Source organism: Pseudophryne corroboree, unplaced genomic scaffold (genome assembly GCF_028390025.1).
Source record: "Pseudophryne corroboree isolate aPseCor3 unplaced genomic scaffold, aPseCor3.hap2 scaffold_555, whole genome shotgun sequence".
NCBI lineage: Eukaryota > Metazoa > Chordata > Amphibia > Anura > Myobatrachidae > Pseudophryne > Pseudophryne corroboree.
Genome location: NW_026970155.1, coordinates 40,570 through 109,698, shown reverse-complemented (window position 1 = coordinate 109,698; position 69,129 = coordinate 40,570). Strand labels below are relative to the sequence as shown.

Below are 69,129 nucleotides of genomic sequence, written 5' to 3'. Positions count from 1 at the left end.
AAACGAAAGACACTAGAATGAAAATTGTAAAGCCTCCTGTTAGTGCTTCATCTACACGTTATAGCCCTGAATTTTCCAATGCCTATCTCTTTGCAAAAGAGAGATATCGGCAAGGAAAAGCTGCATTGTACTTTTGCATTTTTCTCCCAAACGAAAGACACTAGAATGAAAATTTTAAAGCCTCCTTTTAGTGCTTCATCTACACGTAATAGTCCTGAATTTTCCAATGCCTATCTCTTTGCAAAAGAGAGATATCGGCAAGGAAATGCTGTATTGTACCTTTGCATTTTTCTCCCAAACGAAAGACACTAGAATGAAAATTTTAAAGCCTCCTGTTAGTGCTTCATCTACACGTTATAGCCCTGAATTTTCCAATGCCTAGCTCTTTGCAAAAGAGAGATATTGGCAAGGAAAAGCTGTATTGTACCTTTGCATTTTTCTCCCAAACGAAGGACACTAGATTGAAAATTTTAAAGCCTCCTATTAGTGCTTCATCTACACGTTATAGCCCTGAATTTTCCAATGCCTATCTCTTTGCAAAAGAGAGATATCGGCAAGGAAAAGCTGTATTGTACCTTTGCATTTTTCTCCCAAACGAAGGACACTAGAATGAAAATTTTAAAGCCTCCTGTTAGTGCTTCATCTACACGTTATAGCCCTGAATTTTCCAATGCCTATCTCTTTGCAAAAGAGAGATATCGGCAAGGAAAAGCTGTATTGTACCTTTGCATTTTTCTCCCAAACGAAAGACATTAGAATGAAAATTGTAAAGCCTCCTGTTAGTGCTTCATCTACACGTTATAGCCCTGAATTTTCCAATGCCTATCTCTTTGCAAAAGAGAGATATCGGCAAGGAAAAACTGTATTGTACCTTTGCATTTTTCTCCCAAACGAAAGACACTAGAATGAAAATTTTAAAGCCTCCTGTTAGTGCTTCATCTACACGTTATAGCCCTGAATTTTCCAATGCCTAGCTCTTTGCAAAAGAGAGATATTGGCAAGGAAAAGCTGTATTGTACCTTTGCATTTTTCTCCCAAACGAAGGACACTAGATTGAAAATTTTAAAGCCTCCTATTAGTGCTTCATCTACACGTTATAGCCCTGAATTTTCCAATGCCTATCTCTTTGCAAAAGAGAGATATCGGCACGGAAAAGCTGTATTGTACCTTTGCATTTTTCTCCCAAACGAAGGACACTAGAATGAAAATTTTAAAGCCTCCTGTTAGTGCTTCATCTACACGTTATAGCCCTGAATTTTCCAATGCCTATCTCTTTGCAAAAGAGAGATATCGGCAAGGAAAAGCTGTATTGTACCTTTGCATTTTTCTCCCAAACGAAAGACACTAGAATGAAAATTTTAAAGCCTCCTGTTAGTGCTTCATCTACACGTTATAGCCCTGAATTTTCCAATGCCTATCTCTGTGCAAAAGAGAGATATCGGCAAGGAAATGCTGTATTGTACCTTTGCATTTTTCTCCCAAACGAAAGACACTAGAATGAAAATTTTAAAGCCTCCTGTTAGTGCTTCATCTACACGTTATAGCCCTGCATTTTCCAATGCCTATCTCTTTGCAAAAGAGAGATATCGGCAAGGAAAAGCTGCATTGTACCTTTGCATTTTTCTCCCAAACGAAAGACACTAGAATGAAAATTGTAAAGCCTCCTGTTAGTGCTTCATCTACACGTTATAGCCCTGAATTTTCCAATGCCTATCTCTTTGCAAAAGAGAGATATCGGCAAGGAAAAGCTGCATTGTACTTTTGCATTTTTCTCCCAAACGAAAGACACTAGAATGAAAATTTTAAAGCCTCCTGTTAGTGCTTCATCTACACGTTATAGCCCTGCATTTTCCAATGCCTATCTCTTTGCAAAAGAGAGATATCGGCAAGGAAAAGCTGCATTGTACCTTTGCATTTTTCTCCCAAACGAAAGACACTAGAATGAAAATTGTAAAGCCTCCTGTTAGTGCTTCATCTACACGTTATAGCCCTGAATTTTCCAATGCCTATCTCTTTGCAAAAGAGAGATATCGGCAAGGAAAAGCTGCATTGTACTTTTGCATTTTTCTCCCAAACGAAAGACACTAGAATGAAAATTTTAAAGCCTCCTTTTAGTGCTTCATCTACACGTAATAGTCCTGAATTTTCCAATGCCTATCTCTTTGCAAAAGAGAGATATCGGCAAGGAAATGCTGTATTGTACCTTTGCATTTTTCTCCCAAACGAAAGACACTAGAATGAAAATTTTAAAGCCTCCTGTTAGTGCTTCATCTACACGTTATAGCCCTGCATTTTCCAATGCCTATCTCTTTGCAAAAGAGAGATATCGGCAAGGAAAAGCTGTATTGTACCTTTGCATTTTTCTCCCAAACGAAAGACACTAGAATGAAAATTGTAAAGCCTCCTGTTAGTGCTTCATCTACACGTTATAGCCCTGAATTTTCCAATGCCTATCTCTTTGCAAAAGAGAGATATCGGCAAGGAAAAACTGTATTGTACCTTTGCATTTTTCTCCCAAACGAAAGACACTAGAATGAAAATTTTAAAGCCTCCTGTTAGTGCTTCATCTACACGTTATAGCCCTGAATTTTCCAATGCCTATCTCTTTGCAAAAGAGAGATATCGGCAAGGAAAAGCTGTATTGTACCTTTGCATTTTTCTCCCAAACGAAAGACACTAGAATGAAAATTTTAAAGCCTCCTGTTAGTGCTTCATCTACACGTTATAGCCCTGCATTTTCCAATGCCTATCTCTTTGCAAAAGAGAGATATCGGCAAGGAAAAGCTGCATTGTACCTTTGCATTTTTCTCCCAAACGAAAGACACTAGAATGAAAATTGTAAAGCCTCCTGTTAGTGCTTCATCTACACGTTATAGCCCTGAATTTTCCAATGCCTATCTCTTTGCAAAAGAGAGATATCGGCAAGGAAAAGCTGCATTGTACTTTTGCATTTTTCTCCCAAACGAAAGACACTAGAATGAAAATTTTAAAGCCTCCTTTTAGTGCTTCATCTACACGTAATAGTCCTGAATTTTCCAATGCCTATCTCTTTGCAAAAGAGAGATATCGGCAAGGAAATGCTGTATTGTACCTTTGCATTTTTCTCCCAAACGAAAGACACTAGAATGAAAATTTAAAAAGCCTCCTGTTAGTGCTTCATCTACACGTTATAGCCCTGCATTTTCCAATGCCTATCTCTTTGCAAAAGAGAGATATCGGCAAGGAAAAGCTGTATTGTACCTTTGCATTTGTCTCCCAAACGAAGGACACTAGAATGAAAATTTTAAAGCCTCCTGTTAGTGCTTCATCTACACGTTATAGCCCTGAATTTTCCAATGCCTATCTCTTTGCAAAAGAGAGATATCGGCAAGGAAAAGCTGTATTGTACCTTTGCATTTTTCTCCCAAACGAAAGACACTAGAATGAAAATTTTAAAGCCTCCTGTTAGTGCTTCATCTACACGTTATAGCCCTGAATTTTCCAATGCCTATCTCTGTGCAAAAGAGAGATATCGGCAAGGAAATGCTGTATTGTACCTTTGCATTTTTCTCCCAAACGAAAGACACTAGAATGAAAATTTTAAAGCCTCCCGTTAGTGCTTCATCTACACGTTATAGCCCTGCATTTTCCAATGCCTATCTCTTTGCAAAAGAGAGATATCGGCAAGGAAAAGCTGCATTGTACCTTTGCATTTTTCTCCCAAACGAAGGACACTAGATTGAAAATTTTAAAGCCTCCTATTAGTGCTTCATCTACACGTTATAGCCCTGAATTTTCCAATGCCTATCTCTTTGCAAAAGAGAGATATCGGCAAGGAAAAGCTGCATTGTACTTTTGCATTTTTCTCCCAAACGAAAGACACTAGAATGAAATTTTTAAAGCCTCCTGTTAGTGCTTCATCTACACGTTATAGCCCTGAATTTTCCAATGCCTATCTCTGTGCAAAAGAGAGATATCGGCAAGGAAATGCTGTATTGTACCTTTGCATTTTTCTCCCAAACGAAAGACACTAGAATGAAAATTTTAAAGCCTCCTGTTAGTGCTTCATCTACACGTTATAGCCCTGCATTTTCCAATGCCTATCTCTTTGCAAAAGAGAGATATCGGCAAGGAAAAGCTGCATTGTACCTTTGCATTTTTCTCCCAAACGAAAGACACTAGAATGAAAATTGTAAAGCCTCCTGTTAGTGCTTCATCTACACGTTATAGCCCTGAATTTTCCAATGCCTATCTCTTTGCAAAAGAGAGATATCGGCAAGGAAAAGCTGCATTGTACTTTTGCATTTTTCTCCCAAACGAAAGACACTAGAATGAAAATTTTAAAGCCTCCTGTTAGTGCTTCATCTACACGTTATAGCCCTGCATTTTCCAATGCCTATCTCTTTGCAAAAGAGAGATATCGGCAAGGAAAAGCTGCATTGTACCTTTGCATTTTTCTCCCAAACGAAAGACACTAGAATGAAAATTGTAAAGCCTCCTGTTAGTGCTTCATCTACACGTTATAGCCCTGAATTTTCCAATGCCTATCTCTTTGCAAAAGAGAGATATCGGCAAGGAAAAGCTGTATTGTACCTTTGCATTTTTCTCCCAAACGAAAGACACTAGAATGAAAATTATAAAGCCTCCTGTTAGTGCTTCATCTACACGTTATAGCCCTGAATTTTCCAATGCCTATCTCTTTGCAAAAGAGAGATATCGGCAAGGAAAAACTGTATTGTACCTTTGCATTTTTCTCCCAAACGAAAGACACTAGAATGAAAATTTTAAAGCCTCCTGTTAGTGCTTCATCTACACGTTATAGCCCTGAATTTTCCAATGCCTAGCTCTTTGCAAAAGAGAGATATTGGCAAGGAAAAGCTGTATTGTACCTTTGCATTTTTCTCCCAAACGAAGGACACTAGATTGAAAATTTTAAAGCCTCCTATTAGTACTTCATCTACACGTTATAGCCCTGAATTTTCCAATGCCTATCTCTTTGCAAAAGAGAAATATCGGCACGGAAAAGCTGTATTGTACCTTTGCATTTTTCTCCCAAACGAAGGACACTAGAATGAAAATTTTAAAGCCTCCTGTTAGTGCTTCATCTACACGTTATAGCCCTGAATTTTCCAATGCCTATCTCTTTGCAAAAGAGAGATATCGGCAAGGAAAAGCTGTATTGTACCTTTGCATTTTTCTCCCAAACGAAAGACACTAGAATGAAAATTTTAAAGCCTCCTGTTAGTGCTTCATCTACACGTTATAGCCCTGAATTTTCCAATGCCTATCTCTGTGCAAAAGAGAGATATCGGCAAGGAAATGCTGTATTGTACCTTTGCATTTTTCTCCCAAACGAAAGACACTAGAATGGAAATTTTAAAGCCTCCTGTTAGTGCTTCATCTACACGTTATAGCCCTGCATTTTCCAATGCCTATCTCTTTGCAAAAGAGAGATATCGGCAAGGAAAAGCTGCATTGTACCTTTGCATTTTTCTCCCAAACGAAAGACACTAGAATGAAAATTGTAAAGCCTCCTGTTAGTGCTTCATCTACACGTTATAGCCCTGCATTTTCCAATGCCTATCTCTTTGCAAAAGAGAGATATCGTCAAGGAAAAGCTGCATTGTACCTTTGCATTTTTCTCCCAAACGAAAGACACTAGAATGAAAATTGTAAAGCCTCCTGTTAGTGCTTCATCTACACGTTATAGCCCTGAATTTTCCAATGCCTATCTCTTTGCAAAAGAGAGATATCGGCAAGGAAAAGCTGCATTGTACTTTTGCATTTTTCTCCCAAACGAAAGACACTAGAATGAAAATTTTAAAGCCTCCTTTTAGTGCTTCATCTACACGTAATAGTCCTGAATTTTCCAATGCCTATCTCTTTGCAAAAGAGAGATATCGGCAAGGAAATGCTGTATTGTACCTTTGCATTTTTCTCCCAAACGAAAGACACTAGCGAAAATTTTAAAGCCTCCTGTTAGTGCTTCATCTACACGTTATAGCCCTGCATTTTCCAATGCCTATCTCTTTGCAAAAGAGAGATATCGGCAAGGAAATGCTGTATTGTACCTTTGCATTTTTCTCCCAAACGAAAGACACTAGAATGAAAATTTTAAAGCCTCCTGTTAGTGCTTCATCTACACGTTATAGCCCTGAATTTTCCAATGCCTATCTCTTTGCAAAAGAGAGATATCGGCAAGGAAAAGCTGTATTGTACCTTTGCATTTTTCTCCCAAACGAAAGACACTAGAATGAAAATTTTAAAGCCTCCTGTTAGTGCTTCATCTACACGTTATAGCCCTGCATTTTCCAATGGCTATCTCTTTGCAAAAGAGAGATATCGGCAAGGAAAAGCTGCATTGTACCTTTGCATTTTTCTCCCAAACGAAAGACACTAGAATGAAAATTGTAAAGCCTCCTGTTAGTGCTTCATCTACACGTTATAGCCCTGAATTTTCCAATGCCTATCTCTTTGCAAAAGAGAGATATCGGCAAGGAAAAGCTGCATTGTACTTTTGCATTTTTCTCCCAAACGAAAGACACTAGAATGAAAATTTTAAAGCCTCCTTTTAGTGCTTCATCTACACGTAATAGTCCTGAATTTTCCAATGCCTATCTCTTTGCAAAAGAGAGATATCGGCAAGGAAATGCTGTATTGTACCTTTGCATTTTTCTCCCAAACGAAAGACACTAGAATGAAAATTTTAAAGCCTCCTGTTAGTGCTTCATCTACACGTTATAGCCCTGCATTTTCCAATGCCTATCTCTTTGCAAAAGAGAGATATCGGCAAGGAAAAGCTGTATTGTACCTTTGCATTTTTCTCCCAAACGAAGGACACTAGAATGAAAATTTTAAAGCCTCCTGTTAGTGCTTCATCTACACGTTATAGCCCTGCATTTTCCAATGCCTATCTCTTTGCAAAAGAGAGATATTGGCAAGGAAAAGCTGTATTGTACCTTTGCATTTTTCTCCCAAACGAAAGACACTAGAATGAAAATTTTAAAGCCTACTGTTAGTGCTTCATCTACACGTTATAGCTCTGAATTTTCCAATGCCTAGCTCTTTGCAAAAGAGAGATATCGGCAAGGAAAAGCTGTATTGTACCTTTGCATTTTTCTCCCAAACGAAAGACACTAGAATGAAAATTTTAAAGCCTCCTGTTAGTGCGTCGTCTACACGTTATAGCCCTGAATTTTCCAATGCCTATCTCTTTGCAAAAGAGAGATATCGGCAAGGAAAAGCTGTATTGTACCTTTGCATTTTTCTCCCAAACGAAGGACACTAGAATGAAAATTTTAAAGCCTCCTGTTAGTGCTTCATCTACACGTAATAGCCCTGAATTTTCCAATGCCTATCTCTTTGCAAAAGAGAGATATCGGCAAGGAAATGCTGTATTGTACCTTTGCATTTTTCTCCCAAACGAAAGACACTAGAATGAAAATTTTAAAGCCTCCTGTTAGTGCTTCATCTACACGTTATAGCCCTGCATTTTCCAATGCCTATCTCTTTGCAAAAGAGAGATATCGGCAAGGAAAAGCTGCATTGTACTTTTGCATTTTTCTCCCAAAAGAAAGACACTAGAATGAAAATTTTAAAGCCTCCTGTTAGTGCTTCATCTACACGTTATAGCCCTGAATTTTCCAATTCCTATCTCTTTGCAAAAGAGAGATATCGGCAAGGAAAAGCTGTATTGTACCTTTGCATTTTTCTCCCAAACGAAGGACACTAGAATGAAAATTTTAAAGCCTCCTATTAGTGCTTCATCTACACGTTATAGCCCTGAATTTTCCAATGCCTATCTCTTTGCAAAAGAGAGATATCGGCAAGGAAAAGCTGTATTGTACCTTTGCATTTTTCTCCCAAACGAAGGACACTAGAATGAAAATTTTAAAGCCTCCTATTAGTGCTTCAACTACACGTTATAGCCCTGAATTTTCCAATGCCTATCTCTTTGCAAAAGAGAGATATCGGCAAGGAAAAGCTGTATTGCACCTTTGCATTTTTCTCCCAAACGAAGGACACTAGAATGAAAATTTTAAAGCCTCCTGTTAGTGCTTAATCTACACGTTATAGCCCTGAATTTTCCAATGCCTATCTCTTTGCAAAAGAGAGATATCGGCAAGGAAATGCTGTATTGTACCTTTGCATTTTTCTCCCAAACGAAAGACACTAGAATGAAAATTTTAAAGCCTCCTGTTAGTGCTTCATCTACACGTTATAGCCCTGCATTTTCCAATGCCTATCTCTTTGCAAAAGAGAGATATCGGCAAGGAAAAGCTGCATTGTACTTTTGCATTTTTCTCCCAAACGAAAGACACTAGAATGAAAATTTTAAAGCCTCCTGTTAGTGCTTCATCTACACGTAATAGCCCTGAATTTTCCAATGCCTATCTCTTTGCAAAAGAGAGATATCGGCAAGGAAATGCTGTATTGTACCTTTGCATTTTTCTCCCAAACGAAAGACACTAGAATGAAAATTTTAAAGCCTCCTGTTAGTGCTTCATCTACACGTTATAGCCCTGCATTTTCCAATGCCTATCTCTTTGCAAAAGAGAGATATCGGCAAGGAAAAGCTGCATTGTACTTTTGCATTTTTCTCCCAAACGAAAGACACTAGAATGAAAATGTTAAAGCCTCCTGTTAGTGCTTCATCTACACGTTATAGCCCTGAATTTTCCAATGCCTATCTCTTTGCAAAAGAGAGATATCGGCAAGGAAAAGCTGTATTGTACCTTTGCATTTTTCTCCCAAACGAAGGACACTAGAATAAAAATTTTAAAGCCTCCTGTTAGTGCTTCATCTACACGTTATAGCCCTGAATTTTCCAATGCCTATCTCTTTGCAAAAGAGAGATATCGGCAAGGAAAAGCTGTATTGTACCTTTGCATTTTTCTCCCAAACGAAGGACACTAGAATGAAAATTTTAAAGCCTCCTGTTAATGCTTCATCTACACGTTATAGCCCTGAATTTTCCAATGCCTATCTCTTTGCAAAAGAGAGATATCGGCAAGGAAAAGCTGTATTGTACCTTTGCATTTTTCTCCCAAACGAAAGACACTAGAATGAAAATTTTAAAGCCTCCTGTTAGTGCTTCATCTACTTGTTATAGCCCTGAATTTTCCAATGCCTATCTCTTTGTTATCATGCTGTTAACTGGGTTCAGATCACAAGTTGTACGGTGTGATTGGTGTGGCTGGTATGAGTCTTACCCGGGATTCAAAATCCTTCCTTATTGTGTACGCTCGTCCGGGCACAGTATCCTAACTGAGGCTTGGAGGAGGGTCATAGGGGGAGGAGCCAGTGCACACCAGCTAGTCCTAAAGCTTTTACTTTGTGCCCAGTCTCCTGCGGAGCCGCTATTCCCCATGGTCCTTTCGGAGTCCCCAGCATCCACTACGGACTATGAGAAATAGAATTATCGGTAAGTAAATTCTTATTTTCTGGACTGTGTCCAGGATCATCCTTAGGAATAGAAGACGTGTCGTCGGGATCAGCTGCGATTTTGGAATATTAAGAATCCAACCGTGCTGCCGCAACACTACCTGAGATAGTGCTACCCCGACTACCAACTGTTCCCTGGATCTTGCCCTTATCCGGAGATCGTCCAAGTAAGGGATAATTAAAACTCCCTTCCTTCGAAGGAGTATCATCATTTCGGCCATTACTTTGGTAAAGACCCGGGGTGCCGTGGACAAACCAAACGGCAGCGTCTGAAACTGATAGTGACAGTTCTGTACCACAAACCTGAGGTACCCTTGGTGAGAAGGGTAATTTGGGACATGGAGATAAGCATCCTTGATGTCCAGAGACACCATATAATCCCCTTCTTCCCGGTTTGCCATCACCGCTCTGAGTGACTCCATCTTGAATTTGAACCTTTGTATGTAAGTGTTCAAGGATTTCAGATTTAAATTAGGTCTCACCGAGCCGTCCGGCTTCGGTACCACAAACAGCGTGGAATAATACCCCTTTCCCTGTTGTAGGAGGGGTACCTTGATTATCACCTGCTGGGAATACAGCTTGTGAATGGCTTCCCATACCGCCTCCCTGTCGGAGGGAGACGTCGGTAAAGCAGACTTTAGGAAAACGGCGAAGGGGAGACGTCTCGAATTCCAATTTGTACCCCTGAGATACCACCTGAAGGATCCAGGGGTCCACCTGTGAGTGAGCCCACTGCACGCTGAAATTTATGAGACGGGCCCACACCGTTTCTGTTCCTGGGAACTGGCTGTTTGCTGCAGCCTTTTTCCTCTCCCTCTGCCACGGGGCAGAAATGAGGAGCCTTTTGCCTGCTTGCCCTTATGGGGCCCAAAGGACTGCGCCTGATAATACGGCGTCTTCTTATGTTGAGAGGCTACCTGGGGTAAAAATGTGGATTTCCCAGCCGTTGCCGTGGCCACCAGGTCTGTTAGACCTACCCCAAATAACTCCTCCCTTTTATAAGGCGATACTTCCATATGCCTTTTGGAATCAGCATCACCTGACCACTGTCTTGTCCATAACCCTCTTCTGGCAGAAATGGACAGCGCACTTACTCTTGATGCCAGTCGGCAAATATCCCTCTGTGCATCACGCATATATAGAAAGCATATTTTAAATGCTCTATAGTCAGTAATATACTGTCCCTATCTAGGGTATCAATATTGTCAGTCAGGGAATCCGACCAAGCCACCCCAGCACTGCACATCCAGGCTGAGGCGATTGCTGGTCGCAGTATCACACCCGTGTGAGTGTATATACATTTTAGGATATTTTACTGCTTTCTGTCAGCAGGTTCCTTAAGGGCGGCCGTATCCGGGGACGGTAGTGCCACCTGTTTAGACAAGCGTGTGAGCGCTTTATTCACCCTAGGGGGTGTTTCCCAATGTGCCCTATCCTCTGGCGGGAAGGGGTATGATGCTAATAACTTTTTAGGAATTAACAGTTTTTATCGGGGGAAACCCACGCATCATTACACACTTCATTTAATTCCTCAGATGCAGGAAAAACTACAGGCAGTTTTTTCTCACCCAACATAATACCCTTTTTAGTGGTACTGGTATTATCAGAAATGTGTAAAAACATTTTCCATAGCCTCAATCATGTAACGTGTGGCCCTACTGGAAGTCACATTCGTCTCTTAATCGTCGACACCGGAATCAGTATCCGTGTCGGCGTCTGTATCTGCCATCTGCGGTAACGGGCGTTTTAGAGCCCCTGATGGCTTTTGAGACACCTGGACAGGCACAGGCTGAGTAGCCGGCTGTCTCATGTCATCAATCTTTTGTAAAGAGCTGACACTGTCACGTAATTCCTTCCATAAGCTCAGCCACTCAGGTGTTGACTCCCTAGGGGGTGACAACTCCATTACAGGCAATTGCTCCGCCTCCACACCATTTTCCTCCTCATACATGTCGACACAATCGTACCGACACACAGCACACACACAGGGAATGCTCTGATAGAGGACAGGACCCCACTAGCCCTTTGGGGAGACAGAGGGAGAGTATGCCAGCACACACCAGAGCGCTAATAATATATATACAGGGATAACCTTATATAAGTGTTTTTCCCCTTATAGCTGCTGTATTGTTATACTACGCCTAATTAGTGCCCCCCTCTCTTTTTTAACCCCTTTCTGTAGTGTAGTAACTGCAGGGGAGAGCCAGGGAGCTTCCCTCCAATGGAGCTGTGAGAGAAAATGGCGCCAGTGTGCTGAGGAGATAGGCTCCGCCCCCTTCTCGGCGGCCTTTTCTCCCGTTTTTCTGTGGAATCTGGCAGGGGTTAAAATTCATCCATATAGCCCTGGGGGCTATATGTGATGTATTTTCGCCAGCCAAGGTGTTTCTATTGCTGCTCAGGGCGCCCCCCCCCTAGCGCCCTGCACCCTCAGTGACCGAAGTGTGAAGTGTGCTGAGGAGCAATGGCGCACAGCTGCAGTGCTGTGCGCTACCTTGGTGAAGACAGGATGTCTTCTGCCGCCGATTTTCCGGACCTCTTCTTGCTTCTGGCTCTGTAAGGGGGCCGGCGGCGCGGCTCTGGGACCGAGCTCCGAGGCTGGGCCTGTGTTCGGTCCCTCTGGAGCTAATGGTGTCCAGTAGCCTAAGAAGCCCAATCCACTCTGCACGCAGGTGAGTTCGCTTCTTCTCCCCTTAGTCCCTCGATGCAGTGAGCCTGTTGCCAGCAGGTCTCACTGAAAATAAAAAACCTAAAACTAAACTTTCACTAAGAAGCTCAGGAGAGCCCCTAGTGTGCACCCTTCTCGGCCGGGCACAAAAATCTAACTGAGGCTTGGAGGATTGTCATAGGGGGAGGAGCCAGTGCACACCAGGTAGTCCTAAAGCTTTACTTTTGTGCCCAGTCTCCAGCGGAGCCGCTAATCCCCATGGTCCTTATGGAGTTCCCAGCATCCACTAGGACGTCAGAGAAACACTGATAGAGTACATTATATTTATGAATTAATTGCTTCCAGATTCTGCAGCAGCATCATCAGCACCACCAGTGTTACTCACAGTCACTTCACACTGACTGCTGCACAACACATCACTTAATTTCCGGGCCGCCCGCCACCTGGTGAAGAGACATGGGAGATGAAGGACCAGCAGTGCCACGTTGAGCGGAAGTATTGTGAATTAGTTACCCACACACTCCTTGTGACACCTGCTCCCCGTCTGCCCTCCCACCCGCCGCCTGCCGTCCGGAACCCGCACTGACAAGTAAGTCTCAGCAGAATGTGTCTGCCAGCAGCTCCCAGTCCCTCCTAGAGGAACACTGCCAGTGGTGTGGCGGCCGCGGCACACTAGGACTGAGAGACCGCAGCAGGAGGAAAGCACAGGTGGGCGGGAGGAGAGCATGGGCGGACATCACCATGTCACATTGCAAGGTGACGCCAGTCCCCCCAGTGAGGCCGCCGACGAATGCACTCAGCATAGTATTAGCAGCAGGCAGAGGGGGGTCGGGTGCAGCGGTGGTGGGAGGTACGGAAATGAGCTGCAGGCTAGGCTCCACCGATCACACACTCAGCGATCACTGTGCTACAGCAAGCGTGGCGTGCAGCGGTGCTGGACATTAGGGAGTGCCTGTGCGCACCAGGCACCCCCTGTACGCACGCCTATGCGCTACCACCACCCATATGCCACACTACATCACTATGCTACAGCCCTCCCATATGCTGCACTTCATAATTACACTATACCCCCCATACAACATACTACATCACCACACTACACTACTCACAATAAAATTAAAACATCCCAGTTCCTCATTCTTAATGAGCTCACGTGAGTTCTCTCCCCAACGGAGCTCCAGACCAAGTAACAATGAAGACACCAGCAGCGTGTAGGGGGCAGGCCTGGTCCACTTGTCAGGAGAGAGCAGTCACAGGAGGGTAAGAAGGGGGCGGGGCCTAGTCCTACAGACGGGAGAGAGCACAGACAGGAGAGAGCAAGGTACAGGGGTAGAAGGGGACGGAGCCTATTCTTACACGCTTTCAAAATTCGACTTTAAAATTCGACATTTGACAAATTCGACTTTTCTGCAATGGTACAAATGCGGCAATTCGACAAAAGTATATTCAATTGAAGTTTGTAAATTCGACAACAGTGCTTTTAAACAGTAAATTCGTCATTTTCAATCCGCCACACTTTGCTGGCGGAATCTAATAAAAAATTTTTAAAAACATGTTTTTTTTTTGCAGTTTTTTTTTTTTTGGTAATAGCATATCTATTTATATTAGAAGGGATTAGGTACTTGGTTTGTCTTTTTTGGAGGCACAAGTATTATTTATATATTTTTTAAAATATTATTTATTTTTTAAATGGAATGTGAAAAACCCGAAAAAAAATTGCGTGGGTCCCCCCTCCAAAGCATAACGAGCCTCGGGCTCTTCGAGCCGGTCCTGGTTCTAAAAATCTGGGGGAAAAACGGACAGGGGATCCCCCGTATTTTTAAAACCAGCACCGGGCTCTGCGCCTGGTGCTGGTGCAAAAAATACGGGGAACAAAAAGAGTAGGGGTCCCCCGTATTTTTTACACCAGCATCGGGCTCCACTAGCTGGACAGATAATGCCACAGCCGGGGGTCACTTTTATACAGTGCCCTGCGGCCGTGGCATTAAATATCCAACTAGTCACCCCTGGCCGGGGTACCCTTGGGGAGTGGGGACCCCTTCAATCAAGGGGTCCCCCCCAGCCACCCAAGGGCCAGGGGTGAAGCCCGAGGCTGTCCCCCCCATCCAAGGGCTGCGGATGGGAGGCTGATAGCCTTGAGAAAATTTAAATAATATTGTTTTTTCTAGTAGTACTACAAGTCCCAGCAAGCCTCCCCCGCAAGCTGGTACTTGGAGAACCACAAGTACCAGCATGCAGGAGAAAAACGGGCCCGCTGGTACCTGTAGTTCTACTGGGGAAAAAATACCCAAATAAAAACAGGACACAGACACCGTAAAAATTTAACTTTATTTCCCACCTGCCGACACACCCATACTTACCTATGTTGACATGAAGCAGTCGGTCCTCTTCTCCAAGTAGAATCCACGGGTACCTGAAAATAAAAGATAATTATACTCACCTGATCCAGGTTCCAGATTAAATCCACGTACTTGGCAAAACAACAAACCGAACACCCGGACCAGACGGACTGAAAGGGGTCCCATGTTTACACATGGGATCCCTTTCCACGAATGCAGACATCCGAATCTCGCGAGAATCCGACAGCGGGATGATGACGTTCGTGCGCGCTCGGGCTAGCCGAGCAAGGCGGGAAGGTTCGAACCTGCCTCGGACCCGTGTAAAATGGGTGAAGTTCGGGGGGTTCGGATTCCGACGAACCGAACCCACTCATCACTAGTATGTACGTGAGTGTCAGGTGCCGTGCGCGTACATACGTGTCAGTGCCGTGTGTGTACGTACGTGTGTGTCAAGTGTCGTGCGTGTACGTGTGTGTGTGTGTGTCAGGTGGCGCGTACCTACATGTGTGTATGTCAGGTGCTGTGCATGTGTGTACGTACAGGCGTGTGTCAGGTGCCGCGCGTGTACGTACGTGTGTGTGTGTGCCAGGAGCCGCGCGTGTACATGCGTGTGGGTGTCAGGAGCCGTGCGTATACGTACATACGTGTAGGTGTCAGGTGCCGTGCGTATACGTATATACGTGTGTGTGTCAGGAGCCGCGCGTGTTCGTACATGTGTGTGTGTGTCAGGAGCCACGCGTGTGTGTGTGTGTCAGGAGCCGCGCGTGTTCGTACATGTGTGTCAGGTGCCGCACGTGTATGTGTGTGTGTGTGTGTTAAATTCCGCGTGTGTACGTACGTATGTGTGTGCCTGGAGCCGCGCGTGTACATACATGTGTGTGTGTGTCAGGTGCTGTACGTGTATGTGTGTGTCTCAGGTGCTGCACGTGTATATGTGTGTATCTCAGGTGCTGCATTTGTATGCGTCAGCTGCCACGTGGGTGTCAGGTGTTGAGCGTGTATGTGTTTGTGTCGCATCTGTATGTGTGTGACTGTCAGGTGCTGCACGTGTATGTGTGTGTCAGGTGCTGCATGTATACATGTGTGTGTTAGGTGCTGTTCATGTATGTGGGAGTGGCAGGTGCTACATGTGTATATATGTGTGAGTGGCAGGTGCTGCGTGTGTATACGAGTGTGTGTGAGGTGCTGCGAGTGTATGTGTGTGTTAGGTGCTCTGAGTGTATATGATTGTGTGTCAGGTGCTGTGCGTGTGTGCGTTAAATGCCACATGTATGTATGTATGTGTGTCAGGTGCTGCGTGTGTGTGTGGGTGTGTCAGGTGCTGCATGTCTGTGTGTGTGGGTGTGTCAGGTGCTGCATGTGTGTGTGTGTGTGTGTCTGTCAGGTGCTGCATGTGTGTGTCAGGTGCTGCATGTCTGCGTGTGTGTCAGGCGCTGCATGTCTGTGTCAGGTGCTGCGTGTGTGTGTGTGTGTCAGGTGCTGTGTGTGTGTGTGTGTGTGTGTCAGGTGCTGCGTGTCTGCGTGTGTGTGTCAGGTGCTGCGTGTCTGCGTGTGTGTGTCAGGTGCTGCGTGTGTGTGTGTGTGTGTGTGTGTCAGGTGCTGCGTGTCTGCGTGTGTGTGTCAGGTGCTGCATGTCTGCGTGTGTGTGTCAGGCGCTGCATGTCTGTGTGTCAGGTGCTGCGTGTGTGTGTGTCAGGTGCTGTGTGTGTGTGTCAGGTGCTGCGTGCCGTGTGCGTGTGTCAGGTGCGTGAGTGTGCGTGTGTCAGGTGCGTGAGTGTGTGTGTGTCAGGTGCGTGAGTGTGTGTGTGTGTGTCAGGTGCGTGAGTGTGTGTGTCAGGTGCGTGAGTGTGTGTGTGTCAGGCGCTGCGTGTCTGTGTGTGTCAGGCGCTGCGTGTCTGTGTGTGTAAGGCGCTGCGTGTGAGTGTGTGCGTGTGTGTCAGGTCCGTGTGAGTGTCAGGTGCTGCGTCTGTGTGTGTGTGTCAGGTGCTGCGTGTGTGCGTGTGTGTCAGGCGCTGCGTGTGCGTGTGTCAGGCGCTGCAGGGAGGGCGGGAAGGACGGACAGCAGGGAGGGCGGGGGGGGGGACGGACACACAGCAGGGAGGGCGGGGGGAGAACGGACACACAGCAGAGAGGAGGAGGGGGGGTGGCCGGACACAGCGGGAGGAGGGGGGGTGGCCGGACACAGCGGGAGGAGGGGGGTGGCCGGACACAGCGGGAGGAGGGGGGGTGGCCGGACACAGCGGGAGGAGAGGGGGTGGCCGGACACAGCGGGAGGGGGGGGTGGCCGGACACAGCGGGAGGGGGGGGTGGCCGGACACAGCGGGAGGGGGGGGGTGGACGGACACAGCGGGAGGGGGGGTGGCCGGACACAGCGGGAGGGGGGGGGTGGCCGGACACAGCGGGAGGAGGGGAGGGTGGCCGGACACAGCGGGAGGGGGGGTGGCCAGACACAGCGGGAGGGGGGGGGTGGCCGGACACAGCGGGAGGGGGTGGTGGCCGGACACAGCGGGAGGGGGGGTGGACGGACACAGCGAGAGGGGGGGGTGGCCGGACACAGCGGGAGGGGGGGGGTGGCCGGACACAGCGGGAGGAGGGGAGGGTGGCCGGACACAGCGGGAGGAGGGGAGGGTGGCCGGACACACAGCAGGGAGGGCGCGGTGGGGAACACACTGCAGGGAGGAGGGGGGGGGACACACAGCAGGGAGGGCAAGGGGGGGGCGACGGACACACAGCAGGGGGGGGGAGGGAGACGGACACACAGCAGGGAGGGCGAGAGGGGGAGGGGGGGGTGACTGGTGACCATAGAGACCTTGATAAATACCGCATACTGCACGGAGGGAGGGCCGGACACAGCGGGAGGAGGAGGAGGGAGGAGTGGCCGGACACAGCTGCCCGAGGCGCCTCCTACTGCCAGCCGCACTACAGACGCGGGGAGGAGACGCAGGCAGCCACCAGGGAAGGTCCGGCGGGCGGCCGGGCACACAGCGGGCGAGCGGGCGGGCGAGCGGGCGGGCGGGCGGGCGGGAGGGGAGGGTGGCCGGGCGGGCGGGCGGGAGGGGAGGGTGGCCGGACACGCGGGGGAGAAGTGGAAGCTGGGTACACAGCGGTGGGCTGCCTGACAGAACTCACCCAGTGCTACGCAGCTCCGGCGATCTCCTCCCGCTTCATGGACCTCAATGAACTCACACGCCGGGAACCGCTGGCTGTCCTCCTGCAGCTCCACGTGACTCCTTCCCGCTCTGTCTCCTCGTGCCCAACTGCCAGAGCTACTCTCTGTACACCCCCTGCTGGCGGTCACTGCGCAGGCGCAACAAATTGAAATGCCCTATCTCTATAATGGGGCATATTTCTCTTAATTAAAAAAACCCTATAACTTTCTGAAAAACCACAACCCCAAAAGGCACTACACTGGGGCATACTCTATCTAGTAAAACAAACCCCAAGTCTTAATTCGTCCTCTATCCTGACTTATGCCTTCCCAAAAAAATCTTCATTCACTCTATGGGAAAACGTTGTCAAAAAGCCACAGAGGGAGTGGCAGAAAAAAACTGACAGTTGGAAATTTAGCTTACTCCCAATTCCTCATTTTTTATTATTTTGCCCTGAAATTTGTCCTGCAGCAGCGGGTGACGATTCTACGCGTCCATACCAAATTTCAGCTCAGTACGTCCAATCAGTTTTGAGGTGTAGCCCCTCAAACACCATGCCCCCATCTCAGAAGTTCCCTATGGGAGAATTCCGTTTGTTCGATTCAGCCTTAATATAAGGGCACGACCGTGCCCTTATAATTGACTGTATTGTTTTCTTTCAAAAATCCACTTAATTTTCTTTACCCGATTATTAAAATGGTAATTGACAAAAACAAACTACATTGTCACCAGAAGAGCAATACAAAATGTACAAGTGATATATTAAAATCATCTTTCCAGCTTGAATTTCAATGATGCATTGGGGCAACGATTTTGTGAGAAACATCTTCACCCTTAAATAAAGATTTTCTTAATTCCTTACCTGTGTGCTAATTAGATATCACCTTGTTTTCACATTAAACAGACTTCCACATGAGAAAACAGCAAAGATGCAGTGGCGTTAATGTTTCCTGGTGTCAACCTGTATTATTTCCGTAGATATTGAAATGAGGATGCATCTTGCTGCCTTTCCAATGAAGCAAGTTTAATTTAGTAATAGGTGAAAAACCATCCCTACAAAGATGTTAATCAGATACTTGGCTTTGTGGACACTTTTCAGAGAACAAATTTGTTATCATAAAAATAAAGCCAGAAAATGAAGAGCTGTTTAATCACTCAATTGGATTTTTCTGCCAGCATTTTTCTTTTTCTCTGCAACCCACTGCTAAATTGTGCTTCCTAGCTGTTTTTTTATAAAATCACTTAATCAAATCTAACTCTGATTACATCAGAGAAGGCCAGGTACCCTACACCATAAGAGGGGGTTTGCAATTTTGACTTGTCTACTTAAATATCACCAAAATCTGATCACAAGGTCAATTACGTCCCTGGGTGAAAATTAAGGGGTATGCAGGGCATGGCGGCCTTTTGCGGTGCTTGGATGACCCCTAGTTCGCATTAAATAATGCAGTCGAGTTTCCCACATTTGGGGAAATCACAGGGGTCAGCATACCCAGAATGCAATGAATGAACCGCTCCCTGGGAGAACAGTCTTCATGACCATGGTATCTCCTATGCAAAATAAGTATGATTTGGGATAGGGCTGGGGAGGGCCGCTGCTCAGGCACATCTCTGTCAAGTAAAGGAGATTCAACTGAGGCAGCACAAGGGAACTCTCATCTGGGGACAACAACTGCAGGGAGAACACATATTTTCAGATGAACATGGGAGGGCAGAAGGCTGCCTAATACTGAAGCACCCCCAAACAACAAACCAAATGCAACAACTAGTGCAAGCATTCCTGGGGGAAGGCCTGCAGCAGATGGATTTGCATATGGCGATGTCATCCAAGCAGTGGGTCAAAGTTGGCTTCAACCCTCGTCTGCATATGAAAAGAGAAAAGGGGCGTGCAGGGCATGGCGGCCTTTTGCGGCACTTGGATGACACCTAGTTCACATTTCTTGCAGCAGCTGGGCACTGTAACAGCTCCAGAGCTGCTCTGTAAGGCAAGTAAAAGGGTGTGGGCCCTGCAGCACTACCTGTAGTTCGCATTGTGCGAGACCCCTAGTTCGCATTAAACACCCCCACCCTCCTTCGGTGTGGGGCTCATGTTGGCCATGCCCCAGCCCCTGAAGCATTCACGCTGATTTCTTGCAGCAGCTGGGCACTGTAACAGCTCAAGAGCTGCTCTGTAAGGCAAGTAAAAGGGTGTGGGCCCTGCAGCACTACCTGTAGTTTGCATTGTGCTTTGGAAGGCACAAAGTAAGCAGACGGGAAGAGAAGTCAGGATAGTGCACAAGGGTATAGACGGGAGGGGCTCAAGAAAAAAGAAGTGGAAACAGACAGCAAACTAGGCTTCCAATGCACAATGCAAACTACAGGTAGTGCTGCAGGGCCCACACCCTTTTACTTGCCTTACAGAGCAGCTCTGGAGCTGTTTAATCACTCAATTGGATTTTTCTGCCAGCATAATTTTTCTCTTACGTCCTAGAGGATGCTGGGGACTCCGTAAGGACCATGGGGGATAGACGGGCTCCGCAGGAGACATGGGCACTTTAAGAAAGACTTTAGATCTGGGTGTGCACTGGCTCCTCCCTCTATGCCCCTCCTCCAGACCTCAGTTTACTACTGTGCCCAGAGGAGACTGGGTGCTTTTCAGGGAGCTCTCCTGAGTTTCCTGACAGAAAGTATATTTGTTAGATTTTTTTATTTTCAGGGAGCCTGCTGGCAACAGACTCCCTGCATCGAGGGGCGGAGGGGAGAGATGCACACCTACTTCTGTGAGTTGATAGGCTCTGCTTCTTAGGCTACTGTACAGCATTAGCTCCAGAGGGATCGGTACGCAGGTCTCACCCTCGCCGTCCGTCCCAGCGCCGCGCCGCCGTCCCCCTCGCAGAGCCGGAAGATAGAAGCCGGGTGAGTATGAGAAGAAAAGAAGACTTCAGAGGCGGCGGAAGACTTCATGATCTTCACTGAGGTAACGCACAGCAGTAAAGCTGTGCTCCATTGCTCCCATACACCTCTCACACGGCAGTCAGTGTAAGGGTGAAGGGCGCAGGGGGGACGCCCTGGGCAGCAATATAGACCTCTCTTTGGCAAAATAAATATATATGCAGCTAGGCACTGTATATATATATAAGAGCCCCCGCCTTTTTTTTACTATATTTGAGCGGGACAGAAGCCCGTCGCTGAGGGGGTGGGGCTTCTCCCTCAGCACTCACCAGCGCCATTTTCTCCACAGCACCGCTGAGGGGAAGCTCCACGGACTCTCCCCTGCTTATACCACGGTAGAAAGAGGGTCTTAAAGAAGAGGGGGGCACATAATTAGGCGCATATATATATGGAAATACAGCGCTACTGGGTAAACATAAAATTATTGTGTTTACTCTATCTAGTAAAACAAACCCCAAGTCTTAATTCGTCCTCTATCCTGACTTATGCCTTCCCAAAAAAATCTTCATTCACTCTATGGGAAAACGTTGTCAAAAAGCCACAGAGGGAGTGGCAGAAAAAAACTGACAGTTGGAAATTTAGCTTACTCCCAATTCCTCATTTTTTATTATTTTGCCCTGAAATTTGTCCTGCAGCAGCGGGTGACGATTCTACGCGTCCATACCAAATTTCAGCTCAGTACGTCCAATCAGTTTTGAGGTGTAGCCCCTCAAACACCATGCCCCCATCTCAGAAGTTCCCTATGGGAGAATTCCGTTTGTTCGATTCAGCCTTAATATAAGGGCACGACCGTGCCCTTATAATTGACTGTATTGTTTTCTTTCAAAAATCCACTTAATTTTCTTTACCCGATTATTAAAATGGTAATTGACAAAAACAAACTACATTGTCACCAGAAGAGCAATACAAAATGTACAAGTGATATATTAAAATCATCTTTCCAGCTTGAATTTCAATGATGCATTGGGGCAACGATTTTGTGAGAAACATCTTCACCCTTAAATAAAGATTTTCTTAATTCCTTACCTGTGTGCTAATTAGATATCACCTTGTTTTCACATTAAACAGACTTCCATATGAGAAAACAGCAAAGATGCAGTGGCTTGGATTTTTGAAAGAAAACAATACTGTCAATATACTATTAAAACAAATTAAAATGGTAAAAGTTATTGTACTTTAAGTAAAAATAAAAGCTAAAATATCAATCCCAGTTATGAATTACTTTAATGTACAAAAAAATAATGCATATAGCAAAGGATAGTTTCAATCTGCCTACCTCTGGGTTATGGGCCCAGCATGCTTCCATTGCAGTACTCTGCTGCACATGTAAGTGCAAGAGATCCTGAAGCACTCACTCATCATGCGAAAGTACCAATGTGTTTCTTCATTGGTTGCTGGAAGAAACATCTTACAAAAACTCTCCAGATTATTGACTTTTTAAAGTTTTTCTAGGAAACGTTCTAGATGAATGCTTATTAGTCTTTGTCAGTATGTATTTTCTGCAAAGTGTCTCTGTGGCGCAATCGGTTAGTGTGTTCAGCTATTTATCAAAAGGTTGGTGGTTCAATCCCACCCAGGGACGTAATTGACCTTGTGATCAGATTTTGGTGATATTTAAGTAGACAAGTCAAAATTGCAAACCCCCTCTTATGGTGTAGGGTACCTGGCCTTCTCTGATGTAATCAGAGTTAGATTTGATTAAGTGATTTTATAAAAAAAACAGCTAGGAAGCACAATTTAGCAGTGGGTTGCAGAGAAAAAGAAAAATGCTGGCAGAAAAATCCAATTGAGTGATTAAACAGCTCTTCATTTTCTGGCTTTATTTTTATGATAACAAATTTGTTCTCAGAAAAGTGTCCACAAAGCCAAGTATCTGATTAACATCTTTGTAGGGATGGTTTTTCACCTATTACTAAATTAAACTTGCTTCATTGGAAAGGCAGCAAGATGCATCCTCATTTCAATATCTACGGAAATAATACAGGTTGACACCAGGAAACATTAACGCCACTGCATCTTTGCTGTTTTCTCATGTGGAAGTCTGTTTAATATGAAAACAAGGTGATATCTAATTAGCACACAGGTAAGGAATTAAGAAAATCTTTATTTAAGGGTGAAGATGTTTCTCACAAAATCATTGCCCCAATGCATCATTGAAATTCAAGCTGGAAAGATGATTTTAATATATCACTTGTACATTTTGTATTGCTCTTCTGGTGACAATGTAGTTTGTTTTTGTCAATTACCATTTTAATAATCGGGTAAAGAAAATTAATTGGATTTTTGAAAGAAAACAATACTGTCAATATACTATTAAAACAAATTAAAATGGTAAAAGTTATTGTACTTTAAGTAAAAATAAAAGAGCAAAAATATCAATCCCAGTTTTGGATTACTTTAATTAACAAAAAAAAATGCATATAGCAGAGGATAGTTTCAATCTGCCTACCTCTGGGTTATGGACCCAGCACTTCCATTACAGTACTCTGCTGCACATGTAAGTGCAAAAGATCCTGAAGCACTCACTCATCATGGGAAAGTACCAATGTGTTTCTTCATTGGTTGATGGAAGAAACATCTTACAAAAACTCTCCACATTATTGACTTTTTAAAATGTTTCTAGGAATCGTTCTAGATGAATGCTTATTAGCCTTTGTCAGTATGAACTTTTGCAAAGTGTTGCTGTGGCGCAATCAGTTAGTGTGTAAGGCTATTAACCAAAAGGTTGGTGGTTCAATCCCACCCAGAGACTTAATTGACCTTGTTATCAGATTTTGGTGATCTTTAAGTAGACAAGTCAAAATTTCAAACCCCCTGTTATGGTGTAGGGTACCTGGCCTTCTCTGATGTAATCAGAGTTAGATTTGATTCAGTGATTTTATAAAAACAGCTAGGAAGCACAATTTAGCAGTGGGTTGCAGAGAAAAAGAAATATGCTGGCAGAAAAATCCAATTGAGTGATTAAACAGCTCTTCATTTTCTGGCTTTATTTTATGCTAACAAATTTGTGCTCTGAAAAGTGTCCACAAAGCCAAGTATCTGATTAACACCTTTGTAGGGATGGTTTTTCACCTATTATTAAATTAAACTTGCTTCATTGGAAAGGCAGCAAGTGATGTCATCCAAGCAGTGGGTCAAAGTTGGCTTCAAACCTCGTCTGCTTATGAAAAGAGAAAAGGGGTATGCAGGGCATGGCGGCCTTTTGCGGTGCTTGGATGACCCCTAGTTCGCATTAAATAATGCAGTCGAGTTTCCCACATTTGGGGAAATCACAGGGGTCAGCATACCCAGAATGCAATGAATGAACCGCTCCCTGGGAGAACAGTCTTCATGACCATGGTATCTCCTATGCAAAATAAGTATGATTTGGGATAGGGCTGGGGAGGGCCGCTGCTCAGGCACATCTCTGTCAAGTAAAGGAGATTCAACTGAGGCAGCACAAGGGAACTCTCATCTGGGGACAACAACTGCAGGGAGAACACATATTTTCAGATGAACATGGGAGGGCAGAAGGCTGCCTAATACTGAAGCACCCCCAAACAACAAACCAAATGCAACAACTAGTGCAAGCATTCCTGGGGGAAGGCCTGCAGCAGATGGATTTGCATATGGCGATGTCATCCAAGCAGTGGGTCAAAGTTGGCTTCAACCCTCGTCTGCATATGAAAAGAGAAAAGGGGCGTGCAGGGCATGGCGGCCTTTTGCGGCACTTGGATGACACCTAGTTCACATTTCTTGCAGCAGCTGGGCACTGTAACAGCTCCAGAGCTGCTCTGTAAGGCAAGTAAAAGGGTGTGGGCCCTGCAGCACTACCTGTAGTTCGCATTGTGCGAGACCCCTAGTTCGCATTAAACACCCCCACCCTCCTTCGGTGTGGGGCTCATGTTGGCCATGCCCCAGCCCCTGAAGCATTCACGCTGATTTCTTGCAGCAGCTGGGCACTGTAACAGCTCAAGAGCTGCTCTGTAAGGCAAGTAAAAGGGTGTGGGCCCTGCAGCACTACCTGTAGTTTGCATTGTGCTTTGGAAGGCACAAAGTAAGCAGACGGGAAGAGAAGTCAGGATAGTGCACAAGGGTATAGACGGGAGGGGCTCAAGAAAAAAGAAGTGGAAACAGACAGCAAACTAGGCTTCCAATGCACAATGCAAACTACAGGTAGTGCTGCAGGGCCCACACCCTTTTACTTGCCTTACAGAGCAGCTCTGGAGCTGTTTAATCACTCAATTGGATTTTTCTGCCAGCATAATTTTTCTCTTACGTCCTAGAGGATGCTGGGGACTCCGTAAGGACCATGGGGGATAGACGGGCTCCGCAGGAGACATGGGCACTTTAAGAAAGACTTTAGATCTGGGTGTGCACTGGCTCCTCCCTCTATGCCCCTCCTCCAGACCTCAGTTTACTACTGTGCCCAGAGGAGACTGGGTGCTTTTCAGGGAGCTCTCCTGAGTTTCCTGACAGAAAGTATATTTGTTAGATTTTTTTATTTTCAGGGAGCCTGCTGGCAACAGACTCCCTGCATCGAGGGGCGGAGGGGAGAGATGCACACCTACTTCTGTGAGTTGATAGGCTCTGCTTCTTAGGCTACTGTACAGCATTAGCTCCAGAGGGATCGGTACGCAGGTCTCACCCTCGCCGTCCGTCCCAGCGCCGCGCCGCCGTCCCCCTCGCAGAGCCGGAAGATAGAAGCCGGGTGAGTATGAGAAGAAAAGAAGACTTCAGAGGCGGCGGAAGACTTCATGATCTTCACTGAGGTAACGCACAGCAGTAAAGCTGTGCTCCATTGCTCCCATACACCTCTCACACGGCAGTCAGTGTAAGGGTGAAGGGCGCAGGGGGGACGCCCTGGGCAGCAATATAGACCTCTCTTTGGCAAAATAAATATATATGCAGCTAGGCACTGTATATATATATAAGAGCCCCCGCCTTTTTTTTACTATATTTGAGCGGGACAGAAGCCCGTCGCTGAGGGGGTGGGGCTTCTCCCTCAGCACTCACCAGCGCCATTTTCTCCACAGCACCGCTGAGGGGAAGCTCCACGGACTCTCCCCTGCTTATACCACGGTAGAAAGAGGGTCTTAAAGAAGAGGGGGGCACATAATTAGGCGCATATATATATGGAAATACAGCGCTACTGGGTAAACATAAAATTATTGTGTTTACTCTATCTAGTAAAACAAACCCCAAGTCTTAATTCGTCCTCTATCCTGACTTATGCCTTCCCAAAAAAATCTTCATTCACTCTATGGGAAAACGTTGTCAAAAAGCCACAGAGGGAGTGGCAGAAAAAAACTGACAGTTGGAAATTTAGCTTACTCCCAATTCCTCATTTTTTATTATTTTGCCCTGAAATTTGTCCTGCAGCAGCGGGTGACGATTCTACGCGTCCATACCAAATTTCAGCTCAGTACGTCCAATCAGTTTTGAGGTGTAGCCCCTCAAACACCATGCCCCCATCTCAGAAGTTCCCTATGGGAGAATTCCGTTTGTTCGATTCAGCCTTAATATAAGGGCACGACCGTGCCCTTATAATTGACTGTATTGTTTTCTTTCAAAAATCCACTTAATTTTCTTTACCCGATTATTAAAATGGTAATTGACAAAAACAAACTACATTGTCACCAGAAGAGCAATACAAAATGTACAAGTGATATATTAAAATCATCTTTCCAGCTTGAATTTCAATGATGCATTGGGGCAACGATTTTGTGAGAAACATCTTCACCCTTAAATAAAGATTTTCTTAATTCCTTACCTGTGTGCTAATTAGATATCACCTTGTTTTCACATTAAACAGACTTCCATATGAGAAAACAGCAAAGATGCAGTGGCTTGGATTTTTGAAAGAAAACAATACTGTCAATATACTATTAAAACAAATTAAAATGGTAAAAGTTATTGTACTTTAAGTAAAAATAAAAGCTAAAATATCAATCCCAGTTATGAATTACTTTAATGTACAAAAAAATAATGCATATAGCAAAGGATAGTTTCAATCTGCCTACCTCTGGGTTATGGGCCCAGCATGCTTCCATTGCAGTACTCTGCTGCACATGTAAGTGCAAGAGATCCTGAAGCACTCACTCATCATGCGAAAGTACCAATGTGTTTCTTCATTGGTTGCTGGAAGAAACATCTTACAAAAACTCTCCAGATTATTGACTTTTTAAAGTTTTTCTAGGAAACGTTCTAGATGAATGCTTATTAGTCTTTGTCAGTATGTATTTTCTGCAAAGTGTCTCTGTGGCGCAATCGGTTAGTGTGTTCAGCTATTTATCAAAAGGTTGGTGGTTCAATCCCACCCAGGGACGTAATTGACCTTGTGATCAGATTTTGGTGATATTTAAGTAGACAAGTCAAAATTGCAAACCCCCTCTTATGGTGTAGGGTACCTGGCCTTCTCTGATGTAATCAGAGTTAGATTTGATTAAGTGATTTTATAAAAAAAACAGCTAGGAAGCACAATTTAGCAGTGGGTTGCAGAGAAAAAGAAAAATGCTGGCAGAAAAATCCAATTGAGTGATTAAACAGCTCTTCATTTTCTGGCTTTATTTTTATGATAACAAATTTGTTCTCAGAAAAGTGTCCACAAAGCCAAGTATCTGATTAACATCTTTGTAGGGATGGTTTTTCACCTATTACTAAATTAAACTTGCTTCATTGGAAAGGCAGCAAGATGCATCCTCATTTCAATATCTACGGAAATAATACAGGTTGACACCAGGAAACATTAACGCCACTGCATCTTTGCTGTTTTCTCATGTGGAAGTCTGTTTAATATGAAAACAAGGTGATATCTAATTAGCACACAGGTAAGGAATTAAGAAAATCTTTATTTAAGGGTGAAGATGTTTCTCACAAAATCATTGCCCCAATGCATCATTGAAATTCAAGCTGGAAAGATGATTTTAATATATCACTTGTACATTTTGTATTGCTCTTCTGGTGACAATGTAGTTTGTTTTTGTCAATTACCATTTTAATAATCGGGTAAAGAAAATTAATTGGATTTTTGAAAGAAAACAATACTGTCAATATACTATTAAAACAAATTAAAATGGTAAAAGTTATTGTACTTTAAGTAAAAATAAAAGAGCAAAAATATCAATCCCAGTTTTGGATTACTTTAATTAACAAAAAAAAATGCATATAGCAGAGGATAGTTTCAATCTGCCTACCTCTGGGTTATGGACCCAGCACTTCCATTACAGTACTCTGCTGCACATGTAAGTGCAAAAGATCCTGAAGCACTCACTCATCATGGGAAAGTACCAATGTGTTTCTTCATTGGTTGATGGAAGAAACATCTTACAAAAACTCTCCACATTATTGACTTTTTAAAATGTTTCTAGGAATCGTTCTAGATGAATGCTTATTAGCCTTTGTCAGTATGAACTTTTGCAAAGTGTTGCTGTGGCGCAATCAGTTAGTGTGTAAGGCTATTAACCAAAAGGTTGGTGGTTCAATCCCACCCAGAGACTTAATTGACCTTGTTATCAGATTTTGGTGATCTTTAAGTAGACAAGTCAAAATTTCAAACCCCCTGTTATGGTGTAGGGTACCTGGCCTTCTCTGATGTAATCAGAGTTAGATTTGATTCAGTGATTTTATAAAAACAGCTAGGAAGCACAATTTAGCAGTGGGTTGCAGAGAAAAAGAAATATGCTGGCAGAAAAATCCAATTGAGTGATTAAACAGCTCTTCATTTTCTGGCTTTATTTTATGCTAACAAATTTGTGCTCTGAAAAGTGTCCACAAAGCCAAGTATCTGATTAACACCTTTGTAGGGATGGTTTTTCACCTATTATTAAATTAAACTTGCTTCATTGGAAAGGCAGCAAGTGATGTCATCCAAGCAGTGGGTCAAAGTTGGCTTCAAACCTCGTCTGCTTATGAAAAGAGAAAAGGGGTATGCAGGGCATGGCGGCCTTTTGCGGTGCTTGGATGACCCCTAGTTCGCATTAAATAATGCAGTCGAGTTTCCCACATTTGGGGAAATCACAGGGGTCAGCATACCCAGAATGCAATGAATGAACCGCTCCCTGGGAGAACAGTCTTCATGACCATGGTATCTCCTATGCAAAATAAGTATGATTTGGGATAGGGCTGGGGAGGGCCGCTGCTCAGGCACATCTCTGTCAAGTAAAGGAGATTCAACTGAGGCAGCACAAGGGAACTCTCATCTGGGGACAACAACTGCAGGGAGAACACATATTTTCAGATGAACATGGGAGGGCAGAAGGCTGCCTAATACTGAAGCACCCCCAAACAACAAACCAAATGCAACAACTAGTGCAAGCATTCCTGGGGGAAGGCCTGCAGCAGATGGATTTGCATATGGCGATGTCATCCAAGCAGTGGGTCAAAGTTGGCTTCAACCCTCGTCTGCATATGAAAAGAGAAAAGGGGCGTGCAGGGCATGGCGGCCTTTTGCGGCACTTGGATGACACCTAGTTCACATTTCTTGCAGCAGCTGGGCACTGTAACAGCTCCAGAGCTGCTCTGTAAGGCAAGTAAAAGGGTGTGGGCCCTGCAGCACTACCTGTAGTTCGCATTGTGCGAGACCCCTAGTTCGCATTAAACACCCCCACCCTCCTTCGGTGTGGGGCTCATGTTGGCCATGCCCCAGCCCCTGAAGCATTCACGCTGATTTCTTGCAGCAGCTGGGCACTGTAACAGCTCAAGAGCTGCTCTGTAAGGCAAGTAAAAGGGTGTGGGCCCTGCAGCACTACCTGTAGTTTGCATTGTGCTTTGGAAGGCACAAAGTAAGCAGACGGGAAGAGAAGTCAGGATAGTGCACAAGGGTATAGACGGGAGGGGCTCAAGAAAAAAGAAGTGGAAACAGACAGCAAACTAGGCTTCCAATGCACAATGCAAACTACAGGTAGTGCTGCAGGGCCCACACCCTTTTACTTGCCTTACAGAGCAGCTCTGGAGCTGTTTAATCACTCAATTGGATTTTTCTGCCAGCATAATTTTTCTCTTACGTCCTAGAGGATGCTGGGGACTCCGTAAGGACCATGGGGGATAGACGGGCTCCGCAGGAGACATGGGCACTTTAAGAAAGACTTTAGATCTGGGTGTGCACTGGCTCCTCCCTCTATGCCCCTCCTCCAGACCTCAGTTTACTACTGTGCCCAGAGGAGACTGGGTGCTTTTCAGGGAGCTCTCCTGAGTTTCCTGACAGAAAGTATATTTGTTAGATTTTTTTATTTTCAGGGAGCCTGCTGGCAACAGACTCCCTGCATCGAGGGGCGGAGGGGAGAGATGCACACCTACTTCTGTGAGTTGATAGGCTCTGCTTCTTAGGCTACTGTACAGCATTAGCTCCAGAGGGATCGGTACGCAGGTCTCACCCTCGCCGTCCGTCCCAGCGCCGCGCCGCCGTCCCCCTCGCAGAGCCGGAAGATAGAAGCCGGGTGAGTATGAGAAGAAAAGAAGACTTCAGAGGCGGCGGAAGACTTCATGATCTTCACTGAGGTAACGCACAGCAGTAAAGCTGTGCTCCATTGCTCCCATACACCTCTCACACGGCAGTCAGTGTAAGGGTGAAGGGCGCAGGGGGGACGCCCTGGGCAGCAATATAGACCTCTCTTTGGCAAAATAAATATATATGCAGCTAGGCACTGTATATATATATAAGAGCCCCCGCCTTTTTTTTACTATATTTGAGCGGGACAGAAGCCCGTCGCTGAGGGGGTGGGGCTTCTCCCTCAGCACTCACCAGCGCCATTTTCTCCACAGCACCGCTGAGGGGAAGCTCCACGGACTCTCCCCTGCTTATACCACGGTAGAAAGAGGGTCTTAAAGAAGAGGGGGGCACATAATTAGGCGCATATATATATGGAAATACAGCGCTACTGGGTAAACATAAAATTATTGTGTTTTTTTCCTGGGTCATATAGCGCTGGGGTGTGTGCTGGCATACTCTCTCTCTCTCCAAAGGGCCTTGTTGGGGAACTGTCCTCAGATAAGAGGATTCCCTGAGTGTATGGTGTGTCGGTACACGTGTGTCGACATGTCTGAGGTAGAAGGCTCTCCTAGAGAGGAGCAGGAGCAAATTAATGTGGTGTCTCCATCGACAACGCCGACACCTGACTGGATGGATATGTGGAATGTTTTAAGTGCTAATGTAAACTTATTACACAAGAGATTAGACAAAGCTGAAGCTAGGGAACAGTCAGGGAGTCAACCCATGCCTGTCCCTATGTCGCAGGGACCTTCGGGGTCTCAAAAGCGCCCACTATCCCAAATAGTTGACACAGATACCGACACGGATTCTGACTCCAGTGTCGACTACGATGATGCAAAGTTACAGCCAAAATTGGCTAAATGTATTCGATATATGATTATTGCACTAAAAGATGTTTTGCACATCACAGAGTCCCCTGTCCCTGACACGAGGGTACACATGTATAAGGGAAAGAAACCTGAGATAACCTTTCCCCCCTCACATGAGTTGAACGAATTATGTGAAAAAGCTTGGGAATCTCCAGACAAAAAGCTGCAGATTCCCAAAAGGATTCTTATGGCGTATCCTTTCCCGCCAATGGACAGGATACGGTGGGAATCCTCCCCTAGGGTTGATAAAGCATTGACACGCTTATCCAAAAAGGTAGCGCTGCCATCCCAGGATACGGCTACCATCAGGGACCCTGCTGACCGCAAGCAGGAGGTTACCCTAAAGTCCATTTACACACATTCTGGTACCTTACTCAGACCGGCAATTGCGTCGGCCGGGGTTGTAGCGCGGTGGCAGTGGAATTGCAGACCCGTCCTCAATTCCTGCTAAAAGTGGAATCATCCTTTCATATGAACCAACCTATTGTGATGCCTGTGGCTACGCGTGACTTGGAGGATTCCGAGTCCCTTGATGTGGTCAGGGCTTTGAAAATTTACGTGGCCAGAACGGCTAGAGTCAGAAAAACAGAAGCACTGTTTGTCCTGTATGCAGCCAACAAGATTGGCACCCCTGCTTCAAAGCAGACTATTGCTCTCTGGATCTGTAACACGATTCAGCAGGCGCATTCTATGGCGGCAAATCCATCTGCGAACTACAGGTAGTGCTGCAGGGCCCACACCCTTTTACTTGCCTTACAGAGCAGCTCTGGAGCTGTTACAGTGCCCAGCTGCTGCAAGAATTCAGCTTGAATGCTTCAGGGGCTGGGGCATAGCCAACATGAGCCCCACACCAAAGGAGGGTGGAGGTGTTTAATGCAAACTAGGGGTCAGCCTAGCGCCGCAAAAGGCCACCATGCCCTGCACGCCCCTTTTCTCTTTTCATATGCAGACGAGGGTTGAAGCCAACTTTGACCAACTGCTTGGATGACATCACCATATGCAAATCCATCTGCGGCAGGCCTTCCCCCAGGAATGCTTGCACTAGTTGTTGCATTTGGTTTGTTGTTTGGGGGTGCTTCAGTATTAGGCAGCCTTCTGCCCTCCCATGTTCATCTGAAAATATATGTTCTCCCTGCAGTTGTTGTCCCAAGATGAGAGTTCCCTTGTGCTGCCTCAGTTGAATCTCCTTTACTTGACAGAGATGTGCATGAGCAGCGGCCCTCCCCAGCCCTATTCCAAATCATACTTATTTTGCATAGGAGATACCATGGTCATGAAGATTTTTCTCCCAGGGTGAGGTTCATTCATTGCATTTTGGGTATGCTGACCCCTGTGATTTCCCCAAATGTGGGAAACTCGACTGCATTATTTGTGGTAGTGGGAGGCTGTGTTTGTGATTTCTTCTGGTCAGCTCTGGTAAAAGTCAGATTTCTTTGTTTCAGATTTTCATTTAGCCTTGTTCTTCTTTCGAGAGTTCCCTTGTGCTGCCTCAGTTGGATCTCCTTCACTTAACAGGGGGGTGCCCGAGCAGCGACCCTCCCCAGCTCTAGCCCAACTCCTACTTACCTGCCAGGTGAGATACTATGATCATGAAGGTGCTTCTCCCAGGGCAAGGCTCACCCATTGCACTCTGGGTGTGCTGCCCCTGCGATTTCCCCAAATGTGGGAAACTTGACTGCATAATTTGTGTTTCCCCTGGTCGGCTCTCGTATAATTCAGATCTCTTTGTCTCAGATCTCTCTCCAGCCTAGTTTGCTGTCTGTTTCCACTTCTCTTTTCTTCAGCCGCTCCCTTCTATACCCTTGTGCACTATCCTGACTTCTCCTCCCGTCTGCTTACTTTGTGCCTTCCAATGCACAATGCAAACTACAGGTAGTGCTGCAGGGCCCACACCCTTTTACTTGCCTTACAGAGCGTCTCTGGAGCTGTTACAGTGCCCAGCTGCTGCAAGAAATCTGCTTGAATGCTTCAGGGGATGGGACATGGCCAACATGAGCCCCACACCAAAGGAGGGTGGAGCAGAAGGCTGCCTAATACTGAAGCACCCCCAAACAACAAACCAAATGCAACAACTAGTGCAAGCATTCCTGGGGGAAGGCCTGCCGCAGATGGATTTGTGGTGATGTCATCCAAGCAGTTGGTCAAAGGTGGCTTCAACCCTCGTCTGCATATGAAAACAGAAAAGGGGCGTGCAGGGCATGGTGGCCTTTTGCGGCGCTTGACTGACCCCTAGTTTGCATTAAACACCTCCACCCTCCTTCGGTGTGGGGCTCATGTTGGCTATTCCCCAGCCCCTGAAGCATTCAAGCTGATTTCTTGCAGCAGCTGGCCACTGTAACAGCTCCAGAGCTGCTCTGTAAGGCAAGTAAAAGGGTGTGGGCCCTGCAGCACTACCTGTAGTTTGCATTGTGCATTGGAAGGCACAAAGTAAGCAGACGGGAGGAGAAGTCAGGATAGTGCACAAGGGTATAGAAGGGAGCGGCTGAAGAAAAGAGAAGTGGAAACAGACAGCAAACTAGGCTGGAGAGAGACCTGAGACAAAGAGATCTGAATTATACGAGAGCCGACCAGGGGAAACACAAATTATGCAGTCAAGTTTCCCACATTTGGGGAAATTGCAGGAGCAGCACACCCAGAGTACAATGGGTGAGCCTTGCCCTGGGAGAAGCACCTTCATGATCATAGTATCTCACCTGGCAGGTAAGTAGGAGTTGGGCTAGAGCTGGGGAGGGTCGCTGCTCGGGTACCCCCCTGTAAAGTGAAGGAGATCCAACTGAGGCAGCACAAGGGAACTCTCGAAAGAAGAACAAGGCTAAAGGAAAATCTGAGACAAAGAAATCTGACTTTTACCAGAGCTGACCAGAAGAAATCACAAACACAGCCTCCCACTACCACAAATAATGCAGTCAAGTTTCCCACATTTGGGGAAATCACAGGGGTCAGCATACCCAAAATGCAATGAATAAACCTCACCCTGGGAGAAAAATCTTCATGACCATGGTATCTCCTATGCAAAATAAGTATGATTTGGAATAGGGCTGGGGAGGGCCGCTGCTCATGCACATCTCTGTCAAGTAAAGGAGATTTAACTGAGGCAACACAAGGGAACTCTCATCTGGGGACAACAACTGCAGGGAGAACATATATTTTCAGATGAACATGGGAGGGCAGAAGGCTGCCTAATACTGAAGCACCCCCAAACAACAAACCAAATGCAACAACTAGTGCAAGCATTCCTGGGGGAAGGCCTGCCGCAGATGGATTTGCATATGGTGATGTCATCCAAGCAGTGGGTCAAAGTTGGCTTCAACCCTCGTCTGCATATGAAAAGAGAAAAGGGGCGTGCAGGGCATGGTGGCCTTTTGCGGCGCTTGGCTGACCCCTAGTTTGCATTAAACACCTCCACCCTCCTTTGGTGTGGGGCTCATGTTGGCTATGCCCCAGCCCCTGAAGCATTCAAGCTGATTTCTTGCAGCAGCTGGGCACTGTAACAGCTCCAGAGCTGCTCTGTAAGGCAAGTAAAAGGGTGTGGGCCCTGCAGCACTACCTGTAGTTCGCATTGTGCGTTGGAAGGCACAAAGTAAGCAGACAGGAGGAGAAGTCAGGATAGTGCGCAAGGGCATAGAAGGGAGCGGCTCAAGAAAAGAGAAGTGGAAACAGACAGCAAACTAGGCTGGAGAGAGACCTGAGACAAAGAGATCTGAATTATACGAGAGCCGACCAGGGGAAACACAAATTATGCAGTCAAGTTTCCCACATTTGGGGAAATCGCAGGAGCAGCACACCCAGAGCAATGGGTGAGCCTTGCCCTGGGAGAAGCACCTTCATGATCATAGTATCTCACCTGGCAGGTAAGTAGGAGTTGGGCTAGAGCTGGGGAGGGTCGCTGCTCGGGTACCCCCCTGTAAAGTGAAGGAGATCCAACTGAGGCAGCACAAGGGAACTCTCGAAAGAAGAACAAGGCTAGAGGAAAATCTGAGACAAAGAAATCTGACTTTTACCAGAGCTGACCAGAGGAAAGCACAAACACAGTCCCCCACTACCACAAATAATGCAGTCAAGTTTCCCACATTTGGGGAAATCACAGGGGTCAGCATACCCAAAATGCAATGAATGAACCTCACCCTGGGAGAAAAATCTTCATGACCATGGTATCTCCTATGCAAAATAAGCATGATTTGGAATAGGGCTGGGGAGGGCCGCTGCTCATGCACATCTCTGTCAAGTAAAGGAGATTCAACTGAGGCAGCACAAGGGAACTCTCATCTTGGGTCAACAACTGCAGGGAGAACACATATTTTCAGATGAACACGGGAGGGCAGAAGGCTGCCTAATACTGAAGCACCCCCAAACAACAAACCAAATGCAACAACTAGTGCAAGCATTCCTGGGGGAAGTTCTGCAGAAGACGGATTTGCATACGGTGATGTCATCCAAGCAGTGGGTCAAAGTTGGCTTCAACCCTCATCTGCATATGAAAAGAGAAAAGGGGCGTGCAGGGCATAGCGGCCTTTTGCGGTGCTTGGATGACCCGTAGTTCGCATTAAACACCTCCACCCTCCTTTGGTGTGGGGCTCATGTTGGCCATGCCCCATCCCCTGAAGCATTCAAGCTGATTTCTTGCAGCAGCTGGGTACTGTAACAGCTCCAGAGCTGCTCTGTAAGGCAAGTAAAAGGGTGTGGGCCCTGCAGCACTACCTGTAGTTTGCATTGTGCATTGGAAGGCACAAAGTAAGCAGACGGGAGGAGAAGTCAGGATAGTGCACAAGGGTATAGAAGGGAGCGGCTGAAGAAAAGAGAAGTGGAAACAGACAGCAAACTAGGCTGGAGAGAGACCTGAGACAAAGAGATCTGAATTATACGAGAGCCGACCAGGGGAAACACAAATTATGCAGTCAAGTTTCCCACATTTGGGGAAATTGCAGGAGCAGCACACCCAGAGTACAATGGGTGAGCCTTGCCCTGGGAGAAGCACCTTCATGATCATAGTATCTCACCTGGCAGGTAAGTAGGAGTTGGGCTAGAGCTGGGGAGGGTCGCTGCTCGGGTACCCCCCTGTAAAGTGAAGGAGATCCAACTGAGGCAGCACAAGGGAACTCTCGAAAGAAGAACAAGGCTAAAGGAAAATCTGAGACAAAGAAATCTGACTTTTACCAGAGCTGACCAGAGGAAAGCACAAACACAGTCTCCCACTACCACAAATAATGCAGTCAAGTTTCCCACATTTGGGGAAATCACAGGGGTCAGCATACCCAAAATGCAATGAATGAACCTCACCCTGGGAGAAAAATCTTCATGACCATGGTATCTCCTATGCAAAATAAGTATGATTTGGAATAGGGCTGGGGAGGGCCGCTGCTCATGCACATCTCTGTCAAGTAAAGGAGATTCAACTGAGGCAGCACAAGGGAACTCTCATCTTGGGACAACAACTGCAGGGAGAACACATATTTTCAGATGAACATGGGAGGGCAGAAGGCTGCCTAATACTGAAGCACCCCCAAACAACAAACCAAATGCAACAACTAGTGCAAGCATTCCTGGGGGAAGTTCTGCAGAAGACGGATTTGCATACGGTGATGTCATCCAAGCAGTGGGTCAAAGTTGGCTTCAACCCTCATCTGCATATGAAAAGAGAAAAGGGGCGTGCAGGGCATGGCGGCCTTTTGCGGTGCTTGGATGACCCCTAGTTCGCATTAAACACCTCCACCCTCCTTTGGTGTGGGGCTCATGTTGGCCATGCCCCATCCCCTGAAGCATTCAAGCTGATTTCTTGCAGCAGCTGGGCACTGTAACAGCTCCAGAGCTGCTCTGTAAGGCAAGTAAAAGGGTGTGGGCCCTGCAGCACTACCTGTAGTTTGCATTGTGCATTGGAAGGCACAAAGTAAGCAGACGGGAGGAGAAGTCAGGATAGTGCACAAGGGTATAGAAGGGAGCGGCTGAAGAAAAGAGAAGTGGAAACAGACAGCAAACTAGGCTGGAGAGAGACCTGTGACAAAGAGATCTGAATTATACGAGAGCCGACCAGGGGAAACACAAATTATGCAGTCAAGTTTCCCACATTTGGGGAAATCGCAGGAGCAGCACACCCAGAGTACAATGGGTGAGCCTTGCCCTGGGAGAAGCACCTTCATGATCATAGTATCTCACCTGGCAGGTAAGTAGGAGTTGGGCTAGAGCTGGGGAGGGTCGCTGCTCGGGTACCCCCCTGTAAAGTGAAGGAGATCCAACTGAGGCAGCACAAGGGAACTCTCGAAAGAAGAACAAGGCTAAAGGAAAATCTGAGACAAAGAAATCTGACTTTTACCAGAGCTGACCAGAGGAAAGCACAAACACAGTCTCCCACTACCACAAATAATGCAGTCAAGTTTCCCACATTTGGGGAAATCACAGGGGTCAGCATACCCAAAATGCAATGAATGAACCTCACCCTGGGAGAAAAATCTTCATGACCATGGTATCTCCTATGCAAAATAAGTATGATTTGGAATAGGGCTGGGGAGGGCCGCTGCTCATGCACATCTCTGTCAAGTAAAGGAGATTCAACTGAGGCAGCACAAGGGAACTTTCATCTGGGGACAACAACTGCAGGGAGAACACATATTTTCAGATGAACATGGGAGGGCAGAAGGCTGCCTAATACTGAAGCACCCCCAAACAACAAACCAAATGCAACAACTAGTCCAAGCATTCCTGGGGGAAGTTCTGCAGAAGACGGATTTGCATACGGTGATGTCATCCAAGCAGTGGGTCAAAGTTGGCTTCAACCCTCATCTGCATATGAAAAGAGAAAAGGGGCGTGCAGGGCATGGTGGCCTTTTGCGGTGCTTGGATGACCCCTAGTTCGCATTAAACACCTCCACCCTCCTTTGGTGTGGGGCTCATGTTGGCCATGCCCCATCCCCTGAAGCATTCAAGCTGATTTCTTGCAGCAGCTGGGCACTGTAACAGCTCCAGAGCTGCTCTGTAAGGCAAGTAAAAGGGTGTGGGCCCTGCAGCACTACCTGTAGTTTGCATTGTGCATTGGAAGGCACAAAGTAAGCAGATGGGAGGAGAAGTCAGGATAGTGCACAAGGGTATAGAAGGGAGCGGCTGAAGAAAAGAGAAGTGGAAACAGACAGCAAACTAGGCTGGAGAGAGACCTGAGACAAAGAGATCTGAATTATACGAGAGCCGACCAGGGGAAACACAAATTATGCAGTCAAGTTTCCCACATTTGGGGAAATCGCAGGGGCAGCACACCCAGAGTGCAATGGGTGAGCCTTGCCCTGGGAGAAGCACCTTCATGATCATAGTATCTCACCTGGCAGGTAAGTAGGAGTTGGGCTAGAGCTGGGGAAAGTCGCTGTTCGGGCACCCCCCTGTCAAGTGAAAGAGATCCAACTGAGGCAGCACAAGGGAACTCTCGAAAGAAGAACAAGGCTAGAGGAAGATCTGAGACAAAGAAATCTGACTTTTTCCAGAGCTGACCAGAGGAAAGCACAAACACAGTCCCCCACTACCACAAATAATGCAGTCGAGTTTCCCACATTTGGGGAAATCACAGGGGTCAGCATACCCAAAATGCAATGAATGAACCTCACCCTGGGAGAACAATCTTCATGACCATGGTATCTCCTATGCAAAATAAGTATGATTTGGGATAGGGCTGGGGAGGGCCGCTGCTCATGCACATCTCTGTCAAGTAAAGGAGATTCAACTGAGGCAGCACAAGGAAACTCTCATCTGGGGACAACAACTGCAGGGAGAACACATATTTTCAGATGAACATGGGAGGGCAGAAGGCTGCCTAATACTGAAGCACCCCCAAACAACAAACCAAATGCAACAACTAGTACAAGCATTCCTGGGGGAAGTTCTGCAGAAGACGGAATTGCATACGGTGATGTCATCCAAGCAGTGGGCCAAAGTTGGCTGGAACCCTCATCTGCATATGAAAAGAGAAAAGGGGTATGCAGGGCATGGCGGCCTTTTGCGGCGCTTGGATGACCCTTAGTTCGCATTAAACACCCCCACCCTCCTTCGGTGTGGGGCTCATGTTGGCCATGCCCCATCCCCTGAAGCATTCAAGCTGATTTCTTGCAGCAGCTTGGCACTGTAACAGCTCCAGAGCTGTTCTGTTAGGCAAGTAAAAGGGTGTGGGCCCTGCAGCACTACCTGTAGTTTGCATTGCGCATTGGAAGGCACAAAGTAAGCAGACAGGAGGAGAAGTCAGGATAGTGCACAAGGGTATAAAAGGGAGCGGCTCAAGAAAAGAGAAGTTGAAACAGACAGCAAACTAGGCTGGAGAGAGACCTGAGACAAAGAGATCTGAATTATACGAGACCTGACCAGGGGAAACACAAATTATGCAGTCAAGTTTCCCACATTTGGGGAAATCGCAGGGGCAGCACACCCAGAGTGCAATGGGTGAGCCTTGCCCTGGGAGAAGCACCTTCATGATCATAGTATCTCACCTGGCAGGTAAGTAGGAGTTGGGCTAGAGCTGGGGAGGGTCGCTGCTCGGGCACCCCCCTGTCAAGTGAAGGAGATCCAACTGAGGCAGCACAAGGAAACTCTCGAAAGAAGAACAAGGCTAGAGGAAGATCTGAGACAAAGAAATTTGACTTTTACCAGAGCTGACCAGAGGAAAACACAAACACAGTCCCCCACTACCAACAAATAAAGCAGTCGCGTTTCCCACATTTGGGGAAATCACAGGGGTCAGCATACCCAGAATGCAATGAATGAACCTCACCCTGGGAGAGTAATCTTCATGACCATGGTATCTCCTATGCAAAATAAGTATGATTTGGGATAGGGCTGGGGAGGGCCGCTGCTCATGCACATCTCTGTCAAGTAAAGGAGATTCAACTGAGGCAGCACAAGGGAACTCTCATCTGGGGACAACAACTGCAGGGAGAACACATATTTTCAGATGAACATGGGAGGGCAGAAGGCTGCCTAATACTGAAGCACCCCCAAACAACAAACCAAATGCAACAACTAGTGCAAGCATTCCTGGGGTAAGTTCTGCAGAAGACGGATTTGCATACGGTGATGTCATCCAAGCAGTGGGTCAAAGTTGGCTTCAACCCTCATCTGCATATGAAAAGAGAAAAGGGGCGTGCAGGGCATGGCGGCCTTTTGCGATGCTTGGATGACCCCTAGTTCGCATTAAACACCCCCACCCTCCTTTGGTGTGGGGCTCATGTTGGCCATGCCCCATCCCCTGAAGCATTCAAGCTGATTTATTGCAGCAGCTGGGCACTGTAACAGCTCCAGAGCTGCTCTGAACGGCAAGTAAAAGGGTGTGGGCCCTGCAGCACTACCTGTAGTTTGCATTGTGCATTGGAAGGCACAAAGTAAGCAGACGTGAGAAGTCAGGATAGTGCGCAAGGGCATAGAAGGGAGCGGCTCAAGAAAAGAGAAGTTGAAACAGACAGCAAACTAGGCTGGAGAGAGACCTGAGACAAAGAGATCTGAATTATACGAGAGCCGACCAGGGGAAACACAAATTATGCAGTCAAGTTTCCCACATTTGGGGAAATCGCAGGAGCAGCACACCCAGAGTGCAATGGGTGAGCCTTGCCCTGGGAGAAGCACCTTCCTGATTATAGTATCTCACCTGGCAGGTAAGTAGGAGTTGGGCTAGAGCTTGGGAGGGTCGCTGCTCGGGCACCCCCCTGTCAAGTGAAGGAGATCCAACTGAGGCAGCACAAGGAAACTCTCGAAAGAAGAACAAGGCTAGAGGAAGATCTGAGACAAAGAAATCTGACTTTTACCAGAGCTGACCAGAGGAAAGCACAAACACAGTCCCCCACTACCACAAATAATGCAGTCGAGTTTCCCAAATTTGGGGAAATCACAGGGGTCAGCATACCCAGAATGCAATGAATGAACCTCACCCTGGGAGAACAATCTTCATGACCATGGTATCTCCTATGCAAAATAAGTATGATTTGGGATAGGGCTGGGGAGGGCCGCTGCTCAGGCACATCTCTGTCAAGTAAAGGAGATTCAACTGAGGCAGCACAAGGGAACTCTCATCTGGGGACAACAACTGCAGGGAGAACACATATTTTCAGATGAACATGGGAGGACAGAAGGCTGCCTAATACTGAAGCACCCCCAAACAACAAACCAAATGCAACAACTAGTAAAAGCATTCCTGGGTGAAGGTCTGCAGAAGACGGATTTGCATACGGTGATGTCATCCAAGCAGTGGGCCAAAGTTGGCTGGAACCCTCATCTGCATATGAAAAGAGAAAAGGGTTATGCAGGGCATGGCGGCCTTTTGCGGCGCTTGGATGACCCCTAGTTCGCATTAAACACCTCCACCCTCCTTCGGTGTGGGGCTCATGTTGGCTATGCCCCAGCCCCTGAAGCATTCAAGCTGATTTCTTGCAGCAGCTGGGCACTGTAACAGCTCCAGAGCTGCTCTGTAAGGCAACTAAAAGGGTGTGGGCCCTGCAGCACTACCTGTAGTTCGCATTGTGCGTAGGAAGGCACAAAGTAAGCAGACGGGAGAAGTCAGGATAGTGCGCAAGGGCATAGAAGGGAGCGGCTCAAGAAAAGAGAAGTGGAAACAGACAGCAAACTAGGCTGGAGAGAGACCTGAGACAAAGAGATCTGAATTATACGAGAGCCGACCAGGGGAAACACAAATTATGCAGTCAAGTTTCCCACATTTGGGGAAATCGCAGGGGCAGCACACCCAGAGTGCAATGGGTGAGCCTTGCCCTGGGAGAAGCACCTTCATGATCATAGTATCTCACCTGGCAGGTAAGTAGGAGTTGGGCAAGAGCTGGGGAGGGTCGCTGCTCGGGCACCCCCCTGTCAAGTGAAGGAGATCCAACTGAGGCAGCACAAAGGAACTCTCGAAAGAAGAACAAGGCTAGAGGAAGATCTGAGACAAAGAAATCTGACTTTTACCAGAGCTGACCAGAAGAAAGCACAAACACAGTCCCCCCACTACCAACAAATAAAAGCAGTCGCGTTTCCCACATTTGGGGAAATCACAGGGGTCAGCATACCCAGAATGCAATGAATGAACCTCACCCTGGGAGAGTAATCTTCATGACCATGGTATCTCCTATGCAAAATAAGTATGATTTGGGATAGGGCTGGGGAGGGCCGCTGCTCATGCACATCTCTGTCAAGTAAAGGAGATTCAACTGAGGCAGCACAAGGGAACTCTCATCTGGGGACAACAACTGCAGGGAGAACACATATTTTCAGATGAACATGGGAGGGCAGAAGGCTGCCTAATACTGAAGCACCCCCAAACAACAAACCAAATGCAACAACTAGTGCAAGCATTCCTGGGGGAAGGCCTGCAGCAGATGGATTTGCATACGGTGATGTCATCCAAGCAGTGGGTCAAAGTTGGCTTCAACCCTCGTCTGCATATGAAAAGAGAAAAGGGGCGTGCAGGGCATGGCGGCCTTTTGCGACGCTTGGATGACCCCTAGTTCGCATTAAACACCTCCACCCTCCTTCGGTGTGGGGCTCATGTTGGCTATGCCCCAGCCCCTGAAGCATTCAAGCTGATTTCTTGCAGCAGCTGGGCACTGTAACAGCTCCAGAGCTGCTCTGTACGGCAAGTAAAAGGGTGTGGGCCCTGCAGCACTACCTGTAGTTTGCATTGTGCATTGGAAGGCACAAAGAAAGCAGACAGGAGGAGAAGTCAGGATAGTGCACAAGGGTATAAAAGGGAGGGGCTCATGAAAAAAGAAGTGGAAACAGACAGCAAATTAGGCTGGAGAGAGACCTGAGACAAAGAGATCTGAATTATACGAGAGCCGACCAGGGGAAACACAAATTATGCAGTCAAGCTTCCCACATTTGGGGAAATCAGAGTGCAATGGGTGAGCCTTGCCCTGGGAGAAGCACCTTCATGATCATAGTATCTCACCTGGCAGGTAAGTAGGAGTTGGGCTAGAGCTGGGGAGGGTCGCTGCTCGGGCACCCCCCTGTCAAGTGAAAGAGATCCAACTGAGGCAGCACAAGGGAACGCTCGAAAGAAGAACAAGGCTAGAGGAAGATCTGAGACAAAGAAATCTGACTTTTACCAGAGCTGACCAGAGGAAAGCACAAACACAGTCCCCCACTACCACAAATAATGCAGTCGAGTTTCCCACATTTGGGGAAATCACAGGGGTCAGCATACCCAGAATACAATGAATGAACCTCACCCTGGGAGAACAATCTTCATGACCATGGTATCTCCTATGCAAAATAAGTATGATTTGGGATAGGGCTGGGGAGGGCCGCTGCTCAGGCACATCTCTGTCAAGTAAAGGAGATTCAACTGAGGCAGCACAAGGGAACTCTCATCTGGGGACAACAACTGCAGGGAGAACACATATTTTCAGATGAACATGGGAGGGCAGAAGGCTGCTTAATACTGAAGCACCCCCAAACAACAAACCAAATGCAACAACTAGTGCAAGCATTCCTGGGGGAAGGCCTGCAGCAGATGGATTTGCATACGGTGATGTCATCCAAGCAGTGGGTCAAAGTTGGCTTCAACCCTCGTCTGCATATGAAAAGAGAAAAGGGGCGTGCAGGGCATGGCGGCCTTTTGCGGCGCTTGGATGACCCCTAGTTCACATTAAACACCTCCACCCTCCTTCGGTGTGGGGCTCATGTTGGCTATGCCCCAGCCCCTAAAGCATTCAAGCTGATTTCTTGCAGCAGCTGGGCACTGTAACAGCTCCAGAGCTGCTCTGTACGGCAAGTAAAAGGGTGTGGGCCCTGCAGCACTACCTGTAGTTTGCATTGTGCATTGGAAGGCACAAAGTAAGCAGACAGGAGGAGAAGTCAGGATAGTGCACAAGGGTATAAAAGGGAGGGGCCCATGAAAAAAGAAGTGGAAACAGACAGCAAACTAGGCTGGAGAGAGACCTGAGACAAAGAGATCTGAATTATACGAGAGCTGACCAGGGGAAACACAAATTATGCAGTCAAGCTTCCCACATTTGGGGAAATCGCAGGGGCACCACACCCAGAGTGCAATGGGTGAGCCTTGCCCTGGGAGAAGCACCTTCATGATCAAAGTATCTCACCTGGCAGGTAAGTAGGAGTTGGGCTAGAGCTGAGGAGGGTCGCTGCTCTGGCACCCCCCTGTCAAGTGAAAGAGATCCAACTGAGGCAGCACAAGGGAACTCTCGAAAGAAGAACAAGGCTAGAGGAAGATCTGAGACAAATAAATCTGACTTTTACCAGAGCTGTCCAGAGGAAAGCACAAACACAGTCCCCCACTACCACAAATAATGCAGTCGAGTTTCCCACATTTGGGGAAATCACAGGGGTCAGCATACCCAGAATGCAATGAATGAACCTCACCCTGGGAGAACAATCTTCATGACCATGGTATCGCCTATGCAAAATAAGTATGATTTTGGATAGGGCTGGGGAGGGCCGCTGCTCAGGCACATCTCTGTCAAGTAAAGGAGATTCAACTGAGGCAGCACAAGGGAACTCTCATCTGGGGACAACAACTGCAGGGAGAACACATATTTCCAGATAAACATGGGAGGGCAGAAGGCTGCCTAATACTGAAGCACCCCCAAACAACAAACCAAATGCAACAACTAGTACAAGCATTCCTGGGGGAAGGCCTGCAGCAGATGGATTTGCATATGGTGATGTCATCCAAGCAGTGGGTCAAAGTTGGCTTCAAAGAGAAAAGGGGCGTGCAGGGCATGGCGGCCTTTTGCGGCGCTTGGATGACCCCTAGTTCGCATTAAACACCTCCACCCTCCTTCGGTGTGGGGCTCATGTTGGCTATGCCCCAGCCCCTGAAGCATTCAAGCTGATTTCTTGCAGCAGCTGGGCACTGTAACAGCTCCAGAGCTGCTCTGAACGGCAAGTAAAAGGGTGTGGGCCCTGCAGCACTACCTGTAGTTTGCATTGTGCATTGGAAGGCACAAAGTAAGCAGACGGGAGAAGTCAGGATAGTGCGCAAGGGCATAGAAGGGAGCGGCTCAAGAAAAGAGAAGTTGAAACAGACAGCAAACTAGGCTGGAGAGAGACCTGAGACAAAGAGATCTGAATTATATGAGAGCCGACCAGGGGAAACACAAATTATGCAGTCAAGTTTCCCACATTTGGGGAAATCGCAGGAGCAGCACACCCAGAGTGCAATGGGTGAGCCTTGCCCTGGGAGAAGCACTTACATGATCATAGTATCTCACCTGCCAGGTAAGTAGAAGTTGGGCTAGAGCTGGGGAGGGTCGCTGCTCGGGTACCACCCTGTCAAGTGAAGGAGATCCAACTGAGGCAGCACAAGGGAACTCTCGAAAGAAGAACAAGGCTAGAGGAAGATCTGAGACAAATAAATCTGACTTTTACCAGAGCTGACCAGAGGAAAGCACAAACACAGTCCCCCACTACCACAAATAATGCAGTCGAGTTTCCCACATTTGGGGAAATCACAGGGGTCAGCATACCCAGAATGCAATGAATGAACCTCACCCTGGGAGAACAATCTTCATGACCATGGTATCTCCTATGCAAAATAAGTATGATTTGGGATAGGGCTGGGGAGGGCCGCTGCTCAGGCACATCTCTGTCAAGTAAAGGAGATTCAACTGAGGCAGCACAAGGGAACTCTCATCTGGGGACAACAACTGCAGGGAGAACACAAATTTTCAGATGAACATGGGAGGGCAGAAGGCTGCCTAATAATGAAGCACCCCCAAACAACAAACCAAATGCAACAACTAGTGCAAGCATTCCTGGGGGAAGGCCTGCAGCAGATGGATTTGCATACGGTGATGTCATCCAAGCAGTGGGTCAAACAACAAACCAAATGCAACAACTAGTGCAAGCATTCCTGGGGGAAGGCCTGCAGCAGATGGATTTGCATACGGTGATGTCATCCAAGCAGTGGGTCAAAGTTGGCTTCAACCCTCGTCTGCATATGAAAAGAGAAAAGGGGCGTGCAGGGCATGGCGGCCTTTTGCGGTGCTTGGATGACCCCTAGTTCGCATTAAACACCTCCACCCTCCTTCGGTGTGGGGCTCATGTTGGCTATGCCCCAGCCCCTGAAGCATTCAAGCTGATTTCTTGCAGCAGCTGGGCACTGTAACAGCTCCAGAGCTGCTCTGTACGGCAAGTAAAAGGGTGTGGGCCCTGCAGCACTACCTGTAGTTTGCATTGTGCATTGGAAGGCACAAAGTAAGCAGGCAAGGTCCAGAGAACAGTTAGAGGTCGGAGTAGCACTATCTCAAGTAGTACTACGACAGCACGGATGGATTCTAAATATTCCAAAATCGCAGCTGATTCCGACGACACGTCTGCTGTTCCTAGGGATGATTCTGGACACAGTACAGAAAAAGGTGTTTCTCCCGGAGGAGAAAGCCAAGGAGTTATCCGACATAGTCAGGAACCTCCTAAGACCAGGCCAAGTGTCAGTACAATGCACAATGGTCCTGGGAAAGATGGTGGCTTCTTACGAAGCGATTCCATTCGGCAGATTCCATGCAAGAACTTTTCAGTGGGATCTGCTGGACAAATGGTCCGGATCGCATCTTCAAATGCATCAGCGGATAACCCTGTCTCCAAGGACAAGGATGTCTCTCCTGTGGTGGTTACAGAGTGCTCATCTCCTAGAGGGCCGCAGATTCGGCATTCAGGATTGGGTCCTGGTGACCACGGATGCCAGCCTGAGAGGCTGGGGAGCAGTCACACAGGGAAGAAATTTCCTGGGCTTGTGGTCAAGCATGGAAACGTCACTTCACATAAATATCCTGGAACTAAGGGCCATTTACAATGCCCTAAGTCAGGCAAGACCTCTGCTTCAGGGTCAGCCGGTGTTGATCCAGTCGGACAACATCACGGCAGTCGCCCACGTAAACAGACAGGGCGGCACAAGAAGCAGGAGGGCAATGATGGAAGTGGCAAGGATTCTTCGCTGGGCGGAGAATCATGTGATAGCACTGTCAGCAGTGTTCATTCCGGGAGTGGACAACTGGGAAGCAGACTTCCTCAGCAGACACGATCTTCACCCGGGGGAGTGGGGACTTCACCCAGAAGTCTTCCACATGATTGTGAACCGTTGGGAAAAACCAAAGGGTGGACATGATGGCGTCCCGCCTCAACAAAAAGCTGGACAGATATTGCGCCAGGTCAAGGGACCCTCAGGCAATAGCTGTGGACTCTCTGGTAACACCGTGGGTGTACCAGTCAGTGTATGTGTTCCCTCCTCTTCCTCTCATACCAAAAGTACTGAGAATCATAAGAAGGAGAGGAGTAAAGACTATACTCGTGGCTCCGGATTGGCCAAGAAGGACTTGGTACCCGGAAATTCAAGAGATGCTCACGGAAGACCCGTGGCCTCTACCTCTAAGAAAGGACCTGCTCCAGCAGGGACCATGTCTGTTCCAAGACTTACCGCGGCTGCGTTTGACGGCATGGCGGTTGAACGCCGGATCCTGAAGGAAAAAGGCATTCCGGATGAAGTCATCCCTACCCTGATCAAAGCCAGGAAGGATGTAACCATACAACATTATCACCGTATTTGGCGTAAATATGTTGCGTGGTGCGAGGCCAGGAAGGCCCCTACAGAGGAATTTCAACTGGGTCGTTTCCTGCATTTCCTGCAAACAGGACTGTCTATGGGCCTCAAATTAGGGTCCATTAAGGTTCAAATTTCGGCCCTGTCAATATTCTTCCAAAAAGAACTGGCTTCTGTTCCTGAAGTTCAGACGTTTGTCAAGGGAGTACTGCATATACAGCCTCCTTTTGTGCCTCCAGTGGCACCTTGGGATCTCAATATAGTTTTGGGATTCCTAAAATCACATTGGTTTGAACCACTCACCACTGTGGACTTAAAATATCTCACATGGAAAGTGGTAATGCTGTTAGCCCTGGCTTCAGCCAGGCGTGTCTCAGAATTGACCAAAACAAAAAACTGCAACAAACGAGCGCCTAATCATCAAAATAAAAAGTGAAAACCAATACGTGTTTCATAGAATTAAATAATCACAATTTTATGTTCCTGATAGTCTGCGCTTGCCGGAATACTATGTGTAGTATTGTGGTGATAGCATAGAAAAAGAACAAACGGCTGCGCTGAATATCAGGAACGAAACATGATGTACAGAGAGCCAACGTAAAAAATAACAATGTTTATTAATAAAACATATAAAAAGATTAATTGTCAAATAACCGGTGAAAAATATATACAAATATATATAAGAACAGTCACTAGACGTGAACTAGTGGTATATTGTAATGACTCAGCTTATTGGGGTGAAAAGTTCAGTGATTCACTTGTTAGATAGTTGATAAATACCAGGTGTGTTGGTAGGATCCTAATGAATAAAAAAGTCCCTCAGTTGAAATTGATATTCAATACCTTTCCAAAATGGGCTGGTAAGAGCCGAGCGTCCTCGGCTTCAATGTCCTGCAATGCCCATATACGCTGTGCAGCGGAAAGGAATGGACCGTCTCTCTCACAACCCGGTCGTGGCGGCGTGTGCGCTGAAGCCGCTGATGTCGGATGCTGTAGAAGGAGGGTGCAGCGGGGACCAAGGAACACCTGGAAGATTTCACCTGAGCTGAGTGTGGATAGGGGCGGGTCCTGACGCGTTTCGTCACGTTCACGTGACTTTCTCAAAGGTAGAATGTTCTTATATATATTTATATATATTTTTCACCGGTTATTTGACAATTAATCTTTTTATATGTTTTATTAATAAACATTGTTATTTTTTACGTTGGCTCTCTGTACATCGTGTCTCAGAATTGGCGGCTTTATCCTATAAAAGCCCTTACCTAATTTTTCATATGTGGTGCCTGCGGCTACTAGGGACTTGGAGGATTCCAAGTTGCTGGACGTAGTCAGGGCCCTGAAAATATATGTTTCCAGGACGGCTGGAGTCAGAAAATCTGATTCGCTGTTTATCCTGTATGCACCCAGCAAGCTGGGTGCTCCTGCTTCTAAGCAGACGATTGCTCGTTGGATTTGTAGTACAATTCAGCTTGCACATTCTGTGGCAGGCCTGCCACAGCCAAAATCTGTAAAAGCCCATTCCACACGGAAAGTGGGCTCATCTTGGGCGGCTGCCCGAGGGGTCTCGGCTTTACAACTTTGCCGAGCAGCTACTTGGTCAGGGGAAAACATGTTTGCTAAATTCTACAAATTTGATACCCTGGCTGAGGAGGACCTGGAGTTCTCTCATTCGGTGCTGCAGAGTCATCCGCACTCTCCCACCCGGTTGGGAGCTTTGGTATAATCCCCATGGTCCTTTCGGAGTCCCCAGCATCCACTAGGACGTTAGAGAAAATAAGAATTTACTTACCGATAATTCTATTTCTCATAGTCCATAGTGGATGCTGGGCGCCCATCCCAAGTGCGGATTGTCTGCATTACTTGTACATAGTTATTGTTACAAAAATCGGGTTATTGTTGTTGTGAGCCATCTTTTCAGAGGCTCCTTCTGTTATCATGCTGTTAACTGGGTTCAGATCACAAGTTGTACGGTGTGATTGGTGTGGCTGGTATGAGTCTTACCCGGGATTCAAAATCCTTCCTTATTGTGTACGCTCGTCCGGGCACAGTATCCTAACTGAGGCTTGGAGGAGGGTCATAGGGGGAGGAGCCAGTGCACACCAGCTAGTCCTAAAGCTTTTACTTTGTGCCCAGTCTCCTGCGGAGCCGCTATTCCCCATGGTCCTTTCGGAGTCCCCAGCATCCACTACGGACTATGAGAAATAGAATTATCGGTAAGTAAATTCTTATTTTCTGGACTGTGTCCAGGATCATCCTTAGGAATAGAAGACGTGTCGTCGGAATCAGCTGCGATTTTGGAATATTAAGAATCCAACCGTGCTGCCGCAACACTACTTGAGATAGTGCTACCCCGACTACCAACTGTTCCCTGGATCTTGCCCTTATCCGGAGATCGTCCAAGTAAGGGATAATTAAAACTCCCTTCCTTCGAAGGAGTATCATCATTTCGGCCATTACTTTGGTAAAGACCCGGGGTGCCGTGGACAAACCAAACGGCAGCGTCTGAAACTGATAGTGACAGTTCTGTACCACAAACCTGAGGTACCCTTGGTGAGAAGGGTAATTTGGGACATGGAGATAAGCATCCTTGATGTCCAGAGACACCATATAATCCCCTTCTTCCCGGTTTGCCATCACCGCTCTGAGTGACTCCATCTTGAATTTGAACCTTTGTATGTAAGTGTTCAAGGATTTCAGATTTAAATTAGGTCTCACCGAGCCGTCCGGCTTCGGTACCACAAACAGCGTGGAATAATACCCCTTTCCCTGTTGTAGGAGGGGTACCTTGATTATCACCTGCTGGGAATACAGCTTGTGAATGGCTTCCCATACCGCCTCCCTGTCGGAGGGAGACGTCGGTAAAGCAGACTTTAGGAAAACGGCGAAGGGGAGACGTCTCGAATTCCAATTTGTACCCCTGAGATACCACCTGAAGGATCCAGGGGTCCACCTGTGAGTGATCCCACTGCACGCTGAAATTTATGAGACGGGCCCCCACCGTTTCTGTTCCTGGGAACTGGCTGTTTGCTGCAGCCTTTTTCCTCTCCCTCTGCCACGGGGCAGAAATGAGGAGCCTTTTGCCCGCTTGCCCTTATGGGGCCCAAAGGACTGCGCCTGATAATACGGCGTCTTCTTATGTTGAGAGGCTACCTGGGGTAAAAATGTGGATTTCCCAGCCGTTGCCGTGGCCACCAGGTCTGTTAGACCTACCCCAAATAACTCCTCCCTTTTATAAGGCGATACTTCCATATGCCTTTTGGAATCAGCATCACCTGACCACTGTCTTGTCCATAACCCTCTTCTGGCAGAAATGGACAGCGCACTTACTCTTGATGCCAGTCGGCAAATATCCCTCTGTGCATCACGCATATATAGAAAGCATCTTTTAAATGCTCTATAGTCAGTAATATACTGTCCCTATCTAGGGTATCAATATTGTCAGTCAGGGAATCCGACCAAGCCACCCCAGCACTGCACATCCAGGCTGAGGCGATTGCTGGTCGCAGTATCACACCCGTGTGAGTGTATATACATTTTAGGATATTTTACTGCTTTCTGTCAGCAGGTTCCTTAAGGGCGGCCGTATCCGGGGACGGTAGTGCCACCTGTTTAGACAAGCGTGTGAGCGCTTTATTCACCCTAGGGGGTGTTTCCCAATGTGCCCTATCCTCTGGCGGGAAGGGGTATGATGCTAATAACTTTTTAGGAATTAACAGTTTTTATCGGGGGAAACCCACGCATCATCACACACTTCATTTAATTCCTCAGATGCAGGAAAAACTACAGGCAGTTTTTTCTCACCCAACATAATACCCTTTTTAGTGGTACTGGTATTATCAGAAATGTGTAAAAACATTTTCCATAGCCTCAATCATGTAACGTGTGGCCCTACTGGAAGTCACATTCGTCTCTTAATCGTCGACACTGGAATCAGTATCCGTGTCGGCGTCTGTATCTGCCATCTGCGGTAACGGGCGTTTTAGAGCCCCTGATGGCTTTTGAGACACCTGGACAGGCACAGGCTGAGTAGCCGGCTGTCTCATGTCATCAATCTTTTGTAAAGAGCTGACACTGTCACGTAATTCCTTCCATAAGCTCAGCCACTCAGGTGTCGACTCCCTAGGGGGTGACAACTCCATTACAGGCAATTGCTCCGCCTCCACACCATTTTCCTCCTCATACATGTCGACACAATCGTACCGACACACACACACACAGGGAATGCTCTGATAGAGGACAGGACCCCACTAGCCCTTTGGGGAGACAGAGGGAGAGTATGCCAGCACACACCAGAGCGCTATATATATATATATATATATACAGGGATAACCTTATATAAGTGTTTTTCCCCTTATAGCTGCTGTATTGTTATACTACGCCTAATTAGTGCCCCCCTCTCTTTTTTAACCCCTTTCTGTAGTGTAGTAACTGCAGGGGAGAGCCAGGGAGTTTCCCTCCAACGGAGCTGTGAGAGAAAATGGCGCCAGTGTGCTGAGGAGATAGGCTCCGCCCCCTTCTCGGCGGCCTTTTCTCCCGTTTTTCTGTGGAATCTGCCAGGGGTTAAAATTCATCCATATAGCCCTGGGGGCTATATATGATGTATTTTCGCCAGCCAAGGTGTTTCTATTGCTGCTCAGGGTGCCCCCCCCTAGCGCCCTGCACCCTCAGTGACCGAAGTGTGAAGTGTGCTGAGGCGCAATGGCGCACAGCTGCAGTGCTGTGCGCTACCTTGGTGAAGACAGGATGTCTTCTGCCGCCGATTTTCCGGACCTCTTCTTGCTTCTGGCTCTGTAAGGGGGCCGGCGGCGCGGCTCTGGGACCGAGCTCCGAGGCTGGGCCTGTGTTCGGTCCCTCTGGAGCTAATGGTGTCCAGTAGCCTAAGAAGCCCAATCCACTCTGCACGCAGGTGAGTTCGCTTCTTCTCCCCTTAGTCCCTCGATGCAGTGAGCCTGTTGCCAGCAGGTCTCACTGAAAATAAAAAACCTAAAACTAAACTTTCACTAAGAAGCTCAGGAGAGCCCCTAGTGTGCACCCTTCTCGGCCGGGCACAAAAATCTAACTGAGGCTTGGATGATTGTCATAGGGGGAGGAGCCAGTGCACACCGGTAGTCCTAAAGCTTTACTTTTGTGCCCAGTATCCTGCGGAGCCGCTAATCCCCATGGTCCTTACGGAGTTCCCAGCATCCACTAGGACGTCAGAGAAACACTGATAGAGTACATTATATTTATGAATTAATTGCTTCCAGATTCTGCAGCAGCATCATCAGCACCACCAGTGTTACTCACAGTCACTTCACACTGACTGCTGCACAACACATCACTTAATTTCCGGGCCGCCCGCCACCTGGTGAAGAGACATGGGAGATGAAGGACCAGCAGTGCCACGTTGAGCGGAAGTATTGTGAATTAGTTACCCACACACTCCTTGTGACACCTGCTCCCCGTCTGCCCTCCCACCCGCCGCCTGCCGTCCGGAACCCGCACTGACAAGTAAGTCTCAGCAGAATGTGTCTGCCAGCAGCTCCCAGTCCCTCCTAGAGGAACACTGCCAGTGGTGTGGCGGCCGCGGCACACTAGGACTGAGAGACCGCAGCAGGAGGAAAGCACAGGTGGGCGGGAGGAGAGCATGGGCGGACATCACCACGTCACATTGCAAGGTGACGCCAGTCCCCCCAGTGAGGCCGCCGACGAATGCACTCAGCATAGTATTAGCAGCAGGCAGAGGGGGGTCGGGTGCAGCGGTGGTGGGAGGTACGGAAATGAGCTGCAGGCTAGGCTCCACCGATCACACAGTCAGCGATCACTGTGCTACAGCAAGCGTGGCGTGCAGCGGTGCTGAACATTAGGGAGTGCCTGTGCGCACCAGGCACCCCCTGTACGCACGCCTATGCGCTACCACCCCCCATATGCCACACTACATCACTATGCTACAGCCCTCCCATATGCTGCACTTCATAATTACACTATACCCCCCATACAACATACTACATCACCACACTACACTACTCACAATAAAATTAAAACATCCCAGTTCCTCATTCTTAATGAGCTCACGTGAGTTCTCTCCCCAACGGAGCTCCAGACCAAGTAACAATGAAGACACCAGCAGCGTGTAGGGGGCAGGCCTGGTCCACTTGTCAGGAGAGAGCAGTCACAGGATGGTAAGAAGGGGGCGGGGCCTAGTCCTACAGACGGGAGAGAGCACAGACAGGAGAGAGCAAGGTACAGGGGTAGAAGGGGACGGAGCCTATTCTTACAGGCTTTCAAAATTCGACTTTAAAATTCGACATTTGACAAATTCGACTTTTCTGCAATGGTACAAATGCGGCAATTCGACAAAAGTATATTCAATTGAAGTTTGTAAATTCGACAACAGTGCTTTTAAACAGTAAATTCGTCATTTTCAATCCGCCACACTTTGCTGGCGGAATCTAATAAAAAAAATTTAAAAACATGTTTTTTTTTTGCAGTTTTTTTTTTTTGGTAATAGCATATCTATTTATATTAGAAGGGATTAGGTACTTGGTTTGTCTTTTTTGGAGGCACAAGTATTATTTATATATTTTTTAAAATATTATTTATTTTTTAAATGGAATGTGAAAAACCCGAAAAAAAAATTGCGTGGGTCCCCCCTCCAAAGCATAACCAGCCTCGGGCTCTTCGAGCCGGTCCTGGTTCTAAAAATCCGGGGGAAAAACGGACAGGGGATCCCCCGTAATTTTAAAACCAGCACCGGGCTCTGCGCCTGGTGCTGGTGCAAAAAATACGGGGGACAAAAAGAGTAGGGGTCCCCCGTATTTTTTACACCAGCATCGGGCTCCACTAGCTGGACAGATAATGCCACAGCCGGGGGTCACTTTTATACAGTGCCCTGCGGCCGTGGCATTAAATATCCAACTAGTCACCCCTGGCCGGGGTACCCTGGGGGAGTGGGGACCCCTTCAATCAAGGGGTCCCCCCCAGCCACCTAAGGGCCAGGGGTGAAGCCCGAGGCTGTCCCCCCCATCCAAGGGCTGCGGATGGGAGGCTGATAGCCTTGAGAAAATTTAAAGAATATTGTTTTTTCTAGTAGTACTACAAGTCCCAGCAAGCCTCCCCCGCAAGCTGGTACTTGGAGAACCACAAGTACCAGCATGCAGGAGAAAAACGGGCCCGCTGGTACCTGTAGTTCTACTGGGGAAAAAATACCCAAATAAAAACAGGACACAGACACCGTGAAAGTATAACTTTATTTCCCACCTGCCGACACACACATACTTACCTATGTTGACATGAAGCAGTCGGTCCTCTTCTCCAAGTAGAATCCACGGGTACCTGAAAATAAAAGATAATTATACTCACCTGATCCAGGTTCCAGATTAAATCCACGTACTTGGCAAAACAACAAACCGAACACCCGGACCAGACGGACTGAAAGGGGTCCCATGTTTACACATGGGATCCCTTTCCACGAATGCAGACATCCGAATCTCGCGAGAATCCGACAGCGGGATGATGACGTTCGTGCGCGCTCAGGCTAGCCGAGCAAGGCGGGAAGGTTCGAACCTGCCTCGGACCCGTGTAAAATGGGTGAAGTTCGGGGGGTTCGGATTCCGACGAACCGAACCCACTCATCACTAGTATGTACGTGAGTGTCAGGTGCCGTGCGCGTACATACGTGTCAGTGCCGTGCGTGTACGTACGTGTGTGTCAAGTGTCGTACGTGTACGTGTGTGTGTGTGTGTGTGTCAGGTGGCGCGTACCTACATGTGTGTATGTCAGGTGCTGTGCATGTGTGTACGTACAGGCGTGTGTCAGGTGCCGCGCGTGTACGTACGTGTGTGTGTGTGTGTGTGCCAGGAGCCGCGCGTGTACATGCGTGTGGGTGTCAGGAGCCGTGCGTATACGTACATACGTGTAGGTGTCAGGTGCCGTGCGTATACATATATACGTGTGTGTGTCAGGAGCCGCGCGTGTTCGTACATGTGTGTGTGTGTGTGTCAGGAGCCACGCGTGTGTGTGTGTCAGGAGCCACGCGTGTTCGTACATGTGTGTCAGGTGCCGCACGTGTATGTGTGTGTGTGTGTTAAATTCCGCGTGTGTACGTACGTATGTGTGTGCCTGGAGCCGCGCGTGTACATACATGTGTGTGTGTGTCAGGTGCTGTACGTGTATGTGTGTGTCTCAGGTGCTGCACGTGTATATGTGTGTATCTCAGGTGCTGCATTTGTATGCGTCAGCTGCCACGTGGGTGTCAGGTGTTGAGCGTGTATGTGTTTGTGTCGCATCTGTATGTGTGTGACTGTCAGGTGCTGCACGTGTATGTGTGTGTCAGGTGCTGCATGTATATATGTGTGTGTTAGGTGCTGTTCATGTATGTGGGAGTGGCAGGTGCTACATGTGTATATATGTGTGAGTGGCAGGTGCTGCGTGTGTATACGAGTGTGTGTGAGGTGCTGCGAGTGTATGTGTGTGTTAGGTGCTCTGAGTGTATATGATTGTGTGTCAGGTGCTGTGCGTGTGTGCGTTAAATGCCACATGTATGTATGTGTGTCAGGTGCTGCGTGTGTGTGTGGGTGTGTCAGGTGCTGCATGTCTGTGTGTGTGGGTGTGTCAGGTGCTGCATGTGTGTGTGTGTGTGTGTGTGTGTGTGTGTCTGTCAGGTGCTGCATGTGTGTGTCAGGTGCTGCATGTCTGCGTGTGTGTGTCAGGCGCTGCATGTCTGTGTCAGGTGCTGCGTGTGTATGTGTCAGGTGCTGTGTGTGTGTGTGTGTCAGGTGCTGTGTATGTGTGTGTGTGTCAGGTGCTGCGTGTCTGTGTCAGGTGCTGCGTGTCTGCGTGTGTGTGTCAGGTGCTGCGTGTCTGCGTGTGTGTGTCAGGTGCTGCATGTCTGCGTGTGTGTGTCAGGTGCTGCGTGTGTGTGTGTGTGTCAGGTGCTGCGTGTCTGCGTGTGTGTGTCAGGTGCTGCGTGTCTGTGTGTGTGTGTCAGGCGCTGCATGTCTGTGTGTCAGGTGCTGCGTGTGTGTGTGTGTGTCAGGTGCTGTGTGTGTGTGTCAGGTGCTGCGTGCCGTGTGCGTGTGTCAGGTGCGTGAGTGTGCGTGTGTCAGGTGCGTGAGTATGTGTGTGTCAGGTGCGTGAGTGTGTGTGTGTGTGTCAGGTGCGTGAGTGTGTGTGTCAGGTGCGTGAGTGTGTGTGTGTCAGGCGCTGCGTGTCTGTGTGTGTCAGGCGCTGCGTGTCTGTGTGTGTCAGGCGCTGCGTGTGAGTGTGTGCGTGTGTGTCAGGTCCGTGTGAGTGTCAGGTGCTGCGTCTGTGTGTGTGTGTCAGGTGCTGCGTGTGTGCGTGTGTGTCAGGCGCTGCATGTGCGTGTGTCAGGCGCTGCAGGGAGGGCGGGGGGGGACGGACACACAGCAGGGAGGGCGGGGGGAGAACGGACACACAGCAGAGAGGAGGAGGGGGGGTGGACAGACACAGCGGGAGGAGGGGGGGTGGCCTGACACAGCGGGAGGAGGGGGGGTGGCCGGACACAGCGGGAGGAGGGGGGGGTGGCCGGACACAGCGGGAGGGGGAGGGTGGCCGGACACAGCGGGAGGGGGGGGTGGACGGACACAGCGGGAGGGGGGGTGGCCGGACACAGCGGGAGGGGGGGGTGGCCGGACACAGCGGGAGGAGGGGAGGGTGGCCGGACACAGCGGGAGGAGGGGAGGGTGGCCGGACACAGAGGGAGGGGGGGGTGGCCAGACACAGCGGGAGTGGGGGGGGTGGCCGGTCACAGCGGGAGGGGGGGGTGGCCGGACACAGCGGGAGGGGGGGTGTGGACGGACACAGCGAGAGGGGGGGGGGTGGCCGGACACAGCGGGAGGGGGGGTGGCCGGACACAGCGGGAGGAGGGGAGGGTGGCCGGACACACAGCAGGGAGGGCACGGGGGGAACACACTGCAGGGAGGAGGGGGGGACACACAGCAGGGAGGGCAAGGGGGGGGGCGACGGACACACAGCAGGGGGGGGGAGACGGACACACAGCAGGGAGGGCGAGAGGGGGAAGGGGGGGTGACTGGTGACCATAGAGACCTTGATAAATACCGCATACTGCAGGTAGGGAGGGCCGGACACAGCGGGAGGAGGAGGAGGGAGGAGTGGCCGGACACAGCTGCCCGAGACGCCTCCTACTGCCAGCCGCACCACAGACGCGGGGAGGAGACGCAGGCAGCCACCAGGGAAGGTCCGGCGGGCGGCCGGGCACACAGCGGGCAAGCGGGCGGGCGAGCGGGCGGGCGGGCGGGCGGGAGGGGAGGGTGGCCGGGCGGGCGGGAAGGGAGGGTGGCCGGACACGCGGGGGAGAAGTGGAAGCTGGGTACACAGCGGTGGGCTGCCTGACAGAACTCACCCAGTGCTACGCAGCTCCGGCGATCTCCTCCCGCTTCATGGACCTCAATGAACTCACACGCCGGGAACCGCTGGCTGTCCTCCTGCAGCTCCACGTGACTCCTTCCCGCTCTGTCTCCTCGTGCCCAACTGCCAGAGCTACTCTCTGTACACCCCCTGCTGGCGGTCACTGCGCAGGCGCAACAAATTGAAATGCCCTATCTCTATAATGGGGCATATTTCTCTTAATTAAAAAACCCCTATAACTTTCTGAAAAACCACAACCCCAAAAGGCACTACACTGGGGCATACTCTATCTAGTAAAACAAACCCCAAGTCTTAATTCGTCCTCTATCCTGAGTTATGCCTTCCCAAAAAAATCTTCATTCACTCTATAGGAAAACGTTGTCAAAAAGCCACAGAGGGAGTGGCAGAAAAAAACTGACAGTTGGAATTTAGCTTACTCCCAATTCCTCATTTTTTATTATTTTGCCCTGAAATTTGGCCTGCAGCAGCGGGTGACGATTCTACGCGTCCATGCCAAATTTCAGCTCAGTACGTCCTATCAGTTTTGAGGTGTAGCCCCTCAAACACCATGCCCCCATCTCAGAAGTTCCCTATGGGAGAATTCCGTTTGTTCGATTCAGCCTTAATATAAGGGCACGACCGTGCCCTTATAATTGACAGTATTGTTTTCTTTCAAAAATCCACTTAATTTTCTTTACCCGATTATTAAAATGGTAATTGACAAAAACAAACTACATTGTCACCAGAAGAGCAATACAAAATGTACTAGTGATATATTAAAATCATCTTTCCAGCTTGAATTTCAATGATGCATTGGCGCAACGATTTTGTGAGAAACATCTTCACCCTTAAATAAAGATTTTCTTAATTCCTTACCTGTGTGCTAATTAGATATCACCTTGTTTTCACATTAAACAGACTTCCACATGAGAAAACAGCAAAGATGCAGTGGCGTTAATGTTTCCTGGTGTCAACCTGTATTATTTCCGTAGACATTGAAATGAGGATGCATCTTGCTGCCTTTCCAATGAAGCAAGTTTAATTTAGTAATAGGTGAAAAACCATCCCTACAAAGATGTTAATCAGATACTTGGCTTTGTGGACACTTTTCAGAGAACAAATTAGTTAGCATAAAAATAAAGCCAGAAAATGAAGAGCTGTTTAATCACTCAATTGGATTTTTCTGCCAGCATTTTTCTTTTTCTCTGCAACCCACTGCTAAATTGTGCTTCCTAGCTGTTTTTTTATAAAATCACTGAATCAAATCTAACTCTGATTACATCAGAGAAGGCCAGGTACCCTACACCATAAGAGGGGGTTTGCAATTTTGACTTGTCTACTTAAATATCACCAAAATCTGATCACAAGGTCAATTACGTCCCTGGGTGGGATTGAACCACCAACCTTTTGATTAATAGCTGAACACACTAACCGATTGCGCCACAGAGACACTTTGCAAAAAGTATATACTGACAAAGACTAATAAGCATTCATCTAGAACGTTTCCTAGAAAAACTTTAAAAAGTCAATAATCTGGAGAGTGTTTGTAAGATGTTTCTTCCAGCAACCAATGAAGAAACACATTGGTACTTTCGCATGATGAGTGAGTGCTTCAGGATCTCTTGCACTTACATGTGCAGCAGAGTACTGCAATGGAAGCATGCTGGGTCCATAACCCAGAGGTAGGCAGATTGAAACTATCCTTTGCTATATGCATTTTTTTGTTGTTCATTAAAGTAATCCAAAACTGGGATTGATATTTTAGCTTTTATTTTTACTTAAAGTACAATAACTTTTACCATTTTAATTTGTTTTAATAGTATATTGACAGTATTGTTTTCTTTCAAAAATCCACTTAATTTTCTTTACCCTATTATTAAAATTGTAAATGACAAAAACAAACTACATTGTCACCAGAAGGGCAATACAAAATGTACAAGTGATATATTAAAATCATCTTTCCAGCTTGAATTTCAATGATGCATTGGGGCAACGATTTTGTGAGAAACATCTTCACCCTTAAATAAAGATTTTCTTAATTCCTTACCTGTGTGCTAATTAGATATCACCTTGTTTTCACATTAAACAGACTTCCACATGAGAAAGCAGCAAGGATGCAGTGGCGTTAATGTTTCCTGGTGTCAACCTGTATTATTTCAGTAGATATTGAAATGAGGATGCATCTTGCTGCCTTTCCAATGAAGCAAGTTTAATTTAGTAATAGGTGAAAAACCATCCCTACAAATATGTTAATCAGATACTTGGCTTTGTGGACACTTTTCAGAGAACAAATTAGTTAGCATAAAAATAAAGCCAGAAAATGAAGAGCTGTTTAATCACTCAATTGGATTTTTCTGCCAGCATTTTTCTTTTTCTCTGCAACCCACTGCTAAATTGTGCTTCCTAGCTGTTTTTATAAAATCACTGAATCAAATCTAACTCTGATTACATCAGAGAAGGCCAGGTACCCTACACCATAACAGGGGGTTTGAAATTTTGACTTGTCTACTTAAAGATCACCAAAATCTGAGAACAAGGTCAATTAAGTCCCTGGGTGGGATTGAACCACCAACCTTTTGGTTAATAGCCTTACACACTAACTGATTGCGCCACCGCGACACTTTGCAAAAGTACATACTGACAAAGGCTAATAAGCATTCATCTAGAACGATTCCTAGAAACATTTTAAAAAGTCAATAATGTGGAGAGTTTTTGTATGATGTTTCTTCCATCAACCAATGAAGAAACACATTGGTACTTTCCCATGATGAGTGAGTGCTTCAGGATCTCTTGCACTTACATGTGCAGCAGAGTACTGTAATGGAAGCATGCTGGGTCCATAACCCAGAGGTAGGCAGATTGAAACTATCCTCTGCTATATGCATTTTTTTTTTGTTAATTAAAGTAATCCAAAACTGGGATTGATATTTTTGCTCTTTTATTTTTACTTAAAGTACAATAACTTTTACCATTTTAATTTGTTTTAATAGTATATTGACAGTATTGTTTTCTTTCAAAAATCCAATTAATTTTCTTTACCCGATTATTAAAATGGTAATTGACAAAAGCAAACTACATTGTCACCAGAAGAGCAATACAAAATGTACAAGTGATATATTAAAATCATCTTTCCAGCTTGAATTTCAATGATGCATTGGGGCAACGATTTTGTGAGAAACATCTTCACCCTTAAATAAAGATTTTCTTAATTCCTTACCTGTGTGCTAATTAGATATCACCTTGTTTTCACATTAAACAGACTTCCACATGAGAAAGCAGCAAGGATGCAGTGGCGTTAATGTTTCCTGGTGTCAACCTGTATTATTTCAGTAGATATTGAAATGAGGATGCATCTTGCTGCCTTTCCAATGAAGCAAGTTTAATTTAGTAATAGGTGAAAAACCATCCCTACAAAGATGTTAATCAGATACTTGGCTTTGTGGACACTTTTCAGAGAACAAATTTGTTAGCATAAAAATAAAGCCAGAAAATGAAGAGCTGTTTAATCAGTCAATTGGATTTTTTTGCCAGCATATTTCTTTTTCTCTGCAACCCACTGCTAAATTGTGCTTCCTAGCTGTTTTTATAAAATCACTGAATCAAATCTAACTCTGATTACATCAGAGAAGGCCAGGTACCCTACACCATAACAGGGGTTTTCGAAATTTTGACTTGTCTACTTAAATATCACCAAAATCTGATCACAAGGTCAATTACGTCCCTGGGTGGGATTGAACCACCAACCTTTTGATTAATAGCTGAACACACTAACCGATTGCGCCACAGAGACACTTTGCAAAAAGTACATACTGACAAAGACTAATAAGCATTCATCTAGAACGTTTCCTAGAAAAACTTTAAAAAGTCAATAATCTGGAGAGTTTTTGTAAGATGTTTCTTCCAGCAACCAATGAAGAAACACATTGGTACTTTCGCATGATGAGTGAGTGCTTCAGGATCTCTTGCACTTACATGTGCAGCAGAGTACTGCACTGGAAGCATGCTGGGCCCATAACCCAGAGGTAGGCAGATTGAAACTATCCTTTGCTATATGCATTTTTTTTTTGTTCATTAAAGTAATCCAAAACTGGGATTGATATTTTAGCTTTTATTTTTACTTAAAGTACAATAACTTTTACCATTTTAATTTGTTTTAATAGTATATTGACAGTATTGTTTTCTTTCAAAAATCCAATTAATTTTCTTTACCCGAGTATTAAAATGGTAATTGACAAAAACAAACTACATTGTCACCAGAAGAGCAATACAAAATGTACAAGTGATATATTAAAATCATCTTTCCAGCTTGAATTTCAATGATGCATTGGGGCAACGATTTTGTGAGAAACATCTTCACCCTTAAATAAAGATTTTCTTAATTCCTTACCTGTGTGCTAATTAGATATCACCTTGTTTTCACATTAAACAGACTTCCACATGAGAAAGCAGCAAGGATGCAGTGGCGTTAATGTTTCCTGGTGTCAACCTGTATTATTTCAGTAGATATTGAAATGAGGATGCATCTTGCTGCCTTTCCAATGAAGCAAGTTTAATTTAGTAATAGGTGAAAAACCATCCCTACAAAGATATTAATCAGATACTTGGCTTTGTGGACACTTTTCAGAGAACAAATTTGTTAGCATAAAAATAAAGCCAGAAAATGAAGAGCTGTTTAATCAGTCAATTGGATTTTTTTGCCAGCATATTTCTTTTTCTCTGCAACCCACTGCTAAATTGTGCTTCCTAGCTGTTTTTATAAAATCACTGAATCAAATCTAACTCTGATTACATCAGAGAAGGCCAGGTACCCTACACCATAACAGGGGTTTTCGAAATTTTGACTTGTCTACTTAAATATCACCAAAATCTGATCACAAGGTCAATTACGTCCCTGGGTGGGATTGAACCACCAACCTTTTGATTAATAGCTGAACACACTAACCGATTGCGCCACAGAGACACTTTGCAAAAAGTACATACTGACAAAGACTAATAAGCATTCATCTAGAACGTTTCCTAGAAAAACTTTAAAAAGTCAATAATCTGGAGAGTTTTTGTAAGATGTTTCTTCCAGCAACCAATGAAGAAACACATTGGTACTTTCGCATGATGAGTGAGTGCTTCAGGATCTCTTGCACTTACATGTGCAGCAGAGTACTGCACTGGAAGCATGCTGGGTCCATAACCCAGAGGTAGGCAGATTGAAACTATCCTTTGCTATATGCATTTTTTTTTGTTCATTAAAGTAATCCAAAACTGGGATTGATATTTTAGCTTTTATTTTTACTTAAAGTACAATAACTTTTACCATTTTAATTTGTTTTAATAGTATATTGACAGTATTGTTTTCTTTCAAAAATCCAATTAATTTTCTTTACCCGATTATTAAAATGGTAATTGACAAAAACAAACTACATTGTCACCAGAAGAGCAATACAAAATGTACAAGTGATATATTAAAATCATCTTTCCAGCTTGAATTTCAATGATGCATTGGGGCAACGATTATGTGAGAAACATCTTCACCCTTAAATAAAGATTTTCTTAATTCCTTACCTGTGTGCTAATTAGATATCACCTTGTTTTCACATTAAACAGACTTCCACATGAGAAAGCAGCAAGGATGCAGTGGCGTTAATGTTTCCTGGTGTCAACCTGTATTATTTCAGTAGATATTGAAATGAGGATGCATCTTGCTGCCTTTCCAATGAAGCAAGTTTAATTTAGTAATAGGTGAAAAACCATCACTACAAATATGTTAATCAGATACTTGGCTTTGTGGACACTTTTCAGAGAACAAATTAGTTAGCATAAAAATAAAGCCAGAAAATGAAGAGCTGTTTAATCACTCAATTGGATTTTTCTGCCAGCATATTTCTTTTTCTCTGCAACCCACTGCTAAATTGTGCTTCCTAGCTGTTTTTATAAAATCACTGAATCAAATCTAACTCTGATTACATCAGAGAAGGCCAGGTACCCTACACCATAACAGGGGGTTTGAAATTTTGACTTGTCTACTTAAAGATCACCAAAATCTGATAACAAGGTCAATTAAGTCCCTGGGTGGGATTGAACCACCAACCTTTTGGTTAATAGCCTTACACACTAACTGATTACGCCACAGCGACACTTTGCAAAACTATATACTGACAAAGGCTAATAAGCATTCATCTAGAACGATTCCTAGAAACATTTTAAAAAGTCAATAATGTGGAGAGTTTTTGTAAGATGTTTCTTCCATCAACCAATGAAGAAACACATTGGTACTTTCCCATGATGAGTGAGTGCTTCAGGATCTCTTGCACTTACATGTGCAGCAGAGTACTGTAATGGAAGCATGCTGGGTCCATAACCCAGAGGTAGGCAGATTGAAACTATCCTCTGCTATATGCATTTTTTTTGTTAATTAAAGTAATCCAAAACTGGGATTGATATTTTTGCTCTTTTATTTTTACTTAAAGTACAATAACTTTTACCATTTTAATTTGTTTTAATAGTATATTGACAGTATTGTTTTCTTTCAAAAATCCAATTAATTTTCTTTACCCGATTATTAAAATGGTAATTGACAAAAACAAACTACATTGTCACCAGAAGAGCAATACAAAATGTACAAGTGATATATTAAAATCATCTTTCCAGCTTGAATTTCAATGATGCATTGGGGCAACGATTTTGTGAGAAACATCTTCACCCTTAAATAAAGATTTTCTTAATTCCTTACCTGTGTGCTAATTAGATATCACCTTGTTTTCACATTAAACAGACTTCCACATGAGAAAGCAGCAAGGATGCAGTGGCGTTAATGTTTCCTGGTGTCAACCTGTATTATTTCAGTAGATATTGAAATGAGGATGCATCTTGCTGCCTTTCCAATGAAGCAAGTTTAATTTAGTAATAGGTGAAAAACCATCCCTACAAAGATGTTAATCAGATACTTGGCTTTGTGGACACTTTTCAGAGAACAAATTTGTTAGCATAAAAATAAAGCCAGAAAATGAAGAGCTGTTTAATCAGTCAATTGGATTTTTTTGCCAGCATATTTCTTTTTCTCTGCAACCCACTGCTAAATTGTGCTTCCTAGCTGTTTTTATAAAATCACTGAATCAAATCTAACTCTGATTACATCAGAGAAGGCCAGGTACCCTACACCATAACAGGGGTTTTCGAAATTTTGACTTGTCTACTTAAATATCACCAAAATCTGATCACAAGGTCAATTACGTCCCTAAGTGGGATTGAACCACCAACCTTTTGATTAATAGCTGAACACACTAACCGATTGTGCCACAGAGACACTTTGCAAAAAGTACATACTGACAAAGACTAATAAGCATTCATCTAGAACGTTTCCTAGAAAAACTTTAAAAAGTCAATAATCTGGAGAGTTTTTGTAAGATGTTTCTTCCAGCAACCAATGAAGAAACACATTGGTACTTTCGCATGATGAGTGAGTGCTTCAGGATCTCTTGCACTTACATGTGCAGCAGAGTACTGCACTGGAAGCATGCTGGGTCCATAACCCAGAGGTAGGCAGATTGAAACTATCCTTTGCTATATGCATTTTTTTTTGTTCATTAAAGTAATCCAAAACTGGGATTGATATTTTAGCTTTTATTTTTACTTAAAGTACAATAACTTTTACCATTTTAATTTGTTTTAATAGTATATTGACAGTATTGTTTTCTTTCAAAAATCCAATTAATTTTCTTTACCCGATTATTAAAATGGTAATTGACAAAAACAAACTACATTGTCACCAGAAGAGCAATACAAAATGTACAAGTGATATATTAAAATCATCTTTCCAGCTTGAATTTCAATGATGCATTGGGGCAACGATTATGTGAGAAACATCTTCACCCTTAAATAAAGATTTTCTTAATTCCTTACCTGTGTGCTAATTAGATATCACCTTGTTTTCACATTAAACAGACTTCCACATGAGAAAGCAGCAAGGATGCAGTGGCGTTAATGTTTCCTGGTGTCAACCTGTATTATTTCAGTAGATATTGAAATGAGGATGCATCTTGCTGCCTTTCCAATGAAGCAAGTTTAATTTAGTAATAGGTGAAAAACCATCACTACAAATATGTTAATCAGATACTTGGCTTTGTGGACACTTTTCAGAGAACAAATTAGTTAGCATAAAAATAAAGCCAGAAAATGAAGAGCTGTTTAATCACTCAATTGGATTTTTCTGCCAGCATATTTCTTTTTCTCTGCAACCCACTGCTAAATTGTGCTTCCTAGCTGTTTTTATAAAATCACTGAATCAAATCTAACTCTGATTACATCAGAGAAGGCCAGGTACCCTACACCATAACAGGGGGTTTGAAATTTTGACTTGTCTACTTAAAGATCACCAAAATCTGATAACAAGGTCAATTAAGTCCCTGGGTGGGATTGAACCACCAACCTTTTGGTTAATAGCCTTACACACTAACTGATTGCGCCACAGCGACACTTTGCAAAACTATATACTGACAAAGGCTAATAAGCATTCATCTAGAACGATTCCTAGAAACATTTTAAAAAGTCAATAATGTGGAGAGTTTTTGTAAGATGTTTCTTCCATCAACCAATGAAGAAACACATTGGTACTTTCCCATGATGAGTGAGTGCTTCAGGATCTCTTGCACTTACATGTGCAGCAGAGTACTGTAATGGAAGCATGCTGGGTCCATAACCCAGAGGTAGGCAGATTGAAACTATCCTCTGCTATATGCATTTTTTTTGTTAATTAAAGTAATCCAAAACTGGGATTGATATTTTTGCTCTTTTATTTTTACTTAAAGTACAATAACTTTTACCATTTTAATTTGTTTTAATAGTATATTGACAGTATTGTTTTCTTTCAAAAATCCAATTAATTTTCTTTACCCGATTATTAAAATGGTAATTGACAAAAACAAACTACATTGTCACCAGAAGAGCAATACAAAATGTACAAGTGATATATTAAAATCATCTTTCCAGCTTGAATTTCAATGATGCATTGGGGCAACGATTTTGTGAGAAACATCTTCACCCTTAAATAAAGATTTTCTTAATTCCTTACCTGTGTGCTAATTAGATATCACCTTGTTTTCACATTAAACAGACTTCCACATGAGAAAGCAGCAAGGATGCAGTGGCGTTAATGTTTCCTGGTGTCAACCTGTATTATTTCAGTAGATATTGAAATGAGGATGCATCTTGCTGCCTTTCCAATGAAGCAAGTTTAATTTAGTAATAGGTGAAAAACCATCCCTACAAAGATGTTAATCAGATACTTGGCTTTGTGGACACTTTTCAGAGAACAAATTTGTTAGCATAAAAATAAAGCCAGAAAATGAAGAGCTGTTTAATCAGTCAATTGGATTTTTTTGCCAGCATATTTCTTTTTCTCTGCAACCCACTGCTAAATTGTGCTTCCTAGCTGTTTTTATAAAATCACTGAATCAAATCTAACTCTGATTACATCAGAGAAGGCCAGGTACCCTACACCATAACAGGGGTTTTCGAAATTTTGACTTGTCTACTTAAATATCACCAAAATCTGATCACAAGGTCAATTACGTCCCTGGGTGGGATTGAACCACCAACCTTTTGATTAATAGCTGAACACACTAACCAATTGCGCCACAGAGACACTTTGCAAAAAGTACATACTGACAAAGACTAATTAGCATTCATCTAGAACGTTTCCTAGAAAAACTTTAAAAAGTCAATAATCTGGAGAGTTTTTGTAAGATGTTTCTTCCAGCAACCAATGAAGAAACACATTGGTACTTTCGCATGATGAGTGAGTGCTTCAGGATCTCTTGCACTTACATGTGCAGCAGAGTACTGCACTGGAAGCATGCTGGGTCCATAACCCAGAGGTAGGCAGATTGAAACTATCCTTTGCTATATGCATTTTTTTTTGTTCATTAAAGTAATCCAAAACTGGGATTGATATTTTAGCTTTTATTTTTACTTAAAGTACAATAACTTTTACCATTTTAATTTGTTTTAATAGTATATTGACAGTATTGTTTTCTTTCAAAAATCCAATTAATTTTCTTTACCCGATTATTAAAATGGTAATTGACAAAAACAAACTACATTGTCACCAGAAGAGCAATACAAAATGTACAAGTGATATATTAAAATCATCTTTCCAGCTTGAATTTCAATGATGCATTGGGGCAACGATTATGTGAGAAACATCTTCACCCTTAAATAAAGATTTTCTTAATTCCTTACCTGTGTGCTAATTAGATATCACCTTGTTTTCACATTAAACAGACTTCCACATGAGAAAGCAGCAAGGATGCAGTGGCGTTAATGTTTCCTGGTGTCAACCTGTATTATTTCAGTAGATATTGAAATGAGGATGCATCTTGCTGCCTTTCCAATGAAGCAAGTTTAATTTAGTAATAGGTGAAAAACCATCACTACAAATATGTTAATCAGATACTTGGCTTTGTGGACACTTTTCAGAGAACAAATTAGTTAGCATAAAAATAAAGCCAGAAAATGAAGAGCTGTTTAATCACTCAATTGGATTTTTCTGCCAGCATATTTCTTTTTCTCTGCAACCCACTGCTAAATTGTGCTTCCTAGCTGTTTTTATAAAATCACTGAATCAAATCTAACTCTGATTACATCAGAGAAGGCCAGGTACCCTACACCATAACAGGGGGTTTGAAATTTTGACTTGTCTACTTAAAGATCACCAAAATCTGATAACAAGGTCAATTAAGTCCCTGGGTGGGATTGAACCACCAACCTTTTGGTTAATAGCCTTACACACTAACTGATTGCGCCACAGCGACACTTTGCAAAACTATATACTGACAAAGGCTAATAAGCATTCATCTAGAACGATTCCTAGAAACATTTTAAAAAGTCAATAATGTGGAGAGTTTTTGTAAGATGTTTCTTCCATCAACCAATGAAGAAACACATTGGTACTTTCCCATGATGAGTGAGTGCTTCAGGATCTCTTGCACTTACATGTGCAGCAGAGTACTGTAATGGAAGCATGCTGGGTCCATAACCCAGAGGTAGGCAGATTGAAACTATCCTCTGCTATATGCATTTTTTTTGTTAATTAAAGTAATCCAAAACTGGGATTGATATTTTTGCTCTTTTATTTTTACTTAAAGTACAATAACTTTTACCATTTTAATTTGTTTTAATAGTATATTGACAGTATTGTTTTCTTTCAAAAATCCAATTAATTTTCTTTACCCGATTATTAAAATGGTAATTGACAAAAACAAACTACATTGTCACCAGAAGAGCAATACAAAATGTACAAGTGATATATTAAAATCATCTTTCCAGCTTGAATTTCAATGATGCATTGGGGCAACGATTTTGTGAGAAACATCTTCACCCTTAAATAAAGATTTTCTTAATTCCTTACCTGTGTGCTAATTA

At 45.7% G+C, this 69,129-nt stretch overlaps 22 non-coding genes and 4 pseudogenes across 22 annotated transcripts; 2 read left to right on the top strand and 24 right to left on the bottom strand.

Annotated features, from left to right (window-relative positions):
* Positions 1-18,965: 18,965 nt before the first annotated feature.
* On the bottom strand, positions 18,966-19,144 carry LOC135032904 (U1 spliceosomal RNA; annotated as a pseudogene).
* Positions 19,145-23,691: 4,547 nt separating this feature from the next.
* Positions 23,692-23,870, bottom strand: LOC135032903 (U1 spliceosomal RNA; annotated as a pseudogene).
* Positions 23,871-28,417: 4,547 nt separating this feature from the next.
* On the bottom strand, positions 28,418-28,596 carry LOC135032902 (U1 spliceosomal RNA; annotated as a pseudogene).
* Positions 28,597-32,087: 3,491 nt separating this feature from the next.
* On the top strand, positions 32,088-32,251 carry LOC135032820 (U1 spliceosomal RNA). Its single transcript, XR_010228299.1, has one exon. It is a non-coding gene; the product is annotated as a U1 spliceosomal RNA (small nuclear RNA).
* A 152-nt stretch (positions 32,252-32,403) lies between these two features.
* Positions 32,404-32,566, top strand: LOC135032843 (U1 spliceosomal RNA). The gene has a single exon (XR_010228320.1). It is a non-coding gene; the product is annotated as a U1 spliceosomal RNA (small nuclear RNA).
* Positions 32,567-33,390: 824 nt separating this feature from the next.
* Positions 33,391-33,553, bottom strand: LOC135032861 (U1 spliceosomal RNA). The gene has a single exon (XR_010228337.1). It is a non-coding gene; the product is annotated as a U1 spliceosomal RNA (small nuclear RNA).
* A 152-nt stretch (positions 33,554-33,705) lies between these two features.
* LOC135032960 (U1 spliceosomal RNA) lies at positions 33,706-33,869 on the bottom strand. The gene has a single exon (XR_010228421.1). It is a non-coding gene; the product is annotated as a U1 spliceosomal RNA (small nuclear RNA).
* Positions 33,870-34,543: 674 nt separating this feature from the next.
* Positions 34,544-34,704, bottom strand: LOC135032892 (U1 spliceosomal RNA). Its single transcript, XR_010228362.1, has one exon. It is a non-coding gene; the product is annotated as a U1 spliceosomal RNA (small nuclear RNA).
* Positions 34,705-34,856: 152 nt separating this feature from the next.
* LOC135032944 (U1 spliceosomal RNA) lies at positions 34,857-35,020 on the bottom strand. The gene has a single exon (XR_010228406.1). It is a non-coding gene; the product is annotated as a U1 spliceosomal RNA (small nuclear RNA).
* Positions 35,021-35,694: 674 nt separating this feature from the next.
* LOC135032859 (U1 spliceosomal RNA) lies at positions 35,695-35,857 on the bottom strand. The gene has a single exon (XR_010228335.1). It is a non-coding gene; the product is annotated as a U1 spliceosomal RNA (small nuclear RNA).
* Positions 35,858-36,009: 152 nt separating this feature from the next.
* LOC135032957 (U1 spliceosomal RNA) lies at positions 36,010-36,173 on the bottom strand. Its single transcript, XR_010228418.1, has one exon. It is a non-coding gene; the product is annotated as a U1 spliceosomal RNA (small nuclear RNA).
* Positions 36,174-36,847: 674 nt separating this feature from the next.
* Positions 36,848-37,010, bottom strand: LOC135032865 (U1 spliceosomal RNA). The gene has a single exon (XR_010228339.1). It is a non-coding gene; the product is annotated as a U1 spliceosomal RNA (small nuclear RNA).
* A 152-nt stretch (positions 37,011-37,162) lies between these two features.
* On the bottom strand, positions 37,163-37,326 carry LOC135032956 (U1 spliceosomal RNA). Its single transcript, XR_010228417.1, has one exon. It is a non-coding gene; the product is annotated as a U1 spliceosomal RNA (small nuclear RNA).
* A 674-nt stretch (positions 37,327-38,000) lies between these two features.
* Positions 38,001-38,163, bottom strand: LOC135032842 (U1 spliceosomal RNA). Its single transcript, XR_010228319.1, has one exon. It is a non-coding gene; the product is annotated as a U1 spliceosomal RNA (small nuclear RNA).
* A 152-nt stretch (positions 38,164-38,315) lies between these two features.
* On the bottom strand, positions 38,316-38,479 carry LOC135032931 (U1 spliceosomal RNA). Its single transcript, XR_010228394.1, has one exon. It is a non-coding gene; the product is annotated as a U1 spliceosomal RNA (small nuclear RNA).
* Positions 38,480-39,153: 674 nt separating this feature from the next.
* On the bottom strand, positions 39,154-39,316 carry LOC135032847 (U1 spliceosomal RNA). Its single transcript, XR_010228324.1, has one exon. It is a non-coding gene; the product is annotated as a U1 spliceosomal RNA (small nuclear RNA).
* A 152-nt stretch (positions 39,317-39,468) lies between these two features.
* On the bottom strand, positions 39,469-39,633 carry LOC135032853 (U1 spliceosomal RNA). The gene has a single exon (XR_010228330.1). It is a non-coding gene; the product is annotated as a U1 spliceosomal RNA (small nuclear RNA).
* A 671-nt stretch (positions 39,634-40,304) lies between these two features.
* LOC135032873 (U1 spliceosomal RNA) lies at positions 40,305-40,467 on the bottom strand. The gene has a single exon (XR_010228346.1). It is a non-coding gene; the product is annotated as a U1 spliceosomal RNA (small nuclear RNA).
* Positions 40,468-40,619: 152 nt separating this feature from the next.
* LOC135032918 (U1 spliceosomal RNA) lies at positions 40,620-40,783 on the bottom strand. Its single transcript, XR_010228382.1, has one exon. It is a non-coding gene; the product is annotated as a U1 spliceosomal RNA (small nuclear RNA).
* A 671-nt stretch (positions 40,784-41,454) lies between these two features.
* Positions 41,455-41,617, bottom strand: LOC135032841 (U1 spliceosomal RNA). Its single transcript, XR_010228318.1, has one exon. It is a non-coding gene; the product is annotated as a U1 spliceosomal RNA (small nuclear RNA).
* A 152-nt stretch (positions 41,618-41,769) lies between these two features.
* On the bottom strand, positions 41,770-41,936 carry LOC135032880 (U1 spliceosomal RNA). Its single transcript, XR_010228353.1, has one exon. It is a non-coding gene; the product is annotated as a U1 spliceosomal RNA (small nuclear RNA).
* A 972-nt stretch (positions 41,937-42,908) lies between these two features.
* Positions 42,909-43,072, bottom strand: LOC135032921 (U1 spliceosomal RNA). The gene has a single exon (XR_010228385.1). It is a non-coding gene; the product is annotated as a U1 spliceosomal RNA (small nuclear RNA).
* Positions 43,073-43,746: 674 nt separating this feature from the next.
* Positions 43,747-43,909, bottom strand: LOC135032893 (U1 spliceosomal RNA). Its single transcript, XR_010228363.1, has one exon. It is a non-coding gene; the product is annotated as a U1 spliceosomal RNA (small nuclear RNA).
* Positions 43,910-44,061: 152 nt separating this feature from the next.
* On the bottom strand, positions 44,062-44,225 carry LOC135032935 (U1 spliceosomal RNA). The gene has a single exon (XR_010228398.1). It is a non-coding gene; the product is annotated as a U1 spliceosomal RNA (small nuclear RNA).
* Positions 44,226-44,898: 673 nt separating this feature from the next.
* On the bottom strand, positions 44,899-45,040 carry LOC135032840 (U1 spliceosomal RNA; annotated as a pseudogene).
* A 152-nt stretch (positions 45,041-45,192) lies between these two features.
* LOC135032954 (U1 spliceosomal RNA) lies at positions 45,193-45,356 on the bottom strand. The gene has a single exon (XR_010228416.1). It is a non-coding gene; the product is annotated as a U1 spliceosomal RNA (small nuclear RNA).
* Between the last annotated feature and the right edge of the window lie 23,773 nt (positions 45,357-69,129).